Here is a 72089-nt window from a genome sequence, read left to right as displayed (position 1 = left end):
CAAATTCAATTTCTTCATTAGAAGTCCATGTAAAGTAGAATTTTAAAAAAGGATAAAACTCTTGCACAGTTTAACAATTTTCTCCTTTATAATCTTGATATTTTCCAGGCCCTAAAAACCTTGCTTTCTAAGTGTACTGAAAAAGAATTAGCAATGTACAATGGTCAAATAGGTTCATTTTCTTAGCGGAACACTTGAGGCTCTATGGGTATAGGTGCACCCAGTCCATTTGGTACAAATGTTAATAGAAATTGTCACATTATAACATACTTAATACAATAGGATGAAGCATAGCTAAAGAATTCATTTTAGCTCAAGTGGCTCGGAGCTTAAATTTGTGTAAGAGAGGTCACGTGTTTGAATGACCGTCTTTCTCCCTAACATTTTGATTAGTTCACTTCTGCCCTAAGTCGGAGATTGGTTTATCGCCCCTGGTTGGTATCTTCTAGGGACTAATTTACCAAGTCGGAGATTAGTTTGATGTTGACCAACTTTCACTTTGATTCTATTCGACCTTTTTTGATTGAATAAATTCGGATTAAAATTATTAAATTCAACTTTTACTGTAACTGGACTTTTGACAATTTTTTTAATCAGATCTATCGATCAAGCCGAAAACAAGGGGCTATTTGACAACTTCAATATCCCGACTAGTGTGGAGACTAATCGGCCTAGTTTAGAGTGACCATCTCTTATCTTCTATATATAAAAAGAAAAATTATATTATTGCATTTTTTGACCAAATATTATATATTGTCACTTAGATAAGTTTATAACTTTATATTTTAAATACTGATTTGAATTATGATGTCGTATATATTTTTCTATTCAAATCGATCGTTGATTCGAATTTAAATAATTAATTGAGTTGGTAATTAATAAGGCAAATAAAATTTATTTTCTTATTGTTATCATTATATTTATGATATGATATTTAATTTTTATCGCTTTAATTTTTTTTCTTTTTTATTTTTTTGCTCAAAACATTGGTTTGGTTATATATAGTAAATACTAGCCTATGTGGCCAATCCAGTCTGCCATACCTTTGGTTAAGACTTTTTTCAATGGGAGCTTATTCGTACACCACTAGATTTTAGCCATACACCACCAAAGGTGCATTAAAACATTGTATTGTACAACACTGTAATGCATATTTGGTGGTGTACAAATCAGCCCCCTTTTCCAATTGATATAAAGTAATAATAATATTAATTATCATTAATAATTTATTATTATTATTAATTTTTAGTTATTAGTACGTTATAAACTAGAAGTTGATAGTTCATTTCATTACTAAACCCAAATTCTAAAATTAGTATTTCCCAAGTATATATCCAAGATTTCATAAACTTTTTCCTTTTTTGAAAGGACACTTCATTTATTAAGAAAATTGCATATGCTACCCTTGGATGAAAAACTCTACAAATCACACTTGAAAAAAGTAGAGAACTTACATTAAAGCCCTTTATGTTCTTATTACGTGTTATTTTGCACCCTCGTTAGTCATCAGTTAAATATTGTGAGCGTAGGGTTGCAGAAGATAAACGCCACCAAGAAGTCACCACTTTCGCATCTTCACCCCCCTTCTCTTTCACATCACACGCCCCCCGCCTTCTTCTATATAATATAATAAAAACCCTCATTTAACTTCTATACCCTGTAATTTATTTATTTCTCTCTCTAAACTCTATTTCTCTCTCTAAAAATCGCTCGTCAAAATACAATCCAACGATAAAATGGGCGCTTCGCTCCCACCTAAAGAAGCCAATCTCTTCAAACTCATCGTTGTAAGCTCTTCAATCTCAATTTACTTATTGTTTTCAAAACCCTAGGTAGTCTATTGCGTATATATGTATCTATTCCATTATACAAAATAAGATTGTTGATTGTTTGTCTCTGTATCGTTATTTGTGTTATTGTTTATCACATTGAATGCGCTGTGAACAATTTAGTCACTACTCACTTGTATACTTTATTTTTTACATATAACTGAGTAAGGTTCTCTGTTTAAATTTGTAGTATAGGCTTCAGGTATTGTTGTTGTTGCTTATGCAGCAGATTTAAATTTAGAATGTTATAGTATATGAAACTAAGTGTGTGTTCTACATAATTTGATAAGCAACAGAAATATTAAGCTTTTATAAATGTGGTGATCAAGTTCATCAAGGATGCCATTTTGACGATTCTTTTGTTGTTAATATTCCAATTTATCTAAATATTAAAAATTGATTATGGTGCTTAGGTGACAAATACCTTATAACAACTTTGTTTTGTGTGTTTTTTCTTTGGTAACTTATCTAATCTTAATAGTTTAGAAAATATTAATTTCACTATGTTACTGTTATTACTTTCACTCTGTATGGATGACATCTTATTCAAAGAAGCTTACTAATTGTCAAAAGTATTAAAAAATCGGTTGTAAATAATTTGATCAGTTTGAGTTTTCTTGCTTCAATCCAGTGTTTAATCACGTGAAATGTTGCAAAATAGATTAAGTGAACATTTAATTACCAATAGCATACTAAATTGTTTTGAAGTAGTTGTCACACGTAAGCTTAGATGTATGATAACACTATATCCACTTTCCCATATTAATATGTAATAGGTGAAATTTTCCTAAATTGTTCTTTCTTTTTATATGTTTCACAAGGTATTTCATAAGCAGAAAAAGTAAGGGACTCTCTGTAGTAGTAGGAAAGACTTAGTCTTGTCATCATGGTCATGTATGCAGTTTAGGGCATGTTTTATTTTATTTTTTTATTTTTTAAATCTGCCACCTCAGATACCTCTAGGATATTTGTGACCAACCTTATCTAATTGATATGAATAACCCGAATACACACCCATCCTGTAATCTTTATAATTCAGTAATAACCTTTTAAAGTCCTTTCCATGACCGATTTGCCTCGTCATAATTTTTTGATGAACAAAGTTGTTTTGTTTCGTTTGCCACTACGATAATAAAATCGAATTGATAATAATACATCTATCCTTTCCCAGTTATGTACTTTTACAGTTGTATTTTAGCAATTTAGCAAATATATTTAAACATATTAGTGAAATCAGAACCTTGTCTCTTTTGAATTTATTACTGAAGAAATGATGCATGCTCTTTTGATTGTCTCTTTGGCAGAAATCTTATGAAACAAAACAGTATAAAAAGGGGCTAAAGGCTGCAGATGCTATATTGAAGAAGTTTCCAGATCATGGAGGTTTGTGAAATTTGTTTATTTATGTTTATTTGGGACGTTGTATATGAGTTATACGTTTATAACCATTTTTATACCAGCAATATAAATAGTTTTCTAAAGTTTTATTATGTGTTTGACATTGCTCGTGACTTATACAATTAATCTCTCATTTTTTGTACTTTTGTTTCTACTAGAAACCCTTTCGATGAAGGGATTAACATTGAACTGCATGGATCGTAAGCAAGAAGCATACGAGCTTGTACGGCTAGGATTGAAGGTCGGGCAACTATCAAATCATACATTGTATTTTTTTATATGATTCTATATTTGCATAAGTGCATCACTTACAATTTTAGTTCACTTATATACTTGTAGAATGACCTGAAGAGCCATGTTTGTTGGCACGTCTATGGCCTTCTCTATCGGTCAGACAGAGAGTACAGGGAGGCAATAAAATGTTATAGGAATGCTCTGAGGATAGATCCTGACAATATTGAAATACTAAGAGACCTGTCTCTCTTACAGGTATATCTTTACTACGTGCACCTATTCTTTTTAATTTTTAATTTTTTGATACTTTCCATACCATTACGAGTAATTATGAGCTATGTAAAAATTACATTCAAACAATTGTGAAGCATCTTACACACCTAAACATAATGGCCTTTTAATTTGGTCAAGGCGATTAATATATTTAGCTTGGAATTAATCGAATAATTACTATCTTGTTTGTTTAGCATGTCATAAATTATCCGCGTCAATTACTTGAAGATTGTCAATTCTTTGTGCTTCATTCTTTATATTTGCCGTTATGGCTAGCTAACAGTGCGTTTCCCATTCGGTTATAGGCACAAATGCGAGATTTGTCAGGTTATGTTGAAACTAGACAACAATTGCTGACTTTGAAACCCAATCATCGGATGAATTGGATTGGTTTTGCAGTTTCTCATCATCTAAACTCCAAGTAAGTTTTGGTCTCTTATCTATTTGTATTTCAATATCAATCTAGCTAGAATTCTACTGTCTGTAATCTGACCTCTCTGTGGATGTTGTTCAACAAGTGCATTAAAAGCAATTGATATCTTGGAAGCATATGAAGGGACTCTTGAGGATGATTATCCCCCAGAAAGTGAACGTTTCGAGCACGGAGAAATGCTGTTATACAAGGTAATAGTTGTGATCGTTATTAATCTATCAAGCTGAAACTTTTTCATTGATTGTGGAGACACCTGTATGCATACTAATTAATTCTTTATATGGTTGTTTCACTCTCTTAAGTATATAGTTGCACTTGCAGCACAGTGGTTTGTTAAAGAGTGTAGTTTTAGCATGTAAATGTTCCTTTTTTATATGCAAACGGTGGGAATAAGATTTACGCCATGTGATTTTCCAGATATCTTTATTGGAGGAATGTCGCCTATTTGAGAAAGCTCTTAAGGAGTTGCGTAGAAGAGAGTATAAAATTGTAAGTCAATCTTATATATTCTTTTGTATATAACGTTTAAAAAGACATGAACAATTGGGGTCATTTACTAACCTATTTTGATTATACTAATAGGTTGATAAATTATCATACAAGGAGGAAGAGGCTTCTCTTCTTGTGAAGCTTAATTGTCTCGAGGAAGCTGAAAAGTTGTACAAAGTATTGCTTACGATGAATCCCGACAACTACAGGTAGACAAAAAAGTCTTCTGTATATATTTTCAGTTTATCATTGTAATAATTCAAAACTAGTTAAGCCGTTTATCTATATAGATACTATCAAGGATTACAAAAGTGTGTTGGGCTGCACTCAGAATCCGGCAAATATTCTCCCGAGGAAATAGATAAGTTAGATGCTCTGTACAAATCTCTTGCGGAGCAATACACCTGGTCTTCTGCTGTTAAGGTGATAAAATGTCCTATCCTATCATATGAAGAAATATATGTATGTATGTATGTATGTATATATATATATATATATATATATATATATATATATATATATGTATATATATGTATGTATATGTATATATATATTTTGAATTGATTGTTAAAAACACAACAATTTCTTAGAGGATTCCGCTAGATTTTTTGAATGCTGAGAAGTTTCGGGATGCAGCCGAAAATTATGTTAGGCGTCTCCTAACAAAGGTACTCTTAGCTTTTGTTTTTGATATTTAGATATTTTCTTGATGACCTGTGAAAACTCATACTGATATTAATGATACATGTAGGGAATTCCGTCACTGTTCTCTGACCTATCTCCTCTGTATAATCATGCTGGCAAGGTTTGTGCAAACTTACCTTTTAAAAATCTATATACTTTTTGGATGTTTTTTGCATTGTTAAGCGTGACCTTTATCTGCAGGCCAATATTCTCGAAGAGCTGGTACTTGGTTTTGAGGACTCACTTAAAAAGACTGGTTGTTTTCCTGGAAGGTAATATTTTTGGATCAAGAACTTCGCTCATTGCTTCTTCTTTTTGTGGAATTTTCACTAATTAAATTTGTTACATCTTATGTCCAGTTTGGAAAAAGAGCCACCTTCGACACTTGTATGGACTTTATTTTATTTGGCTCAGGTTAGTTATTGCTAAATACAATGGTAAGAATTAAACAAATGTGCATATTTTATTTATTATGTTCTGTTTATGCAGCATTTTGATAGACGGGGCCAGCATGATATAGCGCTCGCTAAAATTGAAGAGGCCATGCAACATACTCCAACTGTTATTGATTTATACTCCGTCAAGGTCTTCTTATGCTATTCATATGTCTCTTTGTTTATCATGGATAATTATATATTTCAGAAATCATATATATTCTTTCATCTACTTATTTGCTCCTTGATTCGTTGTCTTTGGTTGAATTAAAGAGCCAAAGACCTAAGTAAGAAAACTTGCAATCTACCAAGTTACTCGTTATTAGCTATATACTAATACTAATAATAAGTATAAGAAGAAAATTATAGGGGATGGGGACTGGAGGGTATCAAGGACTTACGAAGAATACACAGTTAAAATGCTTGACATAAAATATTCAAAATTAAAAAATGATATATTAAAATCTTTTTTCTTGTTCTCATTTTCAATCTTGACCCGCTGACAACTTACAAGTTCCAACAAATTTGATCAAAAGTACGCAATATTTGATAAAATACTCTTATTTTGTTGCAGAGCAAGATACTAAAACATGCTGGGGACTTTGCAGCAGCGGCTGCATTGGCAGATGAAGCTAGGTGCATGGATCTTGCAGACCGTTATGTAAATAGTCAATGCGTTAAAAGAATGCTGCAGGCCGATCAGGTCTAAATCCCTACATACGATTTCTGTTTTCACTTCCTTAAGTTGCGTGGGTTACAAACGAATACGTTTTTTTTTACTTTAATTTGTATGAATTTTGATAGGTTCCACTTGCTGAAAAGACAGCTGTATTGTTCACGAAAGATGGTGAACAGCACAACAACCTGCATGACATGCAGTGCATGTGGTTAGTTTATATTACAAACTGGTTCCTCAATCCCTATATATGTCCATATCTACATATATATATGATATAAAAATAAACTGTTTGTATTTGAAGGTATGAACTTGCTTCGGGTGAAAGTTATTTCCGGCAGGGTGACCTTGGGCGTTCGTTGAAAAAGTTTTTGGCCGTGGAGAAACATTATGCAGATATAACTGAAGACCAGTTTGATTTCCATTCCTACTGCTTAAGAAAAATGACTCTACGTTCTTATGTTGAAATGTTAAGATTTCAAGATCGACTTCATGCACATGCTTACTTTCGCAACGCTGCAGCTGGAGCTATAAGGTGATGTTTTGTCGCTATTTACGCCTTAGAAATTGGATTACTCGTTTGAGGTGCCACGTTAGATTAACTAGTTAACATCACATTAACTTCACCTCTTTGGCCTTGTAACCAAGTTAATTATCTTAGATTCGATTATTGAAAGTTTACCCTTAATCAAAGTTTAGGTTTTCTTTCTCTGGAGTTAAAAAAGAGGTGGTTATTATATGTAAAAGTTAGACCATTGTTACCTTATCACACAAATTATAGACCATTTTAAACTGAGAAAACACGAAAAATATCCAGTTCTTGAGAAATTGGGGATATGTGTCCCTTTGATGTTTTATTTTTCATATACCTGAAAATTGGTATTTTTTTTTTTCATGTGCTCCATTGCCTTGTTCAGATGCTACATCAAGTTGTATGATACTCCTCCAAAATCAACAGCGGAAGAAGATGCTGATTTAGCAAAAATGCCCGCTTCACAGAAGAAGAAACTGAGGCAAAAGCAGAAGAAGGCCGAGGCACGGGCTAAAAAGGTACGCCACATTGTTTTTTTTGTTTTTTTGTTTTTTTTTACAGATTCAAGTGCAGAGTTTCTAATGGATGCAAAATATGTTGGTCAGGAGGTTGGGTAATGTTCAAAGCGGGTAATTTTGTTTGTATTGAAGCGGTCATGACAACACTATTTATCCATGTTTTCTAAATTTTCTGTAATTACTTATATTATTATATTACTAGTTATCCATGATTAAAAATATAAATGTTATTGATTTTATGTTATAAATCCATTTCTAATAAAATGATTTAATAGTTTTATGCATTAAAGGTACACTTTAGGTAACTTTTCAGTTGTTTTATCTGTTTTCTATGAAGCTAATGATTTAGTTATTCATTCAATCTGTAAAGATTTTAAAATTCAAACCCGAATCAACATCCGTTTGTAAAGTATATGGGTACCAATTGCCACCTCTAGCTTTTACACATCTGCAAACATATTTTGATGTTTTCTCAGGAGGCAGAAGTAAAGAATGAGGAAGCCAATGTCAATGCTGTTACCAAGTCTGGGAAACGAAATGTCAAGACAGTCGATCCAGATCCACTGGGAGAGAAGCTATTGCAGGTTTTGCTCCCTGTCTATATTAGTTTCCATTTTTTGTTGTGAGAAGTACACATGCACACTTGAAAAATTTTGTTTTTGGTCAGTATATCAAACAATTTTTTCTATATGATCTTAGATTGAAGATCCATTAATAGAAGCTGGAAAGTATCTGAAACTGCTTCAGAAGCATTCATCCGAATACTTGGAGACTCATTTGCTTTCTTTTGAAGTTAATATGAGAAAGCAAAAGATCTTGCTTGCCTTGCAGGTAACTTGTTTTCCGAGTCGAAATATAAATACCAACTCTTTGCCCATCTTACTATCATGCTATGCTAATGGGTCAGGTCAAATGGTTGACTTTTAGTATAAATCTGGCCGACCACAAACATTTTTATGTCTATTTTTTATTTTTGAGTTATATAAATGATCACTGCTCCAAATGATTGTAATTAAGGTACCGTCAGTTATATGAACGTTTAAGAAGGTGTTATGCATTTTGAATGATACACTCTTGGGACCTTTAACCTCTTCAACTCGCCTTCATTGTAGCTAATATTATCAAGCTAACCCATTTTGGTCTCTTAGAAGCAAAGCTTGACCGTGGTCAATTTTGGCTTACCTTTAGTAAACAGGCTCCGTATATTATTTTGATAATGTTAAGATTGTATGGCTATATGTTACCATGGATGGTTCTGTGTTGACTGCTTAATTATTTCATCTAGGCTTTGAAGCAAATGGTACAACTAGATGCTGAAAATCCACACACTCATCGTTGCTTGGTATGTCATTCAATCGAATACCAATCACACACTGTATTTTCAGTTGTATATTTCAGTTTTTCATGTCTCGATTTCAAAAGGTGAAATGTTAATTATAATTGCTGGTATTACAGATAAGATTCTTCCATAAATTGGCATCAAGGTCTGCTCCTACAAATGATGCTGAAAAACTCATTTCCGGTGTATTAGAAGCAGAACGGTCAACATTCAGGTTATCATTCATGTTTATCTTTTGCATTTTATATGGACACTTTCCCTGTTTTCTGTAAGTTATAATTTTTAAATTCTATGAATGTTTTCTCTTAATAGTCAGCTGCATGGTAAATCTTTGATGGAAGCAAATACCGTTTTCCTCGAGCAACATAAAGGTCATAACCCTTTTACTCTAGTAATTATTCACATGTGCATGAATAATGAATTCACAACTTTTGTACACTGTCAACACACCATGCTGTTTGATTTTGCAGATTCCTTGATGCACAGAGCCGCAGCAGCCGAGATGATTTATTGTTTAGAGCCAAATAAGAAGGCAGAAGCAATCAGTTTGATCCAAGAATCTTCTAATAACCTCGTTTCTAGGTAAACTAACCTAACAAAATGAATTTCTTTAATCAGATGGTAGGACGTGTCTTACATTTGCATCTTGCACATGGTTGCAAACCGCGGTTGCTGCGGCCGATGTGGCGGTTTGGTGACTAGCCCATTCTGATTCGAAGAATTCTTTTTAATAAGTTGGGCAACGGTCAACAGTCTGTCAACGTCGGTCAAAAGTCAACTTTTTGTCTGGCCTTTTTTTTGAAAGATCAACAACTCTTTGTCTGGCCTTGTTCTAGTGTAAACGAAAATCCCTTGCCCATTTAAATTTAGGTAGGAAAACACACACTTACATAGTATCCTCTAAAGATAAATCAGTAAAATACACTATTATTATAATTATATTATATATTATAGATATAGAAAACATTATACGGAGTAAAAAACTGTATACGGAGTATTATTTAAACTAACACCACATTATCTTATTTGTAAATCATTTTTTAAAAATATTTATGTTTAAAATATGTGTTTGAAATATTTGTATTTAATATATTTATATTAAAACTCAACGGTCAACTTCCGTCTCGACCCGGTCTTCTACTGACCCAACCTTTCAAGGACCTGACCGATTCGTCTCCGACACATGTTATTTTTAACCTTGATTATGCACAAGATATCAACTCATTAAATGTCTGTTGTGTCATCGTTAGTAATGGAGCTCTTGGATCTGTAAAAGAATGGAGCCTGAAAGATTGTGTTGCAGTTCACAAAATTTTGGTGGCTAGTTTTGATGATCAAGATGCTGCACTGAGTAAGCCTTGTCATATGTTTTTCAATTTTTTTTTGATCATTTAGCTGTCCGTTTTATACCTTAAGTTGGTTTCCGTTTGTAGGATGGAAAACCAGGTGCGCACATGATTTTCCATACTCGACCTACTTTGAAGGCAGACTCTGCTCTACTCATACTACAGACAAGGCTTCCAAACAGCTAAATGCTGAAAACGGAGGCATCGAAAGCAATCCGTCAAACGGTAAAGTTGAAAAGTTGGATGCCATGAAGAATCTTGCTATCTGAATGGCACTTGAGCAGATATTTTAAGATGAAACCATGTTGTGGTAGTAGGATAAGTTTTTAAAGCCCATAAAAAGGTACAAAACTATTTTTTCACCCTCTAAGTTGAAAGCAAGTTATAGATCCATCGAAGGGCAGTGGACTCGATGTTTTTGACCTTAGAGAACTACTCCTTTGAACCTGTCCGATTTCGATGATAGTTGAGAATCTTGAGAGTATGTTGTACTGTTATTCCTAGCTTTCTTTTATATGTTGTATAATTGCTATATATAATTTTTGCAAAAATTTTGGCATTCAAATGTTATGATAAACATGTTGCTTTTTATATGCATATGGCTTATCTCAATGCCGTGGTAGTGTCAATGAATTGCCGGTGTTATTTTACTTGAACATGATTTTTGTTCATGAATAATACGGTGGAACACCCTTGACGCGAAATGCCCTTGACACGAGGAGCACGGACATGTTGACCCTCTGCTAACTACCAAATCGCATTGATGTTAGTAGAACCATCAAAGGTTGAAAACTCCCGGCTTGAAGTGAGAATTGAATGGTTGGCAGTTTCTGAAGTTGGATCTCATTCCATACCACTCAAGCCAAGGCTCTGTTGGTCATTTTTCTATGTCTTTACTAGATATTTTATTAATATATTTTGTTCAAAAATACAATACAAATGTTTAAAAAAATTATCAGTTTAGGCTTACAGGTTGCCATTTTTAAAACGCGATCCATGATTGTAGTTAAATAATGTACTTGACGTTTCTTCTACGAGCCTCCTTTAGATACATGTGCTCTTACTTCGATTGCATCCTTGTCGTCCATTTTGAGCTACATATGAATGATTTAACATGTAATTAGGATATACGTAGTACATGTCACAGATCACATAGTAATAACTTGACCATATGGAAACAATGAACTCTAACTAGAGTCATCTTGGGCAAATATACGAAGTGTGCAGTTGAATATGACTCGAAATTTTGAAATGCCCAAATTTTGTCTTACATAATTATACATTCATTTATATATTTTTCATAATCAAATCACGTAAATTCATTTATCAAACAATTTAATCGTTCATGCTTCTTTTTATATTAACCTTTTATAGTATTATTTTTATGTATTAAAGATTAAAGATTCTACGTTTATAAAGACTCATTTTTTTTCCTTTAAAAATGACATTAAAAAATAAGACAACCCTGACTCTTAACTCTTTACCACATCATGGGGGCTTGAGTGTGTTTAAATAGAGTCCTTTCAAATAAGTTGACCCGAATCATTGTGGTATTAAAGGGTGGATGTGGTCTTGGACACGTGACCTGGGCTCCAGAAACTCATCGTTGCTCGATCAATTAGTCTCAGAAATGGGTAACATACTGAATTCGCATGCCGAGTACTCATGGCAATGCGCGTTAGAAGATGACATGGAGTTTTCTGTTAGCGGAACAAGGTTGTTCATAGACGATCGAATTTCACCTACTAACCAAATCTCTATAAGATGGTTGAAATGTATTCCTAGAAAAATTTATACTTTTCTATGGCGGGTGACTCTAGATAGATTACCAACGCGTATTAATCTTTCTTCAAGAGGGGTTGACGTAGAGGGGGTGACTCTAGATAGATTACCAACGCGTATTAATCTTTCTTCAAGAGGGGTTGACGTAGTGGATATTGGTTGCGCCGTATGTTCATTGGGCATTGAATCGTCTGATCATGTTTTGTTTGGTTGTGATCTTGCAATGGAGCTTTGGCGTAAATGCAGGAAATGGGTCAACATACCAATGCCGATGTTTACAAAGTGGTCCGCGTTCGTAGACTGGTTTGATGGGTTCATGGGTGGAGTGCAAGTGAAGCTTTGAAGAACAAGTTTTATTCGATAGTAGTGGTTATTCTTTGGATTATTTGGAGATTCAGGAACAACGTTTTATTCCCGTAGAAGACATGAAGAAACATCTTTTATTTGACTCTATTTGTAGCTTTTCATTTTTGTGGTTTTCTAATTTTCTAGTAGGAAAAAAAAAAAAAATACTTTTCTAGTAGAGAAAAATGTAATGTTTCTTGAAACGATTGACTTGTAAAGCTCGTGTAATTGCTTGGTTTTTGCCCCTCTAACAACTTGCTAGAGGGTGGCTAGTTAATAAAAATTTTGGTGTTAAAAAAAATATAGTGAACCAACACCGGTTGATCTCTCTTCATTATGTAGAATAACACTTTTGCATGCTAAAAAACAACACAAACAAAACGATAGACGGTTAAACCTTTCGAGTCATCAAATTTCCCTGCTTGGGTTATCCAACGACTCAAGAGGAACAAATAACAAACTTTTAGTAGTATCACTTTGTAACCCAAAAGGTAAACTTAAAATACTGACAGGGAACATGTGTTAAAATATTGAGAGTATAGAGTAATTTTTTTTTCCAGGAAAAAACGATAACTATATAAACGAATTTATTCTCCAAAAAAGGAAAAGGACAACACGGATACAACCAACAACTCAACAAAGACAACGAGGCTTGAAAGCAGTAAACTAATCCCACCGAAACCATACCAAACCAAACATAAGATAACTAAACCCGAGTAATCCTTGTGTTACATGTTGAATGAATGAGATACATACTCCAACTCCACATCAAAAAATTTGATTTTGATTGATATCAATAGATTAAAAGCTACTCCATCCGTTCCAAAAAAACTGTTCACTTTATTGTCCAAAGATTATTGTCCCTTACTCTAAATAACTATTAAAAATCATTAAAGTTATAAATATATCCCTTTTAATTTTAGAAAATTTACATTAAATATAGCAATTAATTTATTAGTTAATTTTTATAACTACATTAAATGAAGGATAAATTAGACAATTTATTATAATATCTTAAAATTTAACAAAAAGTCGAATCAAATTGTTTTTTGAGACGAGGGAGTAAAAAGTAAAAACTAGGATTAAAAACAGGAAACTGAAAACAATGAAGTAAGCACAGGCGAAGGTAAGTGATGGGTTATGGGGTCAACTCACCCCACTCAAATATTTCCTATTGGTCAATCAAGTGTAAATTTTACATTGCAATTAACATAAATTGGTACCTGACTCCATTGAAAATTCTTTTTATATTTAAACATACGTAATGTATAATAACATGTCCATGAACGAATTTACCCTTAAACCCAACTTAGCATATCTATATTTATGTAATTTACGTTGTTTTACCAATTTTCCCTTAGAACCCTTTGAACATATTTACATTTATGTTGCTCAAATATTAAACTGAATGAAAACCACATTAACTATGTAGTTATTTATTTCAAAAAACAATAAGCTCAAAAATTAACGTCTTCTGATACCAGTGATTTAAAATTCTGGCTTCGCCACTGGAAAGTAAGTACCCATCAGTCATTAAATCATCATCATTTAGTGGGTGAATTAAATAGATATTTGCTATATTGGGTAACAGATATTTGCTATATTGAGTAACATTGTCATCCCAACTTTCATTATATAGTAGTAATAGATAGATAGGAGTACATATTATCATCATCATCATGTTCTAGCATGGCAAGAACTGAGATATTAATCACAATGTTTTCGGAATTATATGATCAATATTTAGTAACAGATCGAGATTTGTTTACTATGTTCGTTGACTAGTAGCTTCTTTTTTGTTTATTAATTTATATGTATCTTGTCTAATTAATTGATATATCTTAGATATAATATAATTACAATAAAAAATATATGTTCATTTATATTCATAATATAAAAATATAGGTAATATATACTATTGAAAAATATCACTTATTGTGATGATTAATCATAATTTTGTCCAACCAACACAAATATATATGATGAATACATTCTAAAAGCAACAAAAGAGGGATATATAGCCAGAACAATTAATCTATTTTATATAGCCAGAACAATTAATCTATTAACTTATTGAATATAAATTAATAATGTGATCTCAACAACTTGATTTTTTAAAAGTTAAAATTATGAAGATTCTAAAAGTAATAGTTTTATAATCAAGTGATAATTAGTATGGAGTAAATACGTATGATTTGGTCTAGCTCTAGTATACATACACTCCCTATTACACAAGTCAAAAATCACATGGTTTGTCCCCACAAAAAACCATATCACACGGCCACAAATGAATACCTAAAATATCTTTATACGATCATATATATTATAAGATCAAAATGTTGCCTAATAGTAACATCGAAATTTCATTTTATATAATTGCCGGGCTTTTAGTGTCTCGTTGGTTGGAATACATTTAGTAATATGAGTCCCACATTTGTATCTCATGTGACCGACATCTAACATGATTGTCCTCCCATTGCTCTTTTATTGTCCACTCTCTTAATATACATTCACATATATATTAATTACTTTATATTATAAATATAGTGTATATATAACAACAACTATTGCCCACAACACACAACTCATTTGCTTCTATCTTAATTTAAAAACAAAACAAAAGCCCTAGTAAATTGAGATTTATGGAAACGGAAGGGTTTGGGCTTGAGATCACCGAGTTGCGACTAGGGCTACCGAGCGGTGGTGGCGGAGAGAGGAATGAGAAAACGAGGATGTTTTTAGATATTGTTGGCGATGGGAGCGATCGGAATAATGAGATGGCGGTTGGGTGGCCACCAGTTTGTTCATATAGAAAGCGGACGATAACTAAACTGTATGTGAAAGTGAGCATGGACGGAGCACCTTTTCTTCGAAAGATTGATATCAATAGTTTCAGAGGGTATTCAGATTTCGTTATGGCCCTTGAGAACCTCTTTGGTCTTGGTAAGTTAATTTTCTAATATCTCTTAAGTTCAAATCTCACTTGAAGCATTATCATATGTAAATATTTGTGCCTATCATATGTGTGTGTTAATTGTATATTTGGTAGTTCTTAAAAATAGTTCATTTTAGTTTCTACCTCTTCAAATTCCCTTGGTTAACGTTTGTAGGTGTTCAATTTGCTTGAACTAATACGGTATGTATGTTAAAAATCAATTACAATAATAAATAATATGAACTGTTTTAGTTTACAATTACGGTTAATTGCTAGGGTTTTTCTCATTCCTAGTAAATGAATTATTATAATCTGTTTGTGTCAAATGTCACTCGGTAAATATATATAAAAAGATATACTACGTATATACTAAGAGAAATTCAATTAACCTTATAAATAATACTTCTTAATTAATATTTAATTTGTATCTATAATTTATAAATACGATTAGGCCACATGCAATGGTTCTATTCTTTCACGCTACTTTTACCCGCCACATCAGCGCCACATCAGCACAAACCTTTTAACATTTCTTTCACATTCCTTTCACTAAACACTCACAATCATAAACTTCACCACCCCACTTTACCCATATTTAATTATTATTTAAAACTCTAAATATACATATAAAAAACTTTAAAATTGAAGTGGAGCCCACAAACTTGTTCGTTAGCAATGTTACCAGCATAACTAACGATCCCATTAACAAATTGCTTTTGGTGGTTGTGATTGGGCTCACGGATGTTAACGGGCCCTTTCACTAAACATTGCATGTGGCCTTAGTATCCTGAAAATCTATGTAGCGATCGAATTGTAATACAAAGTCTTCAGTTACTACAAGCTAGTTTATCGTTATTGGCCAAATTTGTTCCATAAAACTTGCAGATTAATTAGTTTTTCTTTTGAAACGTCTGTGTTAATTAATTCTAATTGTTAATTTAACCCGATCGAGATTATACTAATGTAGACCCCCGCCAGCTAACCTTTCCATCATATTGTGCATGCGGGAACACCATAACAATTGTGGGGCCGATGAATACGATTAACGTTTCAGCAAAATGTACATCGAGACTTTATATAAAATAAACTATTTAATTACCAAACGACATTTGTATGTGTTTTATCATTTACAGATGATCATCATGTACACAGGCTCTTTAATGAAATTTGTATCAATTAATTATTGAATACCCTCCCCGTATCACAAAAGTGCTCCCCAACAAAAAAAAAAAAAGTTTAATCTATGATATGTTTTTAAAATGTCTAATTTATCCTTTACTTAATATGTTATTCGAGTTAATTAGTTTCCATAATAAGGTAATGAGAGAAAAAATGATAAGTAAATGTTTTGATGACTTATATATATAACAACATATATATAACACTTAATATGTTATAGAGTTATTTTGAGTAAAGGACATTTAATGTGGACTTTTTTTTTATTGGACGGATGAGTAATTAATAACTAGATGACATTACTAATGCACTTTGTTAAATCAACTTATAAATATAGGCGATACATCCGAGTACACACCAATTTATGAAGACAAGGATGGAGATTGGATGCTTGTGGGGGACGTACCTTGGAGGTAAGCTTCAATTCCAAATTTATTAAATTATATATATTAATTTCAATTTGTATTAGATTATATTATATAATTAATTATTAATTATTTTTTGATTAAAATGTGTCCTCCTTTCATTAATCAAACAATGCAACAAATGAAAGCTAGTACATATATTGTTGTGTACGTTTTTTCCAGCCCCTACCCAATGCATATTTTCATGAGTATTAAATAGGGATAGTACCATTTGTAAGTTTAGAAGTTAATGTTTATTTTGGGAGGAAAGTAATGAAGAAGGTGTTGGGGGAGAGATTAGAGATTTTTAAGGGAAAGGTATAATTAGGGTATGCATAAAACGCAATTCACTCAGTATCAGATCTCGCATTCGGAGGAGCTTGATTACCCGATATTTTATCTTCTATAGAGAGCCAATGTGCTCATTCTTAGAAGAGTTTCATCGCTTACAAAAAAAAATCTTGAACAAAACGACACAATTTTTGATACCCTTTAGTATATAGGGAAATTATTTTCAACATCAATTTTTTTATAGATTTATTATGATGCTATTGTATTATTTCTTTTATATTATTATTAAATTAAAATAGCCTTAAATGATAGGGATTATCACCAAAAAACCTATTTTCGACCATTTTTGCGTGAGACCCCCAAAAAAATAAAAATTGCCAATTTGCGCTCGCAAGGAGCAAGGTGCCTCTTGCTCCCTTGCGCCTTGCGCCCTTGCGACCTTGGTTTCACCTGGGAGCAAGGCACCTTGCTCCTTGCTCCTAGGTGGAAGCAAGAACGCAATGTGACTCTTGCTCCTTTGCTTCCACTTGGGAGCAAGGTGTCTTGCTCCTTGCTCCCAGGTGGAAGCAAATGAGCAAGAAGCACCTTGCGTCCTTGCTTCCATCTGGGAGCAAGAGGCACCTTGCGTCCTTGCTTCTACTTGAAAGCAAGGGAGCAAGTTGCACCTTGCGTCCTTGCTTCCACCTGGGAACAAGGAGCAAGGCACCTTGCTCCTTGCTCCCAGTGAAACCAAGGTCGTAAGGACGCAATGCGCAAGGAAGCAAGAGTCACCTTGCTCCTTGCGATGACAAATTGACAATTTTTTTATTTTTTGAGCTCACACGCAAAAAAGGTCAAAAAATGAATTTTTTTTTGTGATAATCCCTAAATGATATGCCCGAAACAGATGTTATACATATTCTACATGCTCAACAAACTTTATTAGGTCAAAATCATGAAATAACCTAATCAAACTGGGTACATCTATAGTAAAAATATAACCACTCTCTTTAAGTAGTGTAAACAGAAAAATCATACTCCCTCTGTTTCATTTCAATAGTCTACTTTCTTTTTTCAAAGTCTTTTGTATTAAATTTTTTGTTTGTGTTATATATTATTCGATGAAATTTATATGAATAAATTAATGTTCAAATGTGTTTTCATTGGTATAACTTTCATCAAATAATATATAACACAAATAAAGCTATTTTAGGTCAAAGTTGAGCAAAAAAGACTTTAAAAGTCAAAACTGGACTATTGGAATGAGACGGAGGGAGTATATGTTTGTCCGTTTTAAAATAAACTGAGTTTAAATGACTAAATGTAATATGAATAATTTATTATTTTATCCTTAGGAGTTCGATCAACGAATTCCCAATTACTACTACTTTTTGCTATTATTAACTAGTCTTTTGATACATATAATCCATTGACGAATAATATAACTCGAATTAATTACAGGATGTTTACAGAGACATGCAAGAGATTGAGGATGAAGAAAAGGGGGGTGGATAATGGACTGCAAACAAAAAACTTGATGATTAAGGATTCAAAATGAACTGATTATGATCGAGCTATAATTAATATTAATTAATAATAAATAATAATATGTTAAGCAATGAAGTTTTATTGTTTGTAGATTATGTTTTTAATTGTCATTATAAACATATATATTAACAATTTACTAGGTAATTGTAAGATGGTGGGACTATTTTATGTTAGGAGGTGATTTTTTCTTATTTAATTGGTAATGATACCGCAACCCGCATGCGCACCCCATATGTATGCGGGCACCCACTAGTGTGCGTATGCGTGTGTTCATGTGCGTTATGCGGTATGCGGATTCGTATCTAATGCCTTTGTTCCCGGTGCAGCGATTACTTGGCTATCAAGTAAATATCTTTTCCATAATTACATCCGTGATTCGGGGGAGTTCGTTATGAAAAGGATTGCCATTATCTCGGATGGTTTTAGAATTAGGGTTTGCCTATATATACAAACCCTACCTATCATTCTTAACACAATCACCTTACGTAATCATCATCTAATACACGTCTTACGTAACCAACATTGCCGAGCATCTTCCAAAGGTTAACAGGTTAGTTTCTTGATTAACTAGTACATACGACCTTATTTGGGGCCTTCTAATCGACGATCGTCATTAAAGGTGGACTTAATCACTTGGCCACCCCGCCGACATCATCATGTTGGCCAGGGTTATTCACGGTAGCCGGACCGGAGAGCCTCGTTCTAAGATCCTTAAACCCCACTAACGTATTGAGCAGGCATGTTAAACCCTATGGTAAAAATATGCATGATCAAGTGATGCTTTCATTGAGAGTTGAATTAGTTCAAAACTGTTTAATTGCTTTCTCTTTTAAAAGGTTTTGAATTATAAGGCTTATTATTCACGAAATTTTTTGAATTTTTTCTTTTAACTGTATCATGACTTCCGGGGACTCGTCGGAACGTACTCAAATGGATAATCAAAACACACCATCTGGCAGTCAGCATACGCAGGCTATGACTACGGGGGCGGGATACGCGCCATATCTTCCACCTGTATCCGGCGAGCCTTTTCAGAGGTATAAGCCGATATATCCAGATGGGATTACACCGCCAAGGGCAAACTCGCCAGTTACCACCACGCGGTTGGATTTTTCCGCAGTGGATCCAAGGGTCATCTTGGTAGGCACTAGCGGTGAAACAGTGGGCCCGCACGTAGTATGCTGCGGCCAGGTACCTATTTATAGTACCACGGTTTCAATCCCTCTGCAGACGCAGAGTGTTCAGCAGAATTCATCGTTTACACCGTTGCAACCTTGGCAACCACCGCGTCCAATTTCGCAGTTTTTGACTCCTGCGGATGCGCAGGCATTACTTAATAGTTGGGGGTTCGGTGTCATTCCGGATGCCAATTCTCATTGGACGCCGATAACCGCAGAATAGCAAAGCACTGCGCATACAGTTGGGCTTATAGCGGCATATCCTCAGGTCTCGCAGGCATCTGCGCCACAGGTTTTGGCACCTTTTCAGATACCCGTATACTCTGCGCCGGCAAGCCTGCCTTCTTTTCCAAATCAGCCTTGGTTGTATCCGCAGACGCCAGGGCAGCCTTGGCAAAATATTCAAGGGCAGGCGAATCTCGCAAGCCAATTTATGCAGGCGGCACCTCCTGACATGGTCCACCTATTTTCACAACCTGATTTTGTTCAGGATATGATGAGGCGTTTCTTCGCAGGGCTCAAAGGTGACCCTGTTAAACCACCTTTTGAGCTACCAACTACTTTTGATAAGTTTCCTCCGCATATAACTGCATATCCGTTTCCATCTGCGCCAAAGATACCTCATACGTTGGGTACTTACAATGGCTTAACTGATCCAGATGACTTCTTACAGCGTTTTGAAGGCGCAATTCGCACTCAAGGTTGGGTGGATCCGGTTGCGTGTCAGATATTTCCAATGACACTGCAGGGTATTGCTCGTGAATGGTTTAATAAACTGCCGGCGGGTAGTATAGCCGGGTTTATGGATCTGCGGACCAAATTCTTGCTGCAATATCAGAATCAGAGGCCACGCAAACGCACTCATATCGAATGTCATGATATTGTGCAGAAATCCAAGGAATCTTTGGGTGAATTTCTCACAAGATATACTAATGAGTGTCTGCGCATACCAGATCTCAAGCCAGAGCAACAGATTTCCGGACTCATACATGGTATAAACTCAGAACGTCATCCAACACTGGTAAGGCGTCTGCGTCATACGGTCCCAACAACTTATGCTGAAGCGCTTAATGAATGCCATGACTATATGCGGAGTGGCGAAGATAATGATATTCCAACAGCTAGTTCACGCAACGAGAGGAAAGACGATGATGATCGTTCGCGTGATCAAAATCGTGGCAACAACTCTCGCGAAAGGTATCCTAGCGGTGGTCCTATCAGGAATGATAAAGGGAAATCAAGTGGTAATTATCGAAACAATAATCAGCGCGGCATCAATAATCAGAACTATGCGATACTTAAAAGTTTGTCTAAAATGGCAAAAGAAATTTTGGCAACCGAACCAGTGTGCGCAACCTTTGCGGTTCCAACTCCGCTTACAGAATTTGGTAAGCGGGATAAAACAAAGTATTGCGAATTCCATGACGATCACGGGTATGACACTAATTGATGCAAAAACTTGATGGAACGAGTCCTCGAGGCACTACGCGCAGGTAAATTGGATCACCTAAAACCACCTAAGAAGGACAAGGGAAAATCCGCAGAAGAAGGGTCGAAGGCTAAAACTTTCGCATGGCAAAAAGTTGATAAAATAAAAAACGCCGACTTAACCATTAATATGGTCGACGCAGAGAAAGTTAGCCAGCGGAGAAAGTACAATGATCATCATGACTGGGAATTTCTCCCAATCACGTTTCCTCCTGTAATGTCAATCGACACAGTTAACGAGCCCATTATCATCAAGTGTCGCATCCCTATTTGCGGAGTACAAGTTAAACGCATGCATATTGACATCGGGAGTGGCGTGGACATTATGTACGAGTATTGCTATCGTTTCCTCCCTGCAGAAGTTAAAACGCAGCTACGCCAGTCCGATATTACGTTATCTGGGTTCTCCGGGGAAAGCTCATGGCCGCTAGGCCGGATAGAGCTAATAATAGAACTCGCGGATGACAAGAATCCGCAATTGGTTAGACACGAGTTAGTTAACTTTTACGTGGTTCGTTCAACTTCGCGGTACAACTCGTTGCTCGGGAAAAATTTCATACGACGTTTTAACATTATACCGTCGGTGGTGCATGGTTTGATAAAGTTTTTTACGAAGGGAGGGGTTGCCACAATTGCTTCACATCAAACAATCAAGTTGTGTGGTTCAGTTGTGCCTGTAAACATTCCCAGCGTAGGAGAACAACTCGCAAGTAGTACGGTCATAGCAAACCGTTTGCATCCAGATAAGCGGATTAAAATCGGCGCAGGCTTGTCAGCCGAAACAAAGGCCAAATTGCACGGAATATTGACCGCTAACGCAGATGTTTTCGCGTGGCGTGAATCAGACATGACGGGGGTACCGCGAGACATTGCGGAACATAAATTGAATGTTAACCCATCACTCACGCCCCTTAGACAAAAGAAGCGACATATGGCTCTTGAGCGCAGTGATTGGTTGTGCGCAGAAGTAGATAATCTTGTCAAAGCAAACATCCTGCGGGAGATGCGGTATCAGACATGGGTTGCTAATCCTGTGTTAGTCAAAAAGGCTGATGGTAATTGGCGGATGTGCGTTGATTTTAAAGACATTAATAAAGCGTGTCCTAAGGACAACTACCCTCTCCCGGAAATAGACTGGAAAGTGGAATCACTGTCAGGGTTCCGGTACAAGTGTTTTCTAGATGCGTACAAGGGTTATCACCAAATCTTAATGGCTGCAGAAGATGAGGACAAGACTGCTTTTCATATGCCGCAAGGTATTTACTGTTATACGAAGATGCCCTTCAGATTAAAAAACGAAGGCGCAACCTATCAGCGCTTAATTGATGCGGCATTCAAACACCAAATTGGTAGGAATCTTGAAGCGTACATTGACGACTTGGTAATTAAGAGCAACACTGAAGAAGAAATGCTCGCGGACATCCTAGAAACATTTGCGTCTCTACGCAGGATAAACATGAAACTTAACCCGCTCAAATGTAGTTTTGGGGAAGAGGAAGGCAAGTTTCTAGGTCATGTGATGACAGCGTGGGGAATCAAGGCAAATCCCAAAAAGATTGAAGCCATTGATAGTTTGCCATCTCCAAAGACAAAGAAAGACGTGCAGAGTCTCACCGGGAAGCTTGCGGCAATCACGCGGTTTTTGTCGAAGGCCGCAGAGCGGCAATTGCCATTCTTCAATACTTTGAAGAATTGTTTAAAGAAAAAAGACTTTTTATGGACTCAGGAAGCAGAATCAGCCTTTCAGGAGATGAAGAAGGTGCTCGCTGAATTACCAACACTCACCGCGCCAGTAAGAGGAGAAACGCTTACGCTGTACCTTGCGGCATCAAAAGAAGCTATCAGCTCGGATCTTATCGCAGATCGTGAAAAGGTAATCCATTTCCTTTTGCTTATGAATTATTTATTTCATATACAATTAATGCTGAGGTTTTCTCAGACGCAAATGCCGGTCTACTTTGTAAGCAAGACGCTGACAGCAAGCAAAGTAAACTATGTGCCAATAGAAAAGCTAGTATATGCGCTAGTCCACACGGCGCGGCGTTTGCGCCGATATTTTCAAGCACACCCAGTTGTGGTTCTAACTGATCAGCCGATCAAGCAGGTTGGTAAAAACCTAATTTGCGGCAATGACCGGGAATACCGCATTGACTAACGCAATCATCTTATGTTTCAGGTGCTGTATAAACCTGAAATCTCTGGCCGAATGGCTAAATGGGCTGTTGAGTTAGGGGAGCATGAAATAAATTTTTCTTCGCGAAGCGCGGTTAAGGGTCAAATACTTGCGGATTACTTAGCAGAGTTACCTGCGGATGTCGAGGCATCAGCAGCACATCAAGATACGCCTGCACCAACTTTGTCACCATGGGAGTTATACACCGATGGTGCCTGCAGCGCAGCTGGCGCGGGCGCGGGTGTAATTTTAACTGGTCCAGATGGCGAAGAGCATACATATGCGCTACGGTTTAATTTTGCTGTTACGAACAACGAAGCAGAATATGAGGCTCTGTTAGCGGGTATGCGCATTGCGCATAAATTGAATGTTAAAATTCTGCATGCTTATGTGGATTCAAAGCAGGTATGTAGTCAAGTCAGCGGGGAATTTGAAGCGCACAACATTGCCATGCAGCAATATTTATCACTTGTTCATAACCTCGCTGACCAGTTTGAAGCTTTTCAAATCTCCCACGTAATGCGGGGGCAAAAATAAGAAAGCGGATGCGCTTAGCAAATTGGCCGCTTTGGCTTTCGATCATCTGGGGAAGAAAGTTCTTATAGAAGAACTGCATGTGAAATCCATTGTTATGATGCCTTTGGTTGCACCTGTTGAGGAATCCAGCTCAACATGGATGACACCTATTATTGCTTTCCTGCGGGACGACACATCACATGCGGATTCCGTTGATGCGAAGAACGTCCGCACCAAGGCACCATTGTATGCCCTTGAGAGTGACGTCCTATATCGAAAAAATTATTTAGGGCCGCACTTAAGATGTATTGGTCCGAAAGAGGCAGAGGAGGTTATACACGAGGTGCATGAAGGTGCATGCGCTCTTCATTCGGGGCACAGGTCTATTGTGTCAAAAATTATGCGGCTAGGTTATTATTGGCCCACTATATACGCAGATACCGCGCGAATAATGAAGCAATGCGAATCTTGCCAAATACATGCACCTATCAGCAGGGCACCTGTGCATCCTATGATACCAGTCTCCTCACCATGGCCATTCTGTAAATGGGCAATTGACATAGTCGGACCATTTCCAAAAGGCCGAGGTAATATTCTCATTTATTTTATACCGTATGATATTTACGTCAGTATCTTACGCCTACTCTGCACATGCAGGAAACATCAAATTCTTGATTGTTGCAATCGACTATTTCACTAAGTGGGTTGAAGCGCGACCGCTGGCAACGATTTCAGGAAAGAGGGTGCGAAATTTTGTATGGGAAGACATAGTTTGTCGATTCGGCATACCAAACGAAATCGTTAGTGATAACGGTACACAGTTTGCGGGGGATCCTTTTCGTAGTTGGTGCGCAGAGCTTAATATTAAGAAAACCTTTACTTCCGTTGCGCATCCGCAGGCGAATGGCCAGTGCGAGGTCACCAACCGGGACATAGTAGCTGGAATCAAAGCTAGATTAGGTCATGGTCGCATTGGTTGGGTGGATGAGCTACCAAAGGTTTTGTGGGCGCATAGTACAACGCCCAAAGCAAGCACTGGTGAGACTCCGTTCAGTTTGGTCTATGGATCAGAAGCTGTTGTGCCCGCAGAAATTGGGTTACCAACGTTCCGCACACAGAATTTTGACGAAAAAAATAACTCAGAAGCTTTGCGGGAAAATCTTAATCTGCTTGAAGAACGCAGACTCTCTGTGGCGGTAAACGAAGCCAATAACAAGCAGAAAATTGCAAAGTATTACAATCAGCGTGTGCGTTCGCGCTCTTATAAGTGCGGGGACTTAGTCTGGCGTCAGAATGACGCAAGTCATGCGGAGGATACTGGGAAATTGGGCCCCCGCTGGGAAGGTCCGTATAGGGTGGCAAAAGCAAGCAACACCGGGGCATACCATCTCGAGACATTAGATGGAAAACCTGTGAAACGCACTTGGCACGCGACATTGTTGAAAAAATGTTATATGTAGCTGGATGGACCTGATCACTCCAATTTATTTTAGCGCATTATTTTTTCTATGTATTTTCAGTCCGTTTGGATGTGTCGCGGTTGTAATCATTATTAATGCCAATTAAATATTTACTCGCGCATACTTTTGATGTGTCTTTCTCTTTTTTATATGCGTTTCCTGCCTACTTAAGGGGTGTCCTCTAGCCCAGGTACGGCAGAAGCCTGTTTGGTTACAAGGCTAGATATTAACGGCAGGCAAAGGGAATTGGCTTTCCCCTAGCCAAGCGCCACATAGACTAGATGGCTGCCAAGTCGACTTAAAACTACAAGCATTGGTTTGCTTGTGCGTAATTACTCTCGCATTGGTTTGCCTGAGGAACTCAAAGTATAAAAGCATTGGTTTGTTTTTAGTTGCGTTACTTACCATACAGCTAAAGTGCACCTCTAGCACATGACAAAGCAATAACGCAGTAGCTTTTGAGTCTAAATTGTTAAAGGTAAAATGGCTAAAATATTGGTTTATTTTACGCAGTACCTGCGTATGCGCATGAGTTTTGGTTAACCATGTGATTAGGCATGCGGTCCACTAATTGTTTTGATTCGTGATATATAAACAATTAATACACAACGCATGCACAAAATAATATCATATATACAAAATCAAGATATTACATGACGTCTGTTTCAAATTGCCTGCCTGAACATAGGACTTACGGCACAAATGACTACAAGCTAACACTAATAATCCTCCTTGAGGAACCCGTCAACCGACATATTCGGGTCCACAGCAAAAGCATTGATCAGGGGGATTGGGATGGCTGTGATGGATTCTTTCGCCTCCATTACCACCGCAGCCGTACCCTCCTTTAGCTTCTTTTGTACGATGTCAGGGTACGACGGTGTCAAACCGCAAGCTTGGATCACCTCCAGCACTGCCTTGTTGATTTCGTGGTCCTTCACCGCTTCAACGTAGGCGTTAAACTTGTCGGATACGGGCCCAGAATCCATCACCTTCTGCGCAATGGTAGGAAGGGCGGTGCGAAGCTTTGATAAGTCCACCTCTACCAATTCGCGGCAAGTCACCGCGTCATCCTTCTCCCTGTTCACCCTTTCCAGCTCCACCCGCAGATGCTCAGTCTCCCCCTTAGCTTGGTCAACCACACCAACCAGCTCGCGGTTTTTTTTCCTTTCCTCAATCAGGGCGGTTTTTGTTTCCGCCGCAGTCGCCTCCGCCGCTTTGCGCGCCTCCTCTGCGGCATCCCTGTCTTTCTTAACCTGATCAACCCCCGCTTGCACTAGCCCTAGTTTTGTTTCTTTCCACACGGCCACTTGATACAAGTTAGTGGAACGGAGGGCTTGATCCGCAACCATGCCAAAAAAGACAAGGCCGTTTTGGATGAAGGCGTTGAGCGCCTGATTAAAGGGCAGTGCGGCTAGTTGGTTGCGGAACTCAGCCGGGAAGATTTGTTGGAGGAAGGCGGATTGCTCTGCGGCATTTTCCGCCGATGACTGGGTGAGCTGCGCCATGTTCGCCAATGGGAAGCTACCGTGTGGCGGGGTTGGTGTAGACTCGGAGTCCAGGTGTATCGTCTTGTCCTTTGACTCGGCGGTAGCTTCAAGGTCCGAATTGACCTGCGGTGGGGTGTGATGCTTCTCTTCAGCATGCTCTGCGTATTAATAAATGGTTAAATAAATGCAAACTTAAGTGTGCAGTATGCCCGAAAGCAGAACTCTTACCAGAAGATGGGGGAGGTAGATCCGCAGAACGGGGTTTGATGGGAACGAAGTTGTCGTTCCGCTTGTCCTCCCTCTGTTTGGGAGTGAGTTTCTTCTTCTTCTGTTGGGGTTGGGAGGCTTCGATGGCCTTGCGCTTATTACCGGATGTGGCAGGTGCATTCTCGCCAGTTTTCTCCTGCTCTAACTGCTGGTTCACATTCTGCTTGCGGAAGGCGATGCCCGCAATCTCCTTCGCAGTCAGTACTTTCTTCATCTTCATATCTGCAAACATGCACGCATGCGTTAGCACGTATAAATAGCAAACTGTTATGTTAGTACGTGATGATACTATTCCTACCCTTTCCATCCGGTCCGACTATGGCTGGACGCACATCTTCCCATGGCCAGTGTGCGGATATCTTCCCTAACCGCAGCATCACGTTCCCGTATGACAGGTGCACCAGCTGTGCGTTAGCGCACTCTGTCAATAGTTTTGTTTCCTCGTCATCAAGGACTGGGGTTTTGTTCACATCCTTCGCCACCTTCTCGCACCATATAAGCATTTGCGAAAAATTGGTACCAACTACAGTTTGGTCGATGTAAAAGAAAGTTTCTTTCCAGTTACCCGCATTCGACTTTGGGGTCTTGGTAAAGTTTTGTCGGGCGAAGAAGGTGAACCAGGATTTATGGTGATTGGCTAAGCGGTATAGATGACAGAAAACTTTAACCAGCGGTACCTTGTTGAGTGCAACGCACCACATCTCAAACAATACTATTTTACCTATGGCATAAGGGTGTAGTTGCCCTAATCCCACTCTGAAGTGATCTAGTACGCCTAGGAAGAAGTCGGAGGGGGGAACCCTAAAGTTGCCATGCTTGAACGCATGTTCGTAGATGGCCACCTTCTTCTCCGGTGGCTCGTGAGCACGCTGATTAGACAGAGGTGGCACCGGATTATACTTCGCTAACGGTGGGTATTGTTTGACTATGTTATCAATGTGTTTCTACTCTATAATCGATCTAACACTATCTACATAGGTCTCGTTAGCCTTAGTCATTTTCTATAGAGTGATTGAAGAATTACTAACCTTTAGACGGTGGCCGGAGTATTTAGGATTTGATCGGAATTGAATATAGCAGCGTATTGGGGAAGCTTGAAGCAGAAAAATGAAAATGTGTGTGAATTGGGGCTATTTATAGTGAAGATTTGGAGTCATGGGGTGGAATGGTGTGGTCATGGCTGTACACGTGTTACGCGATCAACGGGTTGCATTTTAAGTGCGCGCGTGGATGTCAGTTGGGTATTGTTACCTATGAGCGCGTAGCTAACACGCGCCTGCTAACTGCCACTTTACCTCTTGTCAGCCGAATCGGCTTCTGCGACAGTGACAGGCATTAAATGACCTCGAAACGCACGCGGAACATTGAATACTAGCCGTTTTCTTGTTTTTTCCGCTTAATAGTTTGATATCATATGTCTTGGGCCATATAACATCAAACTGGGGGGACATAATGATACCGCAACCCGCATGCGCACCCCATATGTATGGGGGCACCCACTAGTGTGCGTATGCTTGTGTTCATGTGCGTTATGCGGTATGCGGATTCGTATATAATGCCTTTATTCCCGGTACATCGATTACTTGGCTATCAAGTAAATATCTTTTCCATAATTACATCCGTGATTCGGGGGAGTTCGTTATGGAAAGGATTGCCATTATCTCGGATGGTTCTAGAATTAGGGTTTGCCTATATATACAAACCCTAAATATCATTCTTAACACAATCACCTTACGTAATCATCATCTAATACACGTCTTACGTAACCAACATTGCCGAGCGTCTTCCAAAGGTTAACAGGTTAGTTTCTTGATTAACTAGTACCTACGACCTTATTTGGGGCCTTCTAATCGACGATCGTCATTAAAGGTGGACTTAATCACTTGACCACCCCGCCGACATCATCATGTCGGCCAGGGTTATTCACGGTAGCCGGACCGGAGAGCCTCGTTCTAAGATCCTTAAACCCCACTAAAGTATTGAGCAGACATGTTAAACCCTATGGTAAAAATATGCATGATCAATTCGCTTAATTATTTATATTCCTTTATAATTAGTACGTGTTTAGATGAAAAGAACTTAAAACAAAAACATATTTTTTTCTATCATTCTCTTTTACGGAATAATTAGATTACACCATAATTAACCTGGCTACACCCGACTTTTTCGACTTATACTTTTGTGCTTATTACTTTTACGAAACTGCGTATTTGTGCGTACTGAACGAGTTTATGCTCTAGAATCATATTTCATGATAATTACTTTGGTTAACATCTTACAATGTGCTATTAAGTGTTTAATCACTTAACTTGATCCCCGAATGCTTTTACGACCGTTGATATCACTTGACGTTTGAAACGAGCTATGCACTTGGTACACGTTTAACTTTTGTCATAATTGGGATATTATGACTACGTAATACTAATTGTTATTTTCTAATAACAATTACTTGGGCTTTTGGTTGCTTAACTACGCGTCTACGCTTAGTAATTTACTTATGCTCACTAGTTAGTCTTGTTGGACTTTCTATCTTGTTGGACTTTAGCCCCCCTACTCTAGCTAGTGGACTATTTAATTAGCCTAATTATTAATAGATTATGACTCATTTATACGTAAGACAAATGCCCATTTACAAGAGCCAACATACTAGCATTTTTGTTTACCATTATCACTAATGTTACATGGGATCCCAACATAAGCACCAACTTTAGACCACCATTAACCAAAAAGCAAAAGTTGTCCCTATTGTATCCCCCCATGACCGACGGCCAAGAGGCCTCCCCACTACCCTCATCTCCCATAAATACCAAGCTATTTCCTCACATTTCACATTTGATCTCATTCACAATTTACACACACTTGCTCTCTTATTTTCTCTCTAGTCTTTCTCACTCTAAAAATTGTAAGTTTTAAGTTTTATTTCTCTTCTTCTTCTTCTTTCATACACGACATCATCATCATCATACTTGGATCAAGCTTTTTGGCTTTTTGATCTTGTTATAACTTGTAGATTCAAACTTGGGTTTGAATCCTTCAGGAACATGGAAGATTCAAGCTTTCTAGCTTTGAATCTTCACTTATTTTGTTAGATCTAAATATTTTAGTTTATAATTGTAACGACTCGAATTTTTCTGATCGTTTTATACATATGAGATTAATATTTACATAAATTAAACATTACCAACATGATAAGCAATCCAAATTGTTGAGTTTTGTGTTTTTGAAAAGAGTTTTACACAACGTTTGACCGTCCAATTTGACCGATGATATCACTAACTATATAACATACGATAATTATATGTTTGTGTATATATACGTATTTATATATATTTAACATGATCTAAGGATGGTTTAACATCTCATTGTGTACTAATAACAATGAGTTATAAGTATACTTTGAAACTACTAACTTAAGTTTTCAAAACGATAACTATACGTAACGTTCTTTGACATATATACTTATAACCTATAATGCTTATACAAGTATCGTATAAATATGTATTTAATCACTTTTAAAGGGCTTATATACATAAAATAATATAAGTATATTCACAAAAGATAGCTATATTTAAATTCTCGTTCCGTTTCCTCAAGATTTCTATACGTATATCTAGGGTATATGTACCCGTATCATACCCAGCTTCTATACCTATTTACTATTGGTATATACATATCAAATCAACATCCTAATCAGACATATTACTGTCCTAGATATGAGGTAACTAGGATTTATAAGCTAGCATGGATATTATTACAAAATAACAAACTAAAAATCTTGTCCTTGTCTCCCCATTCACGTTTTTTAAGGGCTCTCCCCATTTCATTTCTAGTTCACCATTATCACTTCCAATTACTCTCTAACTCACCTACTTACAAGCTATAAGAAACCCACATCAATTCAGCAAGTAACCATGAAGATCTATCTTCAAAAACAAGCCTTAATCATCATAAGAAATTCCTTTCAAGAACACTTCAATAATCCTTCCAAGTATACAAGTTTACTTCCAACCTTTTGATCTAACTCCACCACTCTTTGATTCCAAGATTATTTCTTATATTTTGTAGTAACTTTGTCCAAGTAACTTGAGGTAGTAACCTTGTTCATAATCTTATTCAATTCATATTCATATAGCTATCTTATTTTGTGATATAAAATTTTAACAACAAGAACATAGTTTGAATGATTTCAAACTTGTTCGCAAACTAAATAGATCCTTCTAACTTAACTTTTAAAACACTTCAAGACCTGTAATATATCATAAGGATATGCTAACTTAACAAGATATAACTTGTTTTTACAAAGAACACCTTAAAACTGAATCTACGTCGTCGGAGTGCAACCGGGGGCTGTTTTGGGTTGGATAATTAAAAACCATCTTAAACTTTGAATTGGAAGTTTATATTCTGGAAAAATGATATTTCTTATGAATGTGTTAATATATAAAAATCTCATGGTATAACTCAAAGTGTAAGTATTTTTATAAAAATGATCATCTAAATGTTGTTTTTATGACGGAAATGATCACTTTCATAAGATTCACCAAAGTTTGACCTATAACCTGTGATTTTGAATGCAAACTAAGGTATTTACAGTTCATATTCATAAATAATGACTCGATCCAAGGAAGTGGCAAGTTGAACCAACAAAAACAGAGTTATATTGAAGAAACTACGGCTAAAACAAAATTGGGTATCCGAAGCTAGTTTAGCTACGAAATTAATTGAAGTAAAACTAAACTAATCATATCTTTGCTAATTAATATGATATTTTATATATATTTACTTATGATTTGATTTTATATATTTCAGGACCACCCGTAAACAACACGAGAAAGATTAATTATAAGACCTCATGATTGTACGCAACACGTCATTTGACAACACGGTACTTTATGTATGCAACACGTCATTTGACAACATGGTACCATGGGTCGAGATTAATTCTGATCAATACGAATACGATGGGGTCTTTATTTATTTTATTGAGCAACTAATTGTGGACCACTAACATCGGACTGCTAACTACGGACTAATAGATATTAAAAGTATTATAAGTATATATGTAACGATTATTTGAAAATAAAATATGTTAATATATTATATATATGGTTAGGTTCGTGATATCTATCGGAGACCAAGTCGTGTTAAATATCTTCAAGGCAAAAGTGAGTATATAGTCCCACTTTTATGCTCTAAATATTTCGGGATGAGAATACATGCATTTTATGATTTACGTTATGGACACAAGTGATTAAAAATATATATTCTACGTTGAGTTGTACCACTGGCATACTTCCCTGTAACTTGGTAACTACTATTTACATGCGGTATTGTAAAAGCGAATCCTGTTGATAGATCTATCGGGCCTGACAACCCCAACCGGACTGGACGACCAGTATTCAACGGTTGCACAGTACTTCGTTTCGGTGACTACACTTGGTACGGTGTAGTAAGATTTCATAATAAAGGGAATATGCGACGTTGATTAAATGTTAAGTATGGTTATCAAGTGCTCAACCACTTAAAATATTTTTATTAAAACGTTTATGTATATTAAATCTTGTGGTCTATATTTATAACACTGCTAGCATTAAACCTATATCTCACCAACTTTATGTTGACGATTTAAGCATGTTTATTCTCAGGTGATAAGTAAAAGCTTCCGCTGCATTATGCCGAATTTAAGCAGGATTTGGAGTATGCATATTTGTGTCAAAAATAAAACTGCATATCGAAAGATTTGTAATGTGAAATATGTTGGAAATCGTATTGTTATTATCAAATGTAAAGTTTGTAAGACTAAGATTATCACAAAACGATAATCATTACTACTATTATGTTGTTTAAACCTTCGGTTATAATAAAGATTATGGTTTGTATCATAAAAACGTATGCATATTTTTAAAAATGTCACATATAGAGGTCAATACCTCGCAATGACACCAATGAGTACGTGACGTTCAATTCGATATGAACGGGACGCTTCAGGTGGTATCAGAGCATTGGTCTTAGAGAACCAGAAAATTTGCATTAGTGTGTCTTATCGAGTTTGTTAGGATGCATTAGTGAGTCTGGACTTTGACCGTGTTTGATTTCGAAAACTATTGCTTATCCTTGTTGGTTAAAAATTAATATGTAAAGATTATGTGGTACTAACGTGCTAGTTGTTGTGTGATAGATGTCTGGCTTAGAACTTGTTATCACATTCAGCGACTCCGAACCAGAATCCTCAGATAGTGTTCCAGTCATTAACCTATCCGATGATGAAAACGACACCTTTGAGGAAGACTCACAATTTCCGGATGAATCAATTGAAGAGGAACCGGAAAGTGATCCTGAGGAGGAAGAAATACAGGAAATTACGAAAGACAAGTTCGAACGAGGAAAGAAACGAAAGGCTACTGAATTGGAAAATCCAAATCCCGAGTTTAGTGAGGATGTTGTGGCACCAACTTCACCAGACACTTCCACCCCTATTCCTACTATTCCTATTAGTTCTATCCCGGCATCCAGTTCTTCAGCCCCTCAGCCAAAACGCAGGGAGACAGCCAGGATAACCTTTAAGCGATTTCTTTGAACACAAACGTTTTGGTTAAATGATGCGCTGTTGTTTTAAACCATGGGATCATATAACGTTTTGTATAATATTACTAGTGTGGTTTGTTTAATGTTTGATGTAAGATAAGCATATGTAAAATAGTGAAGGGTGAAATGCAATAATTTTCCATGGTTGAGTATTATTTGGGTGGTAGTAATTGATTTTCGTACTAAGCTATTAAGTATGAACTTTAACGGGTAGGTACTACCCTAGATATAATTATAAAACGCTAATAAGAAGAAAAGACTTTTATAATAATAACTGGTTCATATTATTAATAAGCTACGATGTACTGTAAATACACACTACATCTATAATATTCCATGTGAATAATTATTTTTTCATTCTTATTGAAGATTATGGCGCGATTGAACCGAATGATGGAACAAGAAATCGAGGAACTCATCAACCAGCGAGTGAACAACAGAATGTTATGGGTCGAGGTTGCAAGAGGTGCTGCAGTTAACCTAAATCCTCGTGTGGGATGCACCTACAAAACTTTTCAAGGTTGCAAGCCCTCATCATTCATTGGAACAGAAGGACCGGTCGGTTTAACCAGGTGGATTGAAAAGATTGAGTCTGTGTTTAAAATCAGTGGTTGTATTGAGAAGGACATGACCAAGTATGCATCGTGCACCCTACAAGATAGTGCACTCACTTGGTGGAAAAACTATGTGAAGGCCGTAGGAGGAGATGTAGCTTATGATACTCCATGGGAAGAATTCAAAACAATGCTAATCAACGAGTATTGTCCAAGGAACGAGGTTAGGAAGTTGGAAACTGAATTACGAAGCCTGAAAGTTGTTGGCACTGAACTCACCAACTACAATCAGCGATTCATGGAATTAGCTTTGCTATGTCCTGAATTGGTACCAACCGTAGAACGGAAGATTGAACTGTACAAAGATGGTTTGCCTAAAAATGTCAAGGCAAATGTTATAGCATCGAAACCCAAGACTATTCACGAAGCCATCACCATGGCAAACGAGTTGATGGACCAGATTATTCTGGATAAGAACACCGATGTCAAGAAATCGGAAAACAAAATAAAGTGGGAAGGTAATCATCAACAATCCAACAAGAAACAAGAAACCACGCAAGGTGCGGGTAGTGGTTCAAGCTTAGGTTACAAGGGACGAAATCCTTTATGTAACAAATGCCACAAACATCACTCTGGTTATTGTAATGTGGTGTGCAACAATTGTAATCGAAGGGGTCATCTTACTGAAGATTGTAGGGTTCCCGTTACAATTACAAATGACACCAAGACTCCTGCCACCAATGCAAATAGAACTGCCTTGGCCACTGTTACTTGTTATGGGTGTGGGAAACAGGGTCATTATAAGAGCCAGTGCCCGAATCCAGAGAAGAATAACGGACCTGCATGTGGAAGAGCATTTATTATTAATGCTAGAGATGCGCGTGAAGACCCGGAGCTTGTTACGGGTACGTTTACCATTAATAACTTATCAGCATCTATTAAATTTGATACTGGTGCCGATAGAAGTTATATGTGTAGAGACTTTTACGCTAAATTGAATTGTTCATCATTACCTCTAGATGCTAAGTACATGATTGAGTTAGCTAATGGTAAACTAATTAAAGCCGATAAAATTTGCCGTGATTGTAAAATAAATTTAGCCGGAGAAACGCTTAAAATTGATTTGATACCCGTAGAATTAGGAAGTTTTGATGTAATAGTCGGCATGGACTGGATGTCCAAAATAGGAGCTGAAGTTGTGTGTGCCAAGAAGGCAATTCGCATTCCTCGTAAGGATAAAACACCGGTAATGATTTATGGAGAGAAGGGTAACTCACAGCTAAAACTCATTAGCTGTTTGAAAGCCCAAAAGTGCTTGAAGAAAGGGTGCTATGTAATCTTAGCACATGTTAATAAAGTCGAAATGAAGGAAAAAGAGAAGAGCATCAACGACGTGCCTATGACAAGAGATTTTCCAGAAGTCTTTCCGGAAGAGTTGCCGGGATTACCTCCATTTAGATCTATAGAATTTCAAATAGATCTAGTACCAGGAGCTGCACCAGTGGCTCGTGCTACATACAGACTTGCACCATCTGAGATGAAAGAGTTACAAAGCCAGTTACAAGAATTACTGGACCGTGGTTTCATTCGACCGAGCACTTTACCGTGGGGAGCTCCGATTTTATTCGTCAAGAAGAAAGATGGATCCTTCCGAATGTGTATAGATTACCATGAATTAAATAAGTTAACTATCAAGAATCGGTATCCACTACCGAGAATTGACGACTTATTTGATCAACTGCAAGGATCATGTGTTTACTCGAAAATAGACCTAAGATCGGGCTATCATCAACTACGCGTCAAAGAAGAAGATATTCCGAAAACTGCTTTTCGGACACGCTACGGTCATTATGAATTTTTGGTCATGCCATTTGGATTGACGAATGCGCCAGCTGTATTCATGGACCTCATGAATCGAGTTTGTAGTCCGTATTTAGATAAGTTTGTTATCGTTTTCATTGACGATATTTTCATCTATTCCAAAAATGAGCAAGAGCATGCGCAGCATTTAAGGTTGGTATTAGAATTGTTAAGAAAAGAACAGTTATACGCCAAATTTTCAAAGTGTTCATTTTGGTTAAAAGAAGTGCAATTTCTTGGCCACGTTGTTAGTAGCAAAGGAATTCAGGTTGATCCAGCTAAAATTGAGGCCATTGAAAAATGGGAGACTCCTAAGACACCAACGCAGATACGTCAATTTTTGGGCCTAGCTGGTTATTATAGAAGGTTTATTCAAGATTTTTCCCGAATAGCTAAACCATTGACAGCGTTAACACAAAAAGGAAAGAAGTACGAATGGACCTCTGAGCAGGAGAGTGCATTTCAATTACTGAAGAAGAAGTTGACTACGGCGCCTATTTTATCGTTACCTGAAGGGAACGATGATTTTGAGATATATTGTGACGCTTCGCGACAAGGTTTTGGTTGCGTCCTTATGCAACGAAATAAAGTTATTGCGTACGCATCCCGACAATTAAAGATTCACGAGCGAAATTATACGACGCATGATCTAGAACTGGGAGCAGTCGTGTTTGCATTGAAGATATGGAGACACTACTTATATGGGGTTAAATGCACTGTGTTTACCGATCATAAAAGCCTTCAACATATTTTCGATCAGAAACAGCTGAACATGAGGCAACGTAGATGGGTCGAGCTGATAAACGACTATGATTGTGATATTCGTTATCATCCCGGGAAAGCGAATGTAGTGGCCGACGCTCTAAGCAGAAAGGAACGAGAGCCAATTCGAGTACGAGCAATGAACATAAAAATTCACATGAATCTCAACTCACAAATCAAAGAGGCTCAACGAGAAGCTCTTACTAAAGAAAACATAGGAAATGAAATAATGAAGAAGTATGAGAAGCAACTCGTTATATGGAAAGATGGAATTCGATATTTTGCAAAAAGTATTTGGGTACCAAAGTTGGGTGGATTAAGGAAGTTGATATTGAACGAGGCACATAAGACAAGATACTCGATACATCCTGGAGTTGGAAAGATGTATCAAGATCTTAAGACGCATTATTGGTGGCCTAATCTAAAGTCAAACGTTGCAACATATGTTGGGGAATGTTTAACTTGTTCCAAAGTCAAAGCAGAACACCAGAAGCCGTCAGGGTTACTTCAACAACCAGAAATCCCAGAATGGAAGTGGGACGGTATTACCATGGATTTTATCACGAAGTTACCCAAGACTGCATGGGGTTATGACACCATTTGGGTAATAGTTGATCGTCTCACCAAATCAGCACATTTCTTGCCTATAAAAGAAACGGATAGAATGGAGAAACTATTACGATTATACATAAAGGAAATTGTTTCAAGACATGGAATACCTATTTCCATTATATCCGATCGTAATAGTAGATTTACATCAAAGTTCTGGCAATCACTACAGGAGGCCCTGGGAACTCGTTTGGATATGAGCACCGCATATCATCCGCAAACTGACGGGCAGAGTGAAAGAACAATTCAGACTCTTGAAGACATGCTCAGGGCATGTGTGATCGATTTTGGAAACGGATGGGATAAATATCTACCATTAGCAGAATTCTCGTATAATAATAGTTATCATGCGAGCATTAAAGCTGCACCATTTGAAGCACTGTATGGAAGGAAGTGTAGATCCCCTATCTGTTGGAATGAATTAGTAGATCGACGATTAACTGGTCCCGAGATCATACACGAAACTACTGAGAAGATAGTACAAATCAAGGAGAGATTGAAAACAGCCCGTAGTCGCCAAAAGAGCTACGCCGATGTCTGAAGGAAACCATTAGAGTTTCAGATCGATGACATGGTTATGCTAAAGGTTTCACCTTAGAAAGGTGTAATACGTTTCGGCAAAAGGGGTAAACTGAACCCAAGGTATGTAGGCCCGTTCAAGATCATCGAACGCATTGGACCGGTAGCTTATCGACTCGAGTTACCATAACAACTCACCGGAGTACATAATACGTTTCACTTTTCAAACCTTAAGAAGTGTCTTGCAAAGGAAGACCTCACCATTCCTCTTGAAGAAATCCAAGTTGACGAGAAACTACAATTCATAGAAGAACCAGGCGAAATCATGGACCGTGAAGTTAAACAACTCAAGCAGAGCAACATACCAATCGTTAAGGTTCGTTGGAATGCACGAAGGGGTCCCGAGTTTACTTGGGAATGAGAGGATCAGATGAAACAAAAGTACCCACATTTTTTTCCCGAGAACGCAAAATAGGTACAACTTTAAAATTTCGGGACGAAATTTATTTAACGGGTAGGTACTGTAACGACCCGGATTTTTCCGATCATTTTATACATATGAGATTAATATTTACATAAATTAAACATTACCAACATGATAAGCAATCCAAATTGTTGAGTTTTGCGTTTTTGAAAAGAGTTTTACACAACGTTTGACCGTCCAATTTGGCCGATGATATCACTAACTATATAACATACGATAATTATACGTTTGTGTATATATACGTATTTATATATATTTAACATGATCTAAGGATGGTTTAACATCTCATTGTGTACTAATAACAATGAGTTATAAGTATACTTTGAAACTACTAACTTAAGTTTTCAAAACGATAACTATACGCAACGTTCTTTGACATATATACTTATAACCTATAATGCTTATACAAGTATCGTATAAATATGTATTTAATCACTTTTAAAGGGCTTATATACATAAAATAATATAAGTATATTCACAAAAGATAGCTATATTTGAATTCTCGTTCCGTTTCCTCAAGATTTCTATACGTATATCTAGGGTATATGTACCCGTATCATACCCAGCTTCTATACCTATTTACTATTGGTATATACATATCAAATCAACATCTTAATCTGCCATATTACTGCCCTAGATATGAGGTAACTAGGATTTGTAAGCTAGCATGGATATTATTACAAAATAACAAACTAAAAATCTTGTCCTTGTCTCCCCATTCACGTTTTTTAAGGGCTCTCCCCATTTCATTTCTAGTTCACCATTCTCACTTCCAATTACTCTCTAACTCACCTACTTACAAGCCATAAGAAACCCACATCAATTCAGCAAGTAACCATAAAGATCTAGCTTCAAAAACAAGCCTTAATCATCATAAGAAATTCCTTTCAAGAACACTTCAATAATCCTTCCAAGTATACAAGTTTACTTCCAACCTTTTGATCTAACTCCACCACTCTTTGATTCCAAGATTATTTATTATCTTTTGCAGTAACTTTGTCCAAGTAACTTGAGATAGTAACCTTGTTCATAATCTTATTCAATTCATATTCATACAGCTATCTTATTTTGTTATATAAAATTTTAACAACAAGAACATAGTTTGAATGATTTCAAACTTGTTCGCAAACTAAATAGATCCTTCTAACTTAACTTTTAAAACACTTCAAGATCTGTAATATATCATAAGGATATGCTAACTTACCAAGATACAACTTGTTTTTACAAAGAACACCTTAAAACTGAATCTACGTCGTCGGAGTGCAACCGGGGGCTGTTTTGGGTTGGATAATTAAAAACCATCTTAAACTTTGAATTGGAATTTTATATTCTGGAAAAATGATATTTATTATGAATATGTTAATATATAAAAATCTCATGGTATAACTCAAAGTGTAAGTATTTTTATAAAAATGATCATCTAGATGTTGTTTTTATGACGGAAATGATCACTTTCATAAGATTCACCAAAGTTTGACCTATAACCTGTGATTTCGAATGCAAACTAAGGTATTTACAGTTCATATTCATAAATAATGACTCGATCCAAGGAAGTGGCAAGTTGAACCAGCAAAAACGGAGTTATATTGAAGAAACTACGGCTAAAACAAAATTGGGTATCCGAAGCTAGTTTAGCTACGAAATTAATTGGAGTAAAACTAAACTAATCATATCTTTGCTAATTAATATGATATTTTATATATATTTACTTATAATTTGATTTTATATATTTCAGGACCACCCGTAAACAACACGAGAAAGATTAATTATAAGACCTCATGATTGTACGCAACACGTCATTTGACAACACGGTACTTTATGTACGCAACACGTCATTTGACAACATGGTACCATGGGTCGAGATTAATTCTGATCAATACGAATATGATGGGGTCTTTATTTATTTTATTGAGCAACTAATTGTGGACCACTAACATCGGACTGCTAACTACGGACTAATAGATATTAAAAGTATTATAAGTATATATGTAACGATTATTTGAAAAGAAAATATGTTAATATATTATATATATGGTTAGGTTCGTGATATCTATCGGAGACCAAGTCGTGTTAAATATCTTCAAGGCAAAAGTGAGTATATAGTCCCACTTTTAAACTCTAAATATTTCGGGATGAGAATACATGCATTTTATGATTTACGTTATGGACACAAGTGATTAAAAATATATATTCTACTTTGAGTTGTACCACTAGCATACTTCCCTGTAACTTGGTAACTACTATTTACATGCGGTATTGTAAACGCGAATCCTGTTGATAGATCTATCGGGCCTGACAACCCCAACCGGACTGGACGACCAGTATTCAACGGTTGCACAGTACTTCGTTTCGGTGACTACACTTGGTACGGTGTAGTAAGATTTCATAATAAAGGGAATATGCGACGTTGATTAAATGTTAAGTATGGTTATCAAGTGCTCAACCACTTAGAATATTTTTATTAAAACGTTTATGTATATTAAATCTTGTGGTCTATATTTATAACGCTGCTAGCATTAAACCTATATCTCACCAACTTTATGTTGACGATTTAAGCATGTTTATTCTCAGGTGATAATTAAAAGCTTCCGCTGCATTATGCCGAATTTAAGCAGGATTTGGAGTATGCATATTTGTGTCAAAAATAAAACTGCATACCGAAAGATTTGTAATGTGAAATATGTTGGAAATCGTATTGTTATTATCAAATGTAAAGTTTGTAAGACTAAGATTATCGCTAAACGATAATCATTACTACTATTATGTTGTTTAAACTTTCGGTTATAATAAAGATTATGGTTTGTATCATAAAAACGTATGCAGATTTTTAAAAATGTCACATATAGAGGTCACTACCTCGCAATGACACCAATGAGTACGTGACGTTTATATTCGATATGAACGGGACGCTTCAGGTGGTATCAGAGCGTTGGTCTTAGAGAACCAGAAAATTTGCATTAGTGTGTCTTATCGAGTTTGTTAGGATGCATTAGTGAGTCTGGACTTTGACCGTGTTTGATTTCGAAAACTATTGCTTATCCTTGTTGGTTAAAAATTAATATGTAAAGATTATGTGGTACTAACGTGCTAGTTGTTGTGTGATAGATGTCTGGCTTAGAACTTGTTATCACATTCAGCGACTCCGAACCAGAATCCTCAGATAGTGTTCCAGTCATTAACCTATCCGATGATGAAAACGACACCTTTGGGGAAGACTCACAATTTCCGGATGAATCAATTGAAGAGGAACCGGAAAGTGATCCTGAGGAGGAAGAAATACAGGAAATTACGAAAGACAAGTTCGAACGAGGAAAGAAACGAAAGGCTACTGAATTGGAAAATCCATATCCCGAGTTTAGTGAGGATGTTGTGGCACCAACTCCACCAGACACTTCCATCCCTATTCCCGCTATTCCTATTAGTCAAGGTTGTAAAAATCGCGAGTCGGGGACGCATCGGTCGAGACCTAAAAAGGACGCGCCGGCTGAGTCGGGGACGCGTCGGGGACGCATCGGTCGTTGACCAACGTTGACTTTATTAATAATTTCTTAAATATATATTTATATATGTATAAAATAGTTGATTATGTATCATAAATATCTTAAATAACAACTTGAATTTAAATACAATCAAACTTCAAACTCAATTAATGTTACCGAGTACATAATCGATAAGGACGCAGAGAAAAGAGCGGCCCAAAATATGAAAACAAACCCTAATTTTAAAACATATCACATGTTGACGAACATTTGACTGAGTTTGACCATTTTTGACCAACTTTCGCCGTCTTTGACAGACTTTGACCGAATTTTTAGCTTTGACCGTCTTTTGAGTCGTTTTCAGAAAAACGGGACGGAGAACCCAAAAAAATGACGCATCGGCCGACGCGTCTGCCAATTCGGCCGACTTTTACAACACTGCTATTAGTTCTATCCCGGCATCCAGTTCTTCAGCCCCTCAGCCAAAACGCAGGGAGACAGCCAGGATAACCTTTAAGCGATTTCTTTGAACACAAACGTTTTGGTTAAATGATGCACTGTTGTTTTAAACCATGGGATCATATAACGTTTTGTATAATATTACTAGTGTGGTTTGTTTAATGTTTGATGTAAGATAAGCATATGTAAAATAGTGAATTGTGAAATGCAATAATTTTCCATGGTTGAGTATTATTTGGGTGGTAGTAATTGATTTTCGTACTAAGCTATTAAGTATGAACTTTAACGGGTAGGTACTACCCTAGATATAATTATAAAACGCTAATAAGAAGAAAAGGCTTTTATAATAATAACTGGTTCATATTATTAATAAGCTACGATGTACTGTAAATACACACTACATCTATAATATTCCATGTGAATAATTATTTTTTCATTCTTATTGAAGATTATGGCGCGATTGAACCGAATGACGGAACAAGAAATCGAGGAACTCATCAATCAGCGAGTGAACGACATAATGTTATGGGTCGAGGCTGCAAGAGGTGCTGCAGTTAACCCAAATCCTCGTGTGGGATGCACCTACAAAACTTTTCAAGGTTGCAAGCCCTCATCATTCAGTGGAACAGAAGGACCGGTTGGTTTAACCCGGTGGATCGAAAAGATTGAGTCTTGTTTAAAATTAGTGGTTGTATTGAGAAGGACATGACCAAGTATGCATCGTGCACCCTACAAGATAGTGCACTCACTTGGTGGAAAAACAATGTGAAGGCCGTAGGAGGAGATGTAGCTTATGATACTCAATGGGAAGAATTCAAAACAATGCTAATCAACGAGTATTGTCCAAGGAACGAGGTTAGAAAGTTGGAAACTGAATTACGAAGCCTGGAAGTTGTTGGTACTGAACTCACCAACTACAATCAGCGATTCATGGAATTAGCTTTGCTATGTCCCGAATTGGTACCAACCGAAGAACGGAAGATTGAACTGTACAAAGATGGTTTGCCTAAAAATTTCAAGGCAAATGTTACAGCATCGAAGCCCAAGACTATTTACGAAGCCATCACCATGGCAAACGAGTTGATGGACCAGATTATTCTGGATAAGAACACCGATGTCTAGACATCGGAAAACAAAATAAAGTGGGAAGGTAATCATCAACAATCCAACAAGAAACAAGAAACCACGCAAGGTGCGGGTAGTGGTTCAAGCTTAGGTTACAAGGGACGAAATCCTTTATGTAACAGATGCTACAAACATCACTCTGGTTATTGTAATGTGGTATGCAACAATTGTAATCGAAGGGGTCATCTTACTGAAGATTGTAGGGTTCCCGTTACAATTACAAATGACACCAAGACTCCTGCCACCAATGCAAATAGAACTGCCTTGGCCACTGTTACTTGTTATGGGTGTGAGAAACAGGGTCATTATAAGAGCCAGTGCCCGAATCCAGAGAAGAATAACGGACCTGCACGTGGAAGAGCATTTATTATTAATGCTAGAGAGGCGCGTGAAGACCCGGAGCTTGTTACAAGTACGTTTACCATTAATAACTTATCAGCATCTATTAAATTTGATACTGGTGCCGATAGAAGTTATATGTGTAGAGGCTTTTACGCTAAATTGAATTTTTCATCATTACCTCTAGATGCTAAGTACATGATTGAGTTAGCTAATGGTAAACTAATTAAAGCCGATAAAATTTGCCGTGATTGTAATATAAATTTAGCCAGAGAAACGTTTAAAATTGATTTGATATCCGTAGAATTAGGAAGTTTTGATGTAATAGTCGGCATGGACTGGATGTCCAAAATAGGAGCTGAAGTTGTGTGTGCCAAGAAGGCAATTCGCATTCCTCGTAAGGATAAAACACCGGTAATGATTTATGGAGAGAAGGGTAACTCACAGCTAAAACTCATTAGCTGTTTGAAAGCCCAAAAGTGCTTGAATAAAGGGTGCTATGCAATCTTAGCATATGTTAATAAAGTCAAAATGAAGGAAAAAGAGAAGAGCATCAACGACGTGCCTGTGGCAAGAGATTTTCCTGAAGTCTTTCCGAAAGAGTTGCTGGGATTACCTCCATTTAAATATGTAGAATTTCAAATAGATCTAGTACCAGGAGCTGCACTAGTGGCTCGTGCTCCATACAGACTTGCACCATCTGAGATGAAAGAGTTACAAAGCCAGTTACAAGAATTACTGGATCGTGGTTTCATTCGACCGAGCACTTCACCGTGGGGAGCTCCGTTTTATTCGTCAAGAAGAAAGATGGATCCTTCCGAATGTGTATAGATTACCGTGAATTAAATAAGTTAACTATCAAGAATCGGTATCCACTACCGAGAATTGACGACTTATTTGATCAACTGCAAGGATCATGTGTTTACTCGAAAATCGACCTAAGATCGGGCTATCATCAACTACGCGTCAAAAAGAAGATATTCCGAAAACTACTTTCTGGACACGCTACGGTCATTACGAATTTTTGGTCATGCCATTTGGATTGACGAATGCGCCAGCTGTATTCATGGACCTCATGAATCGAGTTTGTAGTCCGTATTTATATAAGTTTGTTATCATTTTCATTGACGATATTCTCATCTATTCCAAAAATGAACAAGAGCATGAGCAGCATTTAAGGTTGGTATTAGAATTGTTAAGAAAAGAATAGTTATACGCCAAATTTTCAAAGTGTGCATTTTGGTTAAAAGAAGTGTAATTTCTTGGCCACGTTGTTAGTAGCAAAGGAATTCAGGTTGATCCAGCAAAAATTGAGGCCATTGAAAAATGGGAGACTCCTAAGACACCAACGCAGATACGTCAATTTTTGGGCCTAGCCGGTTATTATAGAAGGTTTATTTCCCGAATAGCTAAACCATTGACAGCGTTAACACAAAAAGGGAAGAAGTACGAATGGACCTCTGAGCAGGAGAGTGCATTTCAATTACTGAAGAAGCAGTTGACTACGACGCCTATTTTATCGTTACCTGAAGGGAACGATGATTTTGAGATATATTGTGACGCTTCGCGACAAGGTTTTGGTTGCCTCCTTATGCAACGAAATAAAGTTATTGTATACGCATCCCGACAATTAAAGATTCACGAGAGAAATTATACGACGCATGATCTAGAACTGGGAGCAGTCGTGTTTGCATTGAAGATATGGAGACACTACTTATATGGGGTTAAATGCACTGTTTTTACTGATCATAAAAGCCTTCAACATATTTTCGATCAGAAACAGCTGAACATGAGGCAACGTAGATGGGTCGAGCTGATAAACGACTATGATTGTGAGATTCGTTATCATCCCGAGAAAGTGAATGTAGTGGCCGACGCTCTAAGCAGAAAGGAACGAGAGCCAATTCGAGTACGAGCAATGAACATAAAAATTCACATGAATCTCAACTCACAAATCAAAGAGGCTCAACGAGAAGCTCTTACTAAAGAAAACATAGGAAATGAAATAATGAAGAAGTATGAGAAGCAACTCGTTATACGAAAAGATGGAATTTGATATTTTGCAAAACGTACTTGGGTACCAAAGTTGGGTGGATTAAGGAAGTTGATATTGAACGAGGCACATAAGACAAGATACTCGATACATCCTTGAGTTGGAAAGATGTATCAAGATCTTAAGACGCATTATTGGTGGCCTAATCTAAAGACAGACGTTGCAACATATGTCGGGGAATGTTTAACTTGTTCCAAAGTCAAAGCAGAACACCAGAAGCCGTCAGGGTTACTTCAACAACCAGAAATCCTAGAATGGAAGTGGGACGGTATTACCATGGATTTATCACGAAGTTACCCAAGACTGCATGGGGTTATGACACCATTTGGGTAATAGTTGATCGTCTCACCAAATCTGCACATTTCTTGCTTATAAAAGAAATGGATAGAATTGAGAAACTATTACGATTATACATAAAGGAAATTGTTTCAAGGCATGGAATACCTATTTCCATTATATCCGATCGTGATAGTAGATTTACATCAAAGTTCTGGCAATCACTACAGGAGGCCCTGGGAACTCGTTTGGATATGAGCACCGCATATCATCCGCAAACTGACGGGCAGAGTGAAAGAACAATTCAGACTCTTGAAGACATGCTCAGGGCATGTGTGATCGATTTTGGAAACGGATGAGATAAATATCTACCATTAGCAGAATTCTCGTATAATAATAGTTATCATGCGAGCATTAAAGCTGCACCATTTGAAGCACTGTATGGAAGGAAGTGTAGATCCCCTATCCGTTGGAATGAGTTAGGAGATCGATAATTAACTGGTCCCGAGATCATACACGAAACTACTGAGAAGATAGTACAAATCAAGGAGAGATTGAAAACAGCCCGTAGTCGCCAAAAGAGCTACGCAGATGTCCGAAGGAAACCATTAGAGTTTCAGATCGGTGACATGGTTATGCTAAAGGTGTCACCTTGGAAAGGTGTAATATGTTTTGGCAAAAGGGGTAAACTGAACCCAAGGTATGTAGGCCCGTTCAAGATCATCGAACGCATTGGACCGGTAGCTTATCGACTCGAGTTACCACAACAACTCGCCGGAGTACATAATACGTTTCACGTTTCAAACCTTAAGAAGTGTCTTGCAAAGGAAGACCTCACCATTCCTCTTGAAGAAATCCAAGTTGACGAGAAACTACAATTCATAGAAGAACCAGTCGAAATCATGGACCGTGAAGTTAAACAACTCAAGAAGAGCAACATACTAATCGTTAAGGTTCGTTGGAATGCACGAAGGGGTCCCGAGTTTACTTGGGAACGAGAGGATCAGATGAAACAAAAGTACCCACATTTGTTTCCCGAGAACGCAAAATAGGTACAACTTTAAAATTTCGGGACGAAATTTATTTAACGGGTAGGTACTGTAACGACCCGGATTTTTCCGATCATTTTATACATATGAGATTAATATTTACATAAATTAAACATTACCAACATGATAAGCAATCCAAATTGTTGAGGTTTGTGTTTTTGAAAAGAGTTTTACACAACGTTTGACCGTCCAATTTGACCGATGATATCACTAACTATATAACTTACGATAATTATACGTTTGTGTATATATATGTATTTATATATATTTAACATGATCTAAGGATGGTTTAACATCTCATTGTGTACTAATAACAATGAGTTATAAGTATACTTTGAAACTACTAACTTAAGTTTTCAAAACGATAACTATACGTAACGTTCTTTGACATATATACTTATAACCTATAATGCTTATACAAGTATCATATAAATATGTATTTAATCACTTTTAAAGGGCTTATATACATAAAATAATATAAGTATATTCACAAAAGATAGCTATATTTGAATTCTCGTTCCGTTTCCTCAAGATTTCTATACCCAGCTTCTATACGTATTTACGATTGGTATATACATATCAAATCAACATCCTAATCAGCCATATTACTGACCTAGATATGAGGTAACTAGGATTTGTAAGCTAGCATGGATATTATTACAAAATAACAAACTAAAAATCTTGACCTTGTCTCCCCATTCACGTTTTTTAAGGGCTCTCCCCATATCATTTCTAGTTCACCATTCTCACTTCCAATTACTCTCTAACTTATCTACTTACAAGTCATAAGAAACCCACATCAATTCAGCAAGTAACCATGAAGATCTAGCTTCAAAAACAAGCCTTAATCATCATAAGAAATTCCTTTCAAGAACACTTCAATAATCCTTCCAAGTATACAAGTTTCCTTCCAACCTTTTGATCTAACTCCACCACTCTTTGATTCCAAGATTATTTCTTATCTTTTGCAGTAACTTTGTCCAAGTAACTTGAGGTAGTAACCTTGTTCATAATCTTATTCAATTCATATTCATATAGCTAACTTATTTTGTGATATAAAATTTTAACAACAAGAACATAGTTTGAATGATTTCAAACTTGTTCGCAAACTAAATAGATCCTTCTAACTTAACTTTTAAAACACTTCAAGACCTGTAATATATCATAAGGATATGCTAACTTAACAAGATACAACTTGTTTTTACAAAGAACACCTTAAAACTGAATCTACGTCGTAGGAGTGCAACCGGGGGCTGTTTTGGGTTGGATAATTAAAAATCATCTTAAACTTTGAATTGGAAGTTTATATTCTGGAAAAATGATATTTCTTATGAATATGTTAATATATAAAAATCTCATGGTATAACTCAAAGTGTAAGTATTTTTATAAAAATGATCATCTAGATGTTGTTTTTATGACGGAAATGATCACTTTCATAAGATTCACCAAAGTTTGACCTATAACCTATGATTTCGAATGCAAACTAAGGTATTTACAGTTCATATTCATAAATAATGACTCGATCCAAGGAAGTGGCAAGTTGAACCAACAAAAACGGAGTTATATTGAAGAAACTACGGCTAAAACAAAATTGGGTATCCGAAGCTAGTTTAGCTACGAAATTAATTGGAGTAAAACTAAACTAATCATATCTTTGCTAATTAATTTGATATTTTATATATATTTACTTATGATTTGATTTTATATATTTCAGGACCACCCGTAAACAACACGAGAAAGATTAATTATAAGACCTCATGATTGTACGCAACACGTCATTTGACAACACGGTACTTTATGTACGCAACACGTCATTTGACAACATGGTACCATGGGTCGAGATTAATTCTGATCAATACGAATACGATGGGGTCTTTATTTATTTTATTGAGCAACTAATTGTGGACCACTAACATCGGACTGCTAACTACGGACTAATATATATTAAAAGTATTATAAGTATATATGTAACGATTATTTGAAAAGAAAATATGTTAATATATTATATATATGGTTAGGTTCGTGATATCTATCGGAGACCAAGTCGTGTTAAATATCTTCAAGGCAAAAGTGAGTATATAGTCCCACTTTTAAACTCTAAATATTTCGGGATGAGAATACATGCATTTAATGATTTACGTTATGGACACAAGTGATTAAAAATATATATTTTACGTTGAGTTGTACCACTGGCATACTTCCCTGTAACTTGGTAACTACTATTTACATGCGGTATTGTAAACGTAAATCCTGTTGATAGATCTATCGGGGCCTGACAACCCCAACCGGACTGGACGACCAGTATTCAACGGTTGCACAGTACTTCATTTCGGTGACTACACTTGGTACGGTGTAGTAAGATTTCATAATAAAGGGAATATGCGACGTTGATTAAATGTTAAGTATGGTTATCAAGTGCTCAACCACTTAGAATATTTTTATTTAAATGTTTATGTATATTAAATCTTGTGGTCTATATTTATAACGCTGCTAGCATTAAACCTATATCTCACCAACTTTATGTTGACGATTTAAGCATGTTTATTCTCAGGTGATAATTAAAAGCTTCCGCTGCATTATGCCGAATTTAAGCAGGATTTGGAGTATGCATATTTGTGTCAAAAATAAAACTGCATACCGAAAGATTTGTAATGTGAAATATGTTGGAAATCGTATTGTTATTATCAAATGTAAAGTTTGTAAGACTAAGATTATTGCTAAACGATAATCATTACTACTATTATGTTGTTTAAACCTTCGGTTATAATAATGATTATGGTTTGTATCATATAAACGTATGCAGATTTTTAAAAATGTCACATATAGAGGTCAATACCTCGCAATGAGACCAATGAGTACGTGACGTTTATATTCGATATGAACGGGACGCTTCAGGTGGTATCAGAGCATTGGTCTTAGAGAACCAGAAAATTTGTATTAGTGTGTCTTATCGAGTTTGTTAGGATGCATTAGTGAGTCTGGACTTTGACCGTGTTTGATTTCGAAAACTATTGCTTATCCTTGTTGGTTAAAAATTAATATGTAAAGATTATGTGGTACTAACGTGCTAGTTGTTGTGTGATAGATGTCTGGCTTAGAACTTGTTATCACATTTAGCGACTCCGAACCAGAATCCTCAGATAGTGTTCTAGTCATTAACCTATCCGATGATGAAAACGACACCTTTGGGGAAGACTCACAATTTCCGGATGAATCAATTGAAGAGGAACCGGAAAGTGATCCTGAGGAGGAAGAAATACAGGAAATTACGAAAGACAAGTTCGAACGACGAAAGAAACGAAAGGCTACTGAATTGGAAAATCCAAATCCCGAGTTTAGTGAGGATGTTGTGGCACCAACTCCACCAGACACTTCCACCCCTATTCCCGCTATTCCTATTAGTTCTATCCCGACATCCAGTTCTTCAGCCCCTCAGCCAAAACGCAGGGAGACAGCCAGGATAACCTTTAAGCGATTTCTTTGAACACAAACGTTTTGGTTAAATGATGCGCTGTTGTTTTAAACCATGGGATCATATAACGTTTTGTATAATAATACTAGTGTGGTTTGTTTAATGTTTGATGTAAGATAAGCATATGTAAAATAGTGAAGTGTGAAATGCAATAATTTTCCATGGTTGAGTATTATTTGGGTGGTAGTAATTGATTTTCGTACTAAGCTATTAAGTATGAACTTTAACGGGTAGGTACTACCCTAGATATAATTATAAAACGCTAATAAGAAGAAAAGGCTTTTATAATAATAACTGGTTCATATTATTATAAGCTACGATGTACTGTAAATACACACTACATCTATAATATTCCATGTGAATAATTATTTTTCATTCTTATTGAAGATTATGACGCGATTGAACCGAATGACAGAACAAGAAATCGAGGAACTCATTAATCAGTGAGTGAACGACAGAATGTTATGGGTCGAGGCTGCAAGAGGTGCTGCAGTTAACCCAAATCCTCGTGTGGGATGCACCTACAAAACTTTTCAAGGTTGCAAGCCCTCATCATTCAGTGGAACAGAAGGACCAGTCGGTTTAACCCGGAGTCAACTCTCAATGGTCCTGTGTGACAATGGTTTAAGATTTGACTGGCTTCTTTCCCGAATACACATCGGCGTATTATTCCATCAGGACAACTTTTAAACAAATGTGGATCTTCCCAGAAATAATGCTTTATATCACTAAAGAATTTCTTTCATTTTTGGTACGACAACCCTTTTTCAAGGAATCCACATACTAAATAGTTTGCTTAGTCTGCAAACCATGGAATTTTTTTATAATCTATCTTCAATAGATATTCATCAGGAAAGTTATCTTGTATGGACGATTCATTTAGAACTTCTAATTCAGGATTTTCAAGACGAGAAAGATGATCAGCGGCGAGATTTTCTGCTCCCTTTTTGTCTCGAATTTCAATATCGAACTCTTGTAAGAGTAAGATCCAACGGATTAATCATGGTATGGCATCTTGTTTTGAAAATAGGTATCTAAGAGCAGAATGATCAGTATAGACCACCGTTTTAGCTAGAACGAGATATGAACGAAATTTGTTAAAAGCAAAGACAATAGCAAGGAGTTCTTTTTCAGTAGTTGTGTAATTCTTTTGTGCTCCTTGTAACATCTTACTAGCGTAATAAATAGGTTGAAATCATTTTTCAATCCTTTGTCCTAAAACGGCTCCCATTGCAAAATCACTTGCATCGCACATGCGTTCAAAGGGTAGATTCCAATTTGGAGTTATCATGATCGGTGCATTAGTGAGTTTTTCTTTAAGAATATTTAAAAATATTAAAAGATTTGATGCATTCATCTGAAAAGATGAATGGAGCATCCTTTTCTAGGAGTTTATTCATAGGAGTGGCAATTTTAGAAAAATCTTTTATGAAACGTCGGTAAAAACCGGCATGCTCTAGAAAACTCCTAACTCCTCTAACATTGGTGGGATGGGGAAGTTTAGCAATTACATCTACTTTAGCTCTATCCACTTCAATTCCTTCCTTTGAAATTTTATGACCAAGAACGATGCCTTCTTTAACCATGAAATGGCATTTCCCCAATTAAGTACTAGATTTGATTGCTCGCATCTAATAAACATTCGTTCAAGATTAACTAGACATGTTTCAAAATTATCACCGAAGACTGAAAAGTCATCCATGAAAACTTCCATGCATTCTTCTATCATGTCGTGAAAAATCGCCATCATGCACCTTTGAAAGGTTGCAGAGGCGTTGCATAGTCCAAGTGGCATGCGTTTGTAAGCAAAAGTACCATAAGGGCACGTGAATGTGGTTTTCTCTTGGTCCTCGGGTGCTATTGGAATTTGAAAATATCCGAAAAAACCATCAAGAAAACAATAGTAACTGTTTTCAGCTAACCTTTCCAACATTTGATCAATGAAAGGTAAGGGAAAGTGATCTTTTCTGATGGCGTCATTTAATTTTCTATAATCAATACAGACTCGCCATCATGTTACAGTCCTAGTAGGAATAAGCTCATTTTTTTCATTTGTGATGACAGTCATGCCACCCTTCTTAGGTACGCATTGAACTGGGCTTACCCATGGACTACCAGAGATTGGATAAATTAAACCTGCATCTAGCAGTTTAATAATTTCTTTCTTAACAACATATTGCATATTAGGATTTAGTCTTTGTTGGCGTTCCACATACGTTTTGTGACCTTCTTCCATAAGGATTTTATGTGTGCAATACGAAGGACTTATGCCTTTAATGTCATGAATCTTCCATGCAATTGCTGGTTTATGAGCTTTTAGCACAGAAATGAGTTGAGATTTTTCATTTTCCGTAAGAGAAGACGATATTATTACAGGTAATTCAGATTCACCATGTAAATAAGCGTATTACAAATGGTTTGGAAGTGGCTTTAACTCTAATGTCGGTGGTTCTTCTTTCGATGATTTGTATCGATATCTGTCTTCCTCTTTTAGCATTTGAATTTCTTCTGTTGTTGGTTCGTATTCATTAGCCATGAGTGCGGCTAACATTTCAGCTTCATCAATTGGTTCAGTTCCTTCTCCTAAAGAACATTCTCCTGTTCTTTGTAATTCTGGAAATTCTTCTAATAATTCTGCATGTGAATCTATAGTTTGAATATAATAACATGTATCATCTGCAGATTGCGGTTGTTGCATGACTCTATCCACAGAAAAGGTAACACTTTCGTCCTCTATACTTAAGGTCAGTTTCTTACCGAACACATCTATTATTGCTTTAGCCGTGTTTAAGAATGGTCTTCCTAATATGAGAGGAACTCGAGAATCTTCTTCCATGTCCAGAATAACAAAATCTACTGGAAATACTAAAGTACCAACTTTAACTAGCATGTTCTCCATTATCCCTCTAGGATATTTTACTGATCGATCTGCTAGTTGTATACTTATTCGGGTTGGTTTCAATTCTCCAGGGTCTAGTTTAGCGTATAGTGAATATGGCATTAAATTTATACTAGCACCTAAGTCAGCCAATGCTTCTATTGAACTAAGACTACCCAGAAAACATGGAATTGTGAAACTTCCTGGATCTGATAATTTTTCTGGTATCTTATTCAACAGCACTGCAGAACAATTTGCATTCATAGTAACAGCCGAAAGTTCTTCCATTTTCTTTCTATTTGTGATTAGATCTTTCAAAAATTTAGCATATCTAGGCATTCCTGAAATTACATCAATGAAAGGAAGATTGACATTTATCTGTTTAAACATATCCAAGAATTTAGATTGCTCGGCTTCAAGTCTTTCTTTTCTCATTTTACTCGGGTAAGGAAGTGGTGGTTGGTATGGTTTAACATAAGGCTTTGCCTTAACTTTGTTATCTTCATTAACCTTTTCAACTACCGGTTCTGTTTCCTTATCTTGCTCAGACTGTGGTTCTTGTGGAGTAGGAATAGAGTCCTCAGAAATTACAGGTATTTCAGGTGGTTTAAGTGTAATACCACTTCTTGTGGTAATGGCTTTAGCAGTTTCATTCAGGGGGCTAGTATTTGTATCGCTAGGTAGACTTCCCAGTTTTCTTTCACCTATCAACCTTGCTAGGTTGCTTACTTCTTGTTCCAGATTTTAGATTGAAGCTTGTTGATTTTTAAATGCTTGAGCATTTTGTTCATTGGTTTGTTTCTGAGATGTGAAAAACTGCGTTTGAGATTCAACTAGCTTTGACATCATATCTTCTAAATTTGGCTTTTTATCATCAGTTTGTGGTGGTTTATTTTGGAAAATAGGTCTTTGCTGATTGTAAGTATTGTTAGATACTTGTTGATTGCTAGGACCTTGTTGGTTGTTATATGGAACATTTCGGTTATAATTCTGAATTTGATTGTAGATTGGTCTTGGCGGTTGATAATTATTCTGATAATTATTTCCAGGCCTTTGGCTCATGTATGAAACATTCTTTCTTTGTTCCATTGTTTGTTCAATACTGAGACAATCTTTTGTCAAATGTGGTCCTCCACACTGCTCACAACTAATTCGTATTGAGTGAATATCTTTAGTCATCTTTTCGATTTGTCTCTCGACAACATCTATCTTTGTGGAAATGGAATAAAATTCATGGCTAGAATCAGCTCTAGCCGCTTTAGATGATCTAACGATATCTTTTTCTTGGTGCCACTCATGTGAGTGGGAAGCAGTGTTATAAATAATTTTGTAAGCTTCAGTTGCAGTTTTTTTTCATAATGGAACCACCAGCTGCTATATCGATGTCTTTTCGTGTAGTGATGTCGCATCTTTGGTAGAATATTTGTACTATTTGATAAGTGTCTAAACCATGTTGCGGACATCCTCTTAATAACTTTCCGAATCTTGTCCACGCCTCATATAGAGTTTCATTTGGCTTCTACGTGAACGTAACTATTTCTCCTTGAAGTCTTACGGCTTTAGATGCCGGAAAGAATTGTTTAAGAAATTTTTCAACTAAGACATCCCATGTATCAATCGCCCCTTCAGGTAACGATTCTAACCAATCTTTGGTTTCTCCTTTTAAAGTCTAGGGAAATAACATGAGATAGATCTGTTCATCCTCCACTTCTCTGATTTTGAATAGAGTACAGATCCTATTAAAGGTTCGAAGATGTTCGTTTGGATCTTCCTTCGGCGCACCACTAAATTGCCATTGATTAGTTACCATGTGTAGGATTTGTCCTTTAATTTCATAATCTGGCGCATTAATGTCTGGTTGAGTAATTGCAAGACCTTGGCCAGTGCGTTTAGCTCTCATTCGGTCTTCCATACTGAGAGGTTCCAGATTTTCCATGATTGAAATTGTTGAATCTGAATCTCTAGATGATTCTGATTAATGGTTTCTTCCTCGACAATTTCTGGATGAGTGATTTGTGGTTCAGGAGGAATGATTAGTTGTTCAGGATCTCTGAATTGTCCCTGAATATCCTTCGGATTCTCAATTGTGAGGTCGGGTTCAAAAAATGGATTATCGGAAATTTGAATTGGAGTACTTGGTCGACTAGATGACGATTCTAAAGAAAAATGAACGGCGACAATATTGGCTAGATGTCTTGATCGAGTTACAGGTGGTGAACGTATGAAAGGTGATGAACGTTTTGCTCGGTGCATTCACTGAATATCCTATTAGTTATAAAAGATAAAAATTATATAAGCTATCAAATTAATAGACTTTTCTTATTTTGCCCACGTTTCGAATAGCCAACAAATGCAGCAGGTAGCCAGGACCCTTTAAATCGGAAGCCCACAACTCGCCACTAACAAATCCAACTATTACTACGAACCAGAAAATTTTGGATGTCTATCAATTTAACCGCTTAAAATAATTTTTCGTCGAAGTTTAAAGAAATTTTAGAGAAGAAATAGAAAATTCTATGTCCTAAAAACTAGAGCGTCGAGAAATAAGAAATAAAAAGAGCGCGTCGAAAAACGTCGAAAAATAAAAGGTCGAAAAATAAGCGTCGAAAAACAAATAGTCGAAAAATAAAAATAAGAAAATAAGCGTCGAAACTTAGTATTCTAAAAACTAAATATTAAAAGTTACGTCTAAAGGTATTAAAGCTTAAAGGAATTCTATATCCAAAACGGTAATAACATAAAAGTCACTAAAATCTATTAAATATTAAAGCGATGAGCGACGTAGTAAAATTCTAAAGCACCTAAATCTTAATCTAAAGAAAAAACACTTAAGGGATTTTACGGCAAAGCCTAAAAATCTAGAAATAAAAATAACTACGGATAAAACTAATCTTAAAACTAATTACGAACGATAAAAATACAAATATTACGAATAAAAAGATATAAAATATAAAAATAAAACTTAAATTTGTAAAAATACAATTTTTATAAAAATATTATTTTTATATTATTATTTTATAAATGTATTAAGTTTATATATTTAATAAAACTAATTATAACTTAAAAATACAAATTAAATAAAACTAAAACTAATTAATATTAAAACAAAACCCTAATCTAAATTAATTAATAATAATTATATATTAATCAAACCCTAATTCGATTTAGCTGATGTACCAGGCCTGTCAAATCAGCTCATGTGATCGCATGAGCTGAGTATTGTAAATCCATGCGGTCGCATGACCCTCGGATCCAGGCCATATGTTGGGCTGCTACAGTTGGGCCCGATTACTTTTACTTTTTTTTTTGTTTTATATTTATTTAAAATATTTATATAAATTAAATAAAACTTATATTTAAAAACTAAAATAGAAATAAAAATATTTTATAATTTTATATATTTTGAACAACTCTTAAAAATATATATATTTTGTTTTTCTTTTTATATTTTTGTATTTTTAATATTTAAAACGTATTTTTACAAAAAGAAATTAAAACTTAATAAAAATCTTTTTTTTATATATATAGCGTTTCGCTTCCGGCGTTTAAGAAGTCCCCGGCAGCGGTGCCAAAAATACTTGATGTGTGCAGGGTAGTGTACGAAATAGTTATATTTTTATTACGAAATACGATACAATTTTACACAAGTTATTTATTTATTTATAGAGTGGATATACCTAAACCTTGCTACAACACTTATAGGAAGTGTACCTAATCGTACAGTAGTGTAGTTTTTAGTAAGTCCGGTTCGTCCACAGGGAACTAGCCAAGTTTAACGCTATATTTTTTTACAACTATATTTGTATGTATATATATATATATATATATATATATATATATATATATATATATATATATATATATATATATATATAAGTAATATTATTATTATAAAAGGGGGTTTTTACCGTTTAATGACCGGTTTATCGATTTTATGTCTTAAGTCGCAGTTAAAACCTAATTTAAAATATTAAAAATATAAATGACTTAATTTAAAGCGTAAATTAAATGACGATAATAAAAGTGCAATAATTTAAAGTGCGATAAATAAAATAACAATAAATAAAATTGCGATAATTAAAAAGTACGATAATTAAAAGTGCAATAAATAAAATGACAGTAATGAAATATGAAATAAAGGAATTATGCTTATTTAAACTTCCGTAATCATGATGTTCGACGTGTTAATTTTAGTTTATTACCATGAGTTAATTGTCCTTTGTCCTGGATTATTCGATATGTCCATACGGTTTTGTCCATAATAGTCCATCAGTCTTAAATATAAGTGCGAGAGTCTTCATCAAATTATCCTTATACCCGAAGTCAAATATTTCAACTAATTGGGGATTCGAACTGTAACAAGGTCTTAATACTTTGTTTAATGAATACACCAGGTTATCGACTGCGTGTAATCCAAGGTTTTACTACTTTGTTAACAATTACACCAATTACCCTTGAATGTAATCCACCCATGTTTTAATGAGTCCATTAACTATTAATCCAATCTCGTGTTCGGTAAATGAACGATAATTTGTATTTATAGATATCCCGCCCACCGTACCCGATTAAGCGTATGTGGTTATATATAGATACGTCAAATTGTAATCTTTATATTAAATTAACGAGATATCGTTTAGTTAATATAAAGCCCATTAATAGCCCATAATCTAATTTCCACAAGTGTCGTTCTTTTGTCCAAACCCCAATTATGGTTCAAAGCTGTGACGACCCGGAAATTTCCGACCAAATTTAAACTTAATCTTTATATGTTTCAACACGATAAACAAAGTTTCTTAAACTGAATTTCAAAAACTTTGAACTATGATCATGTATACACTTGACCTTTGACTAACCTCGACGATTCACGAACAGTTGTGTGTAAATAAATATGGAAATATATATAATCATATATAAATACAAGTGTATATAAATACAATTAATTAATAATGTTATTGATATCATTACTACTTTCATTATTATAAATATTATTGTCAATCAATATTAACAATATTAAATATTAAAACTTTTATAAATTTAAAATTATGATTATCACAAATCCACAATAAATACTTAAAATCATAAATATGATTAAATTTATTACGTAGTTGTAATCTAAATATTATTAGATATTAAGATTAATACTACTATAATTATTATTATAAATAAAAGAATTATTATGTATTAGTTATTAATTAATATTATCAATATTATTATTATTTATTATTAGTATTTTGATATATTTACAGTTATCAAATTATTAATATTAATTATATATTTATAAATTATAAAACTCAGATTCAATTATATGAATTGTTTCACGTCCCCATCCAATCCAACTTTATTTCTCTTTACTCGATTGCCTGCTGTCACTAAATTGTATGATCTTGTTACCTATAACTATCAAACTATAGTAAATTGATGTTTCTGTCTCTGAATTGAGTACCAGCCAAATTCTATCACAATTGCAAACAAAAATCCTGATTGACTTTTGTTACAATATAACTCACCAACTACACTATACAATCCACCATTTTGTTTTTTCTTCTTGTTTAATATTTGATCACCTTTCACTAATTAGAGATATGCACATATAACATATGCATACGAAAATATAATATACATAGATAAAACAACCTTTCTCTAATCCTATACCACCACCATCTAGACTACATCAAACCCGTCACCTTCAATTCACTCACCCTTCCGGTTATTAACCAATCAAACACCAGCTCCTTCCTGTACGGACACCTATCTTATTATTCCTATTGTAAGTTATTCGAAGAATTCCCAAAAGAGAACCAAAAACCCACCATCGCCATTTAGCTCTCTCCTTCGTGACCACCATAACCATTAATCAACTAAGGATACTCGATCACTTTTGTTTCTGGGTTAGCTCGACACAAAACCATCCTCATCACATTCACCAAACAACATATCATAAACACAACCTTCCTCTTACTACTCGTCTGATATTGTTACATGTGATTCAATCGAAAACCACCACCATTTTACATTTGATGAAACCCATTACCACACCACTTCCATCAAAACTGAACCATATTCTTCTAAGGTATATGTGTTACTCGATAATCACCTCCACCACCTTCATTATTCAAACATACACCACCACCTTCGGTCACCATAACCCATCACTGCAATATCCCTATTTTAAACCTCCACCACTCTCACCATATTTCTCTCTCTTTCACTCTATACATCGTGAACCAATCTCCATCAACCACCTCTCTTTCATGATGAAACCATCACCATCTTTTACGCATCCTGCTGTACTTCTATTGCCGTTAAAAATACAACTAAACCACTTCAACACCACCATGGAATACCACCTGCAACTGCTAGAAACCTTCCTGAAATCCCATTGAAAAGCTGATACGCTGTTAACCTATTTCTGTTTACAGCTGCAACTATTGTCTCTGACTCCACTCGTTATTGCTGTTGAGTTTCCTGTTTCTAATCCCGTGTAATAATAATGAAGAAAGAAGAGGTAAATACATTTAATTGGAACTTCATCAACTTGATAATATAGTGTATTATACAAATACTTTCAAATATATTTGTTGGAGTTATTGACCGACACTAGGGGAAAAGAATATGGCGTTTTATTTAGGAGTTAGTAGAATAAATTCAGCACTCTATGGCCGACTAAAGTGAAACTTTTATAAAAGGGACGTGCGTTTTTTTATAAATAGGTAAAGCTTTTTGTTTATAAAAACCCCACTTGCCTATTGATGAAAAAGGGAAAGCAGTTGAATATTGGGATGCCAGTGGGACTCCATATTTATTTATTTATCAAACTAGCATTAGTTATAAGATGGGGTCGTGACCCTATGAATTCTTTAAGATGTGATTATGTAGATGACGATGGTGATGTTTAGATGATTAGGTTATGATAATTACTAAGATGATACGCTCATATATGATGAGGTAGACGATGATTAGGATGATGAGCATATAATTATGATTATGGTTGTGTATGATGATGATAGTAGTTATGTGATCACTTTAGAGGATGAAGAAGAAGAGAACCGAATAATAGGGGTTAAAAGAATTTAAATACAAATTAAATCTGTAAATCATGGACAGACTAGATGGTTTAGGAGGTGGATTGCTGAGCGAAAGGTCCTAGGATCGAACCCATCCGGATGCATAAACTATTTTTTTTAAGTATAAATAAAAGCTGTTGGGCCATGAGTCTGTAGTACATTGGGCCGTGTCCTATTGTGTATTGGGCCATTAATCACTTGTTGGACTGTTTCTTCTCTTGGGCCGTATATATATTGTGTGGTTGGGCCAAAACCCAGTTCATGCTTCTGTTGCAAACCAATTATAGATGAAGATGGGTGATTTTATTTTCAATCGATTTGTATGTGGTGATGAAAAAGAAAAAAAAAAGAAAACAAAACGACTGGTTATATAGATTTAAGATGTAAATTAAAACAGAATATAAGACACAGAAGAACGGTTGGGTCTATTGTCAGGAAACGAGAAGTCATGGGTTCGAGCCTGGGCTATGACATTTTTTTTTAACTTGTTACTTTAAGGTAGTTTTATTGTTATTGTTATTGTTATTATTATTATTATTATTATTATTATTATTATTATTATTATTATTATTATTATTATTATTATTATTTAAATGATTTATATATAAAAACATTATTATTTTTTTATATTATTATTATTAATTTACATTATTATTAAAAACCTTCATTTTTATTATCATTACTATTTTAATTATCATTACTATTTCAATTATCAATTTTATTATTATTTTTATAACAAATAAATATTATACTTATAATACATATAATTATATACTAAACATATTAACATTATTTTTATAAATATTACAAATAGCAAATTATTGATAAAATACTAATATATATATTATGATATCTACATGTATAAATATTAATCATTTTAAATGTATATACAAATTAAATACATATAACATATAAACTAAAATATATAATATATAAATTTGTTCGATTATAAATATATGTGTTAATATACATTAATGATATAGGTTCGTGAATCCGAGGCCAACCCTACATTGTTTAATGTCGTAATATGTATTTTTACTACAAAATACATTAGGTGAGTTTCATTTGCTCCCTTTTACTCTTTACGTTTTTGGGCTGAGAATACATGCAAATGCTTTATTAACTATTTTACATTATTTATATGCGTGAGTTTCATTTGCTCCCTTTTTAAATGCTTTTGCTATATATATTTTTGGGACTGAGAATACATGCGCTGCTTTTATAAATGTTTTACGAAATAGACACAAGTACTTAAAATTACATTCTATGGCTAGATTATTAAACTGAATATGCCCCTTTTTATTAAGTCTGGTAATCTAAGAATTTGGGAACAGACACCCTAATTGACGCGAATCCTAAAGATAGATCTATCGGGCCCAACAAGCCCTATCCAAAGTACCTGATGCTTTAGTACTTCGAAATTTATATCATGTCCGAAGGAGGATCCCGGAATGATGGGGATATTCTTATATACATATTGTGAATGTCAATTACCAGGTGTTTAATCCATATGAATGATTATTTTTGTCTCTATGCATGGGACGTATATTTATGAGAAATGCAAATCTTGTGGTCTATTAAAATTACAGAATTTTTATTGTTTTATGATAAACTTATGAACTCACCAACCTTTTGGTTGACACTTTAAAACATGTTTGTTCTCAGGTATGAAAGAAATCTTCCGCTGTGCATTTGCTCATATTACATGGAGTCGTTTATGGCATATAGAGGTCAGAACCTCGCAATGGGACCAACTGTTGAAGACTTCGTCCAGATGGATTAGGACGGGGCACTACAAAAGCCCAATGACCCAATATTAATATTTAGCCCAACATCACGATTACTTCGATTTAAATAAGCATAATAATAACTTAGCTACGAGACATTAATTTAAAAAGGTTGAACATAACTTACAATGATTAATAATAGCGTAGCTTTACACGGACAGAATTTCGACTTACATACTTACAACATTCGCTAACATAACCTTATTATTATTAATCTATATATATATATATATATATATATATATATATATATATATATATATATATATCAGAAAGTGAGAGATTGAATTGAAAAAGGTGTAAAAAATTCGGCCAAAACACGCGAACTTTATAGGACCTCAGCAGCTACAGTGATCCATGTGACTGCATGGATGTTGTGCTTTCTGGCCATGCGGTCGCATGGCCGCCTTTTCCTGGTGACATATGCTTCCAAAAACATGGGCTGCTCGAGTTTTATAATATATATATATATATAATATAATATATATAATGTTATATATTTAATTATATATTATATTATATTCTTGTACTCCGTTGACTTGTAATTTTAGCTATGTTACGTCGCGCGTTGACTCCGTTGAGAGTTGAATTTAAGTTAAAAATATGATTTTTAAAATTCGTCGTGAGTTGAAGGCTAGGTCGTTGAACCGAAATTGCTTTACCCAAGGGAGGGACGAGAAATTTTATTATCATTATTTTTAATCTTATTGAATTAAAGTATGCCAAAAACATTAAAAAATATAAAAATCTTTGCTTTTAAAACGACGCTTAAAAAGTGACAAATTTTAAAATTTTGTCGAGAGACGGACTAGGACAACGATTCGAAACGCCCTCATCCTAAAAAGAAACAAAATTTTTAATTAATTATTTGTTTTAAAAGTATAAGGTTTTTATATATATAAAAAAAAGCAGGGACCCATGCGATCGCATGTGATTTACCCTGTAACCTCATGCGATCACATGAGGCCAGAAATCTGGTCAGGAACAAAAGCCAGCGAGTGTTCTGTTCTGTCTCATAACACACACAAACATACACAAACACATCCATAAATACACTAAAAAATTCATCATTTTTCACCAAAATTCATCAAATTTCTTGTTATAATCATGTCTTTTCTCAGATGGGGAAGCAGAAAGGTAAAGATTTCACCCCTAAAACTCTTTAAATTTGAATTTTAGTGTTCTTGAGCTAAATTTTACCTAATTTAATTTTGTTAATTTCTAGTGTAATTAGAGTTAAATTGTTAGTATATTATGCATGTATAATCTAGATTGATGCTATTTGTCATGATTTGAAGCCAAAAACTTCAAAATTTTTAGAAATCTAGGGTTTGTGTTCTTGAGCAATTTGGGGCTTTTTGATATAAACATGTTATGGCCAATTTTTGTCATGAATTATTGCTAAATTAAGTAGTGTAACATGTTTAGGTAGCTAAATGATCCAAACTTTGATCCTAAACATGATTTTTAAGAATTAAAGTAGACTTTTTAAGTCTAAAATTCATGAACTTGATTAATTTGATATAAATGCCATTTGAAACTTGTTTAATTACTAGTAATGATTATTTTGACATGTTATTTGAGTTGAATGCTTATGAATTTTGTAAACATTTTTATATATACTTATTTGAAAAAGTGTATATTTGATAAAAATATGAAAATGAGTATAAGTTTAATATGGATTAAACATGTTATTGTAATTGTTTTAATTTGTTATTTTGCTAACACTAATGCATATTTGGATGCACAAATTTTGTGTTTAATGTGTTTTGCAGAGAAATACCGATACTGATGGTGCATCATCATCATCTAGGCAACCTGCTCCGGAATCACAGCCAGAAATGCAATATGAGCCACAATATGAACTAGAACCTGAACAGGAACAACAACAAGAACAACAATATCATAATGATCAACACATACCATATTATGATCCGCAACAAGAATATGTTAATGCTTACGTACAATTTTCGATTCATCCAATAATAGAACACCCAACGATTGATGAAGAGCTTTTGCATCCCAATTTGAGATTTGATCGAAGTTGGAGAGATTACCCGACGTTCCAAAGTAAAAAATTTAAACTGGTAAAGAAAAATGTAGAAGTACCGAGGGTAATCGATTGGGAGCCTTTGGAAAGGGTCCAACTAACTAACTCAGTTAGGCAGCATCTGATCCAAAGGTATGGGAACTCTTCTTTTCCCGATTGGGAACGTTTATTCACCATTCGTAGGCCTGTGTATAAAGAGTGGTGTGTTGAGCTTATGAGTAATATATCACTTGATGCGGATGTAGTTAGGTTAGCCGATAGGAATTTTCTTAGATTTTTACTTGGCCGTAGGATGTATAGGATGTCCATGCTGGACATGGCCAGGGCTTTACAGATTTACACTCATGGTGAAATACTACTACCTGATTGTACAAATTTGATTTATCATGGTGAAAAGGTAGATAGGAATTTTGACGCTGACGCTGACGCCGTCTTGAGGCGTATGTCAAATTATAATGTTTTTACGCTGGGAGGAAGACACTCCTATTTAGATATTAACAAAACAGATCTTTGTATTATACATAGATTTTTAGCTAATTCAATTATACAAAGTGGTAACAACAAGGAGAAAATGACTTTACACGATTTATATTACCTTAATTGTATTCGAAACACTAGAAGCTTTGTTAATATCCCCTACTGTGTTGGTTTTTATCTGTCCAAAATGGTGGAAAGAATACAGGACGGGGAATAATAGGAGGGGGTATTTTTGTTACTCTCATTGGAGAGTATTTGGGTGTAGATAGGGATCAAGGGGGTCCACTGATGGTGTGTAGGGAACAGGTTGAGACTTTAGGATTGCGGGTCTATCAGGGTGCAAAGGTATTAAAGAGCAGACGCAATCAGGCAGTACCATATGAGGGCCGTCATCCACAGGTAGAGAGAGGTTCAGATGAGGAAATGGAGGAACCGGATGACATTAGGGATGTCATTAGGGAGGCTGTTACTTGTAGTGACCCGAACTTTTCCATGTTTATATATATTAATTGAGATTGATATTTACATAATTAAATGTTTCCAACATGTTAAGCAATCAAACTTGTTAAGACTTGATTAATTGAAATATGTTTCATATAGACAATTGACCACCCAAGTTGATCGGTGATTCACGAACGTTAAAACTTGTAAAAACTATATGATGACATATATATGGATATATATATATATAGTTAACATGATACTATGATAAGAAAACATATCATAAAGTATATTAACAATGAACTACATATGTAAAAACAAGAGTACTAACTTAATGATTTTTAAACGAGACATATATGTAACGATTATCGTTGTAAAGACATTTAATGTATATATATCATATTAAGAGATTTTCATACATGATAATATCATGATAATATAATAATTTAAAATCTCATTTGATATTATAAACATTGGGTTAACAACATTTAACAAGATCGTTAACCTAAAGGTTTCAAAACAACACTTACATGTAACGACTAACGATGACTTAACGACTCAGTTAAAATGTATATACATGTAGTGTTTTAATATGTATTTATACACTTTTGAAAGACTTCAATACACTTATCAAAATACTTCTACTTAACAAAAATGCTTACAATTACATCCTCGTTCAGTTTCATCAACAATTCTACTCGTATGCACCCGTATTCGTACTCGTACAATACACAGCTTTTAGATGTATGTACTATTGGTATATACACTCCAATGATCAGCTCTTAGCAGCCCATGTGAGTCACCTAACACATGTGGGAACCATCATTTGGCAACTAGCATGAAATATCTCATAAAATTACAAAAATATGAGTAATCATTCATGACTTATTTACATGAAAACAAAATTACATATCCTTTATATCTAATCCATACACCAACGACCAAAAACACCTATAAACACTTTCATTCTTCAATTTTATTCATCTAATTGATCTCTCTCAAGTTCTATCTTCAAGTTCTAAGTGTTCTTCATAAATTCCAAAAGTTCTAGTTTCATAAAATCAAGAATACTTTCAAGTTTGCTAGCTCACTTCCAATCTTGTAAGGTGATCATCCAACCTCAAGAAATCTTTGTTTCTTACAGTAGGTTATCATTCTAATACAAGGTAATAATCATATTCAAACTTTGGTTCAATTTCTATAACTATAACAATCTTATTTCAAGTGATGATCTTACTTGAACTTGTTTTCGTGTCATGATTCTGCTTCAAGAACTTCGAGCCATCCAAGGATCCATTGAAGCTAGATCCATTTTTCTCTTTTCCAGTAGGTTTATCCAAGGAACTTAAGGTAGTAATGATGTTCATAACATCATTCGATTCATACATATAAAGCTATCTTATTCGAAGGTTTAAACTTGTAATCACTAGAACATAGTTTAGTTAATTCTAAACTTGTTCGCAAACAAAAGTTAATCCTTCTAACTTGACTTTTAAAATCAACTAAACACATGTTCTATATCTATATGATATGCTAACTTAATGATTTAAAACCTGGAAACACGAAAAACACCGTAAAACCGGATTTACGCCGTCGTAGTAACACCGCGGGCTGTTTTGGGTTAGTTAATTAAAAACTATGATAAACTTTGATTTTAAAGTTGTTATTCTGAGAAAATGATTTTTATTATGAACATGAAACTATATCCAAAAATTATGATTAAACTCAAAGTGGAAGTATGTTTTCTAAAATGGTCATCTAGACGTCGTTCTTTCGACTGAAATGACTACCTTTACAAAAACGACTTGTAACTTATTTTTCCGACTATAAACCTATACTTTTCTGTTTAGATTCATAAAATAGAGTTCAATATGAAACCATAGCAATTTGATTCACTCAAAACGGATTTAAAATGAAGAAGTTATGGGTAAAACAAGATTGGATAATTTTTCTCATTTTAGCTACGTGAAAATTGGTAACAAATCTATTCCAACCATAACTTAATCAACTTGTATTGTATATTATGTAATCTTGAGATACCATAGACACGTATACAATGTTTCGACCTATCATGTCGACACATCTATATATATTTCGGAACAACCATAGACACTCTATATGTGAATGTTGGAGTTAGCTATACAGGGTTGAGGTTGATTCCAAAATATATATAGTTTGAGTTGTGATCAATACTGAGATACGTATACACTGGGTCGTGGATTGATTCAAGATAATATTTATCGATTTATTTCTGTACATCTAACTGTGGACAACTAGTTGTAGGTTACTAACGAGGACAGCTGACTTAATAAACTTAAAACATCAAAATATATTAAAAGTGTTGTAAATATATTTTGAACATACTTTGATATATATGTATATATTGTTATAGGTTCGTGAATCAACCAGTGGCCAAGTCTTACTTCCCGACGAAGTAAAAATCTGTGAAAGTGAGTTATAGTCCCACTTTTAAAATCTAATATTTTTGGGATGAGAATACATGCAGGTTTTATAAATGATTTACAAAATAGACACAAGTACGTGAAACTACATTCTATGGTTGAATTATCGAAATCGAATATGCCCCTTTTTATTAAGTCTGGTAATTTAAGAATTAGGGAACAGACACCCTAATTGACGCGAATCCTAAAGATAGATCTATTGGGCCTAACAAACCCCATCCAAAGTACCGGATGCTTTAGTACTTCGAAATTTATATCATATCCGAAGGGTGTCCCGGAATGATGGGGATATTCTTATATATGCATCTTGTTAATGTCGGTTACCAGGTGTTCACCATATGAATGATTTTTATCTCTATGTATGGGATGTGTATTGAAATATGAAATCTTGTGGTCTATTGTTACGATTTGATATATATAGGTTAAACCTATAACTCACCAACATTTTTGTTGACGTTTAAAGCATGTTTATTCTCAGGTGAATATTAAGAGCTTCCGCTGTTGCATACTAAAATAAGGACAAGATTTGGAGTCCATGTTTGTATGATATTGTGTAAAAACTGCATTCAAGAAACTGATTTCGATGTAACATATTTGTATTGTAAACCATTATGTAATGGTCGTGTGTAAACAGGATATTTTAGATTATCATTATTTGATAATCTACGTAAAGCTTTTTAAACCTTTATTTATGAAATAAAGGTTATGGTATGTTTTAAAAATGAATGCAGTCTTTGAAAAACGTCTCATATAGAGGTCAAAACCTCGCAACGAAATCAATTAATATGGAACGTTTTTAATCAATAAGAACGGGACATTTCAGTTGGTATCCGAGCGTTGGTCTTAGAGAACCAGAATTTTGCATTAGTGTGTCTTATCGAGTTTGTTAGGATGCATTAGTGAGTCTGGACTTCGACCGTGTTTTCTTTAAAAATGATTGCTTAACATTTTTGTTGGAAACTATATATTTTTAACATATGAATATTATGTGATATATTAATCTCTTAACGTGTTTGATATTATGTGATAGATGTCTACCTCTAGAACAAGTCCCATTGACTCACCTAATAATAATGAAGAGTCAAATGTAAATTGGAATGATTTGTGGACTGATTCACAAGTTCCCGAAGAGGAACCGGAAGAAGAGTCGGAACAGGAAGAAGAATCGGAACCGGAAGAAGAATCGGAACCGGATGAAGAAATAGAACCGGTGGGGGAAATAATAAAACGGTTAAGTAAAAGAAAATCCTCAACCAACCGACCAAAGTTAATTATGGTCAATGGTGTTTCCGCCAAGGAAGCAAAATATTGGGAGGATTACCAATTCTCCGATGAATCGGATTCCGACGAGAATTCCGATGATGTTATAGAAATTACCCCAACTGAATTTAAAAAGGCAAAAGAAAATAATAAGGGAAAGGGCATAAAAATAGAGAAATCTAATTCCAACCCCGATGAACTTTATATGTATCGTCAACCCCCGAAGTCCTTAAGTTGTAACAATGACCCGGGAACCTCTAAACCACCAGGTTTTTCTAAACCAATGTGGACAACGACGGCTCGTATTAGGGGAACATCATATATCCCTAGAAACTTGGCAAAACGAACCAAAACCGAAGAAGAAGAAACGAGCGAGTCGGAATAAGATAGTTGTATTCGTGTGGTGTAATATATGTAATATAGTGTTCTTATGCTTTATGATATATGTAAAAATTGCTTGTATTAATAAGTATTTTTTTTATGAAACTAACTCTTGTCTATTTTACAGTTTAAAAACACAAAATGGATAGACAACCCAATATTTTAAGAGACCTACCCGGAGACATGATTGATGAAATCTTGTCTAGAGTCGGACAGAATTCTTCGGCACAACTATTTAAGGCGAGATCAGTTTTTAAGACATTCGAAGAACGTTCCAAGAATGTCTTGGTTTATAAGAGACTTTCGTTTGAAAGATGGGGGATATCACATTGGGAAACCCATAAGTTACGATGTGTTTACTTTGATGCATATATTGCGGGGAACCCAAATGCTATTTTACGCAACGGGTTAAGAAATTATTTTGACTCAATATATCCGAATATTGGACTTCGTGATTTAGAAAAAGCGGCTAACATGCAACATAAAGAAGCATGTTATGCTTACGGATTAGTAATGTTCGCTTCTCACCAAAGTGAGAACAAGAACATCGGGCTACAACTATTAAACAAAACGTTTCCACAAGTGACGGAGTCGGTAATTGGGGTAAGAAATGAGGTTTTTAGATTATTACGGGACTGTTGGACATTACGTAACCCTCGTCCCTTTGATGACGTTACAACACGCTGTCTTATCAACGGCCATAACGGTTATGTTGCACAAGACCAAGGATGGGAAGTAGTCCTAGTAAAACCAGAATGCATGACTTGTTTCTGGACGTATGAATTACGTGTCTTTATTGCCTTTGCTGAACGACTTGTGTACTAGCTAGAATTGTCTTCACAACTATCTTGTATCAAAGTTATTGTGTGCTATATTTCATGCTTTATGTAAAATAAGCGGTATTGTAAGTTTGTAAAATATTGTATAAAAGTTTGAACGCGAAATATTATTACAATCAGTTTTTCATATAGAATTGTAGTAGTTGAATTGTATATTAGCTACTAAGTATGAACTTAACGGGTAGGTACTACACGAATTTAAACTTATAAAACGCTAATATGAAGAAAAAGCTTTTATAAATGAGTTCATATTATGCTACGAAATACTATTAACTACTCTTAATATTCTGTATGATTAACTTGTTCCATTTAACTATTTGGAAGGAAATGGCACCGACTACTCGACACACCGTGAATATGAATGAAGAGGAATTCCGTACTTTTCTAGCTTCAAACATAGCCGCAGTACAGGCTGCGCTACATACCAACAATAACCTTGGATCTAGTAGTACAGGAAATCGTGTAGGATGCACCTACAAAGAATTCACTGCCTGCAAACCTTTGGAATTTGATGGAACCGAAGGACCGATCGGATTGAAACGGTGGACCGAGAAGGTTGAATCGGTGTTTGCCATAAGTAAGTGTACTGAAGAGGACAAAGTGAAGTACGCTACGCATACCTTCACAGGTTCTGCGTTAACATGGTGGAATACCTATCTAGAGCAAGTGGGACAAGATGATGCGTACGCACTACCGTGGTCAGCATTCAAGCACTTGATGAACGAGAAGTACCGTCCCAGAACCGAGGTCAATAAGCTCAAGACAGAACTTAGAGGGTTACGAACCCAAGGATTTGATATTACCACGTACGAAAGACGATTCACAGAATTGTGCCTATTGTGTCCGGGAGCATTCGAAGATGAGGAAGAGAAGATCGACGCATTTGTGAAAGGATTACCGGAAAGAATCCAAGAAGATATAAGTTCACACGAGCCCGCCTCCATACAACAGGCATGTAGAATGGCTCACAAACTCGTGAACCAAATTGAAGAAAGAATTAAAGAACAGACTGCTGAAGAGGCCAATGTGAAGCAAGTCAAAAGAAAGTGGGAGGAAAACGGTGATAAGAATCACCAATACAACAACAACAACAATTACAACAATAATCGCAACAATTATCCCAACAATCGCAACATCAATCGCAACTACAACAAACGGCCCAACAACAACAACAACAACAACAGCAACTACAACAATCATCCCAACAACAATAATAACCGCAACAACAACAACAATCAGAAGCAGCTATGCCAAAGGTGTGAAAAGAATCACTCGGGGTTCTGCACCAAATTTTGCAACAAGTGTAAAAGAAATGGTCATAGCGCGGCGAAGTGTGAGGTCTACGGACCAGGGGTTAATAGAACGAAAGGAACAAATGGTGTCGGAACGAGTAATGGCGGAGCAAGTAGTGTCGGAGCAAGTTATGCCAATGTAGTTTGTTATAAATGTGGAAAACCGGGCCACATTATTAGAAATTGCCCGAACCAGGAGAACACGAATGGACAAGGCCGTGGAAGAGTTTTCAATATTAATGCGGCAGAGGCATAGGAAGACCCGGAGCTTGTTACGGGTACGTTTCTTATTGACAATAAATCTGCTTACGTTTT

General features: G+C 35.6%; 3 protein-coding genes across 5 annotated transcripts; all 3 read left to right on the top strand.

The window, feature by feature from the left end:
* Positions 1 to 1630: 1630 nt before the first annotated feature.
* Positions 1631 to 10804, top strand: LOC139845613 (N-terminal acetyltransferase A complex auxiliary subunit NAA15-like). Its single transcript, XM_071835873.1, has 26 exons — positions 1631 to 1787; positions 3134 to 3212; positions 3386 to 3468; positions 3567 to 3716; positions 4040 to 4155; positions 4253 to 4358; positions 4585 to 4656; positions 4750 to 4865; positions 4947 to 5079; positions 5247 to 5324; positions 5408 to 5461; positions 5542 to 5612; positions 5700 to 5754; positions 5830 to 5925; positions 6349 to 6477; positions 6579 to 6661; positions 6755 to 6985; positions 7368 to 7500; positions 7977 to 8084; positions 8200 to 8331; positions 8786 to 8842; positions 8956 to 9053; positions 9152 to 9210; positions 9310 to 9421; positions 10090 to 10190; positions 10273 to 10804. The coding sequence occupies exons 1-26, from the start codon at positions 1737 to 1739 to the stop codon at positions 10452 to 10454; spliced, it is 2685 nt and encodes an 894-aa protein (XP_071691974.1). The 5' UTR covers positions 1631 to 1736; the 3' UTR covers positions 10455 to 10804.
* Positions 10805 to 11815: 1011 nt separating this feature from the next.
* LOC139842920 (uncharacterized) lies at positions 11816 to 12310 on the top strand. Its single transcript, XM_071833018.1, has one exon. It carries the CDS (start codon positions 11816 to 11818, stop codon positions 12308 to 12310), a length of 495 nt encoding a protein of 164 aa, XP_071689119.1.
* Positions 12311 to 14862: 2552 nt separating this feature from the next.
* Positions 14863 to 41413, top strand: LOC139845612 (auxin-induced protein AUX22-like). 3 transcript variants are annotated; one of them, XM_071835871.1, is made up of 3 exons: positions 14863 to 15255; positions 16761 to 16836; positions 41162 to 41413. In XM_071835871.1, exons 1-3 carry the CDS (start codon positions 14955 to 14957, stop codon positions 41163 to 41165), a joined length of 381 nt encoding a protein of 126 aa, XP_071691972.1. In that variant the 5' UTR covers positions 14863 to 14954; the 3' UTR covers positions 41166 to 41413. The 3 variants fall into 3 exon arrangements, with proteins under 3 accessions (XP_071691972.1, XP_071691973.1, XP_071691971.1); XM_071835872.1 differs by lacking the exon at positions 41162 to 41413 and adding an exon at positions 32863 to 32997; XM_071835870.1 differs by lacking the exon at positions 41162 to 41413 and adding an exon at positions 18559 to 18781.
* The last annotated feature ends 30676 nt before the right edge of the window (positions 41414 to 72089 follow it).

This window comes from Rutidosis leptorrhynchoides, chromosome 4 (genome assembly GCF_046630445.1).
Source record: "Rutidosis leptorrhynchoides isolate AG116_Rl617_1_P2 chromosome 4, CSIRO_AGI_Rlap_v1, whole genome shotgun sequence".
NCBI classification, from domain to species: domain Eukaryota; kingdom Viridiplantae; phylum Streptophyta; class Magnoliopsida; order Asterales; family Asteraceae; genus Rutidosis; species Rutidosis leptorrhynchoides.
This window is presented reverse-complemented; position numbering and strand designations above follow the sequence as displayed.

Excerpts from the sequence above, each read along its gene's own strand:
- LOC139842920 (XM_071833018.1), top strand. The coding sequence starts at position 11,816 with ATGGGTAACATACTGAATTCGCATGCCGAGTACTCATGGCAATGCGCG.
- LOC139845612 (XM_071835870.1), top strand. The coding sequence starts at position 14,955 with ATGGAAACGGAAGGGTTTGGGCTTGAGATCACCGAGTTGCGACTAGGG. Across the intron at positions 15,256-16,760 it reads TGAGAACCTCTTTGGTCTTG|GCGATACATCCGAGTACACA; the intron begins GTAAGTTAATTT and ends TTATAAATATAG. Across the intron at positions 16,837-18,558 it reads GTGGGGGACGTACCTTGGAG|GATGTTTACAGAGACATGCA; the intron begins GTAAGCTTCAAT and ends AATTAATTACAG.
- LOC139845613 (XM_071835873.1), top strand. The coding sequence starts at position 1,737 with ATGGGCGCTTCGCTCCCACCTAAAGAAGCCAATCTCTTCAAACTCATC. Across the intron at positions 8,332-8,785 it reads AGATCTTGCTTGCCTTGCAG|GCTTTGAAGCAAATGGTACA; the intron begins GTAACTTGTTTT and ends TATTTCATCTAG. Across the intron at positions 10,191-10,272 it reads TGATCAAGATGCTGCACTGA|GATGGAAAACCAGGTGCGCA; the intron begins GTAAGCCTTGTC and ends TTCCGTTTGTAG.